A 72,089-nucleotide genomic window follows, 5' to 3' on the forward strand; every position below is an offset into this window, starting at 1 on the left:
ATATTGTGTGTTATAGGTGTTGCAACCGTCGTGTTGCGTAGATGCCGAATCAATGGACCAATTAAGCTTATCAACCTTTTAGAGTAACACAACGGGTACCTCCAGTACATCAACATCTGTGTCAATGTTGAGGAAACAATCAAGAAATGAAACAGATCTTCGGTGTCAGTGGTATCAACGGAATAAAAAAAGACTGTTTTCAGAGTTATTGTTCATAATAAGTGCAACACTTTCCCTGACTTACAATCGAAAAAAGAATTTTATTTTGTCATATTAAAAGAGCCCCCTGTCTCAAGAAATATATTGGTTTTTTTTATATTTTGAAGAAGCTTCAGTTAGAGCAGTATGTTGGATGCATTTAAATTATTAGATAAGAAATCTATTCACAAATGTCACTCGCCGTTGCCTTCTCACATTGAATATTCTGTTCTCATAATAAATATCCAGTGTATTTACATTTTGCTGCTTTACTGTTTGATGTTTGTTTTCAACGAATACAAATTTAAAATACACACACACAGGTAGGCCTACATGTTACCTATAGTCGACATGCACCAAACAACGATCACATGATCATTATTACCTGTAGGTACACATACAATCAAGGAAGGTAAATTGCATGACATTCATGTATTATTACTGGTAAGTTCGTCAAATAAGATACGTTTATTGGTCACCGTTAGCTGAATATTGTTCATTCCTTAAAATACGTATCATTTACCAAAAGCTTACTAAAATGAAAATCTAAAATTTACTTTATAATTGTATCTAAGAGTAAAAATCAATTGCACAAAGACGACTGTAATGGTTACCAAAACGTTGCACACTTTAAACCAGGTATTTGATATCTGAGAATCAGGAAATATATGCAATTTGAGAATTCCTTGAAACATGTTTTTATATCATTCAAAATTATCAGCCAAACTGTGTACTACAAGAATCAACTGTCCTTCGCCTCCCATTTCATACCTAGATTTTATATATGTGGTGCTGTTTCTGTGCATGCACTGAATTTGTATCATTATATCAGAGACATTTTCTGGTGTAGAAATGACAGTATATTCGACACAGTTACGAAATGATTTCTAACCCATAAACATGGTCAGAAAGGTATTGTTATGAGGCGGCACAATACTAACTATAATAGATTTATATGTACAGGTTATATATATCTATACTTCTATGATATTCAAGCTGCATGTTATCATTAGGTCTTTCCACCTTTCCGTGTGGAAAGACCTATTATTTTGTTCTGATTATTAGGTCTTTCCACCTTTCTTGTGGAACGACCTATTGAATTTGTTCTGCTTATTTTTTTTCCCGCCTACATTTGATGCGACTTTTCCCCCTTTTATAATATTGGAGATAAAGGATACTACAGATACAGTTAAGTCGGCTTCATATCTTGACTTACATCTATAAATTGACAATGAGGGTCGATTGAAGACAAAACTTTACGACAAAAGAGATGATTTCAGCTTTCCAATTGTGAACTTTCCATTTCTAAGTAGCAACATTCCAGCAGCACCTGCATACGGGGTATATATCTCCCAATTGATACGATATTCCCGTGCTTGCATTTCCTATCATGATTTTCTTGATAGAGGGTTACTGCTCACAAGGAAGCTATTAAACCAAGAGTTCCAAATGGTGAAGTTGAAATCATCCCTTCGTAAATTTTACGGACGCCATCACGAGTTGGTTGACCGTTATGGAATAACCGTTTCACAAATGATATCGGATATGTTGCTTACGTCGTAACTACAATCCACTTCCCTTTCATGAATTTGACCTACCGAATTAGACTATTTACCGGATTTGTTATCACATAAGCAACACGACGGGTGCCGCATGTGGAGCAAGATCTGCTTACCCTTCCGGAGCACCTGAGATCACCCCTAGTGTTTGGTGGGGTTCGTGTTGTTTATTCTTTAGTTTTCTATGTTGTGTCATGTGTACTATTGTTTTTCTGTTTGTCTTTTTCATTTTTAGCCATGGCGTAGTCAGTTTGTTCTAGATTTACGAGTTTGACTGTCCCTTTGGTATCTTTCGTCCCTCTTTTATATCTTATATTAGTTGTATGGTAATATAACTCATTATCATTATAAAGTAAAGGCTTAGGGTCTTTTGATTTAAGATCCTTGGTCCAAAAAAATGAAAATTATGGCAAGGTCAAAGGTCAAAGTCATATTCTAAATTTTGGTTTTGGCTTATTTTCTATCTTTTTCATTTACCTTATAAGATTTCAACAAATTATTTTTACTAAATTGTTAGTTGCGACATGTTGTAACTTATAAATTTTGATTGGAAGGGTGCGAAGAGAATAAATGGGAATTTTTGCCTCTTTTATACTTAGAATTATGCGTAAAGTGATATCACTCATGAACCATACATAATACAGACCTAGGGTCTTTTAATTTGGGATCCTTGGTTTATGACCTTGAAATTGAGGTCAAGGTAATAGGTAAATTGGACGTTCTAGATTTTGACCTTTGCTTGAAATTCATATTTATATATCATTTAGCCATAGGAACTGACATTTTCAACTGAATTTTAATATTTTCATATCAAAATAGATCCTTATTGGTGGAAAGACCTTCAATTGTTCTTTGAACAATGTGTTTTTAATTAGGTCTTTCAACCTTTCTTGTGGTAAGACCTATTTAATTTGTTCTGATTATTAGGTGTTTCCACCTTTCTTGTGGAAAGACCTATTGCATTTGTTCTGGTTATTCTTTTTTTTCTTCCGCCTAATTTTTTTCTTGCAGTGTAAAAATGTTTCAAAAGATGTCGCTTTGTTTTTTTGTATATGATATCATACAGTCTATACGCTTTTGAAACTGACCCTGTTTAACCGAACACTTTTCTTTGTAAGAGTTATCTCTCCAAACACTGTTTTTCTTGTTATCAGATCTCCACCACAACCATAAAAGAAATCGACAAATTTATTTTTCCAAATTGTTCGTTATATCCTCAGGATGTTACGTTTTATTTTCACCGAAGCTTTACGAAGACTCCATATGAGAGTTATTTCCCCTTTTAAAATGAAATAAATGAAATAAATTTTTTACTGGAAAACCATTAGTGGTAGAGGCTTAGGGTCTTTTGATTTGACGTCCTTGGTCCAAAAAAATGAGAATGAGGTCAAGGTCAAAGGTCAAGGTCATGTTCAAAAATATGATTTTGGCTTGTTATCTCTTATATTCAGAAATCATACAAGATATCAACAAAATATTTTCCCACAATGTGTGTTGCGACATGGTGCAACACATAAATTTTAGTTAAAAGGGTACGTAAACATTTGATGTGACTTTTCCCCCCTTTTATATCTTATATTAGTTGTTTGGTAATATAACTCATTAACAATATAAAGTAGAGGCCTGGGGTCTTTGAGGTCCTTGGTTGTTGACCTTGAAATTGAGCTCAAGGTCATAGACAAAATTTACGTTCTAGATTTTGACCTTTGCTTTTACCTCATATGTATACATGATAAAGACATGGAACTTTTTGCAATAGGTTGCAAGCAATGTGAACTTGTAACCGGAACTGGAAGTGACCTTTTGCTTACCGGAAGTAGCTATTTTTTGTTCTAAATTAATGTAAAAGTATGTAGAACCATATATTTTTGGAATCAGTGTCAATTAAACTATCAAACTATACCGGAAATAACACCATTTGAACCGGAAGTGAACAATTATTTCCCTTATCTATATTTATTCCAATAGAAACCATACATTTTTGGAATCAGCGTTCAACAAGCTGTCATTTGACGCTACAACTGATATTTGAAACCTAATTTTAATATTTTCATATAAAAATCCTAACTGGTGGAAAGACCATCAATGGTTCTTTGAACAATTGTTTTTTTTTTTTTTTTTTTTTTTTTCTTCCTGCTAATTTCTTTCTTGCGGTGTAAAAATGTTTCAAAAGATGTCAGTTAGTTTTTTTGTATATGATATCATACATTCTATACGCTTTTGAAACTCACCCTGTTTAATCTTGTAAGAGTTATCTCCCCAAACACTGTTTTTCTTGTTATCAGATCTCCTCTGCAACCATATAAGAAAGCGACAATTTTATTTTTCAAATTGCTTCCAAGTTACATCCTCAGGATGTTACGTTTTATTTTTACCGAAGCTTTACGAAGACTCCATATGAGAGTTATTTCCCCTTTTGTAATGAAATAAATGAAATAAATTCGTTACTTGAAAACCATTAGTGATAGAGGCCTAGGGTCTTTTGATTTGAGGTCCTCGGTCCAAAAAAATGAAAATGAGGTCAAGGTCAAAGGTCAAGGTCATGTTCAAAAATATGATTTTGGCTTGTTATCTTTTATTTTCAGAAATCCTATAAGATATTGACAAAATATTTTCACAAAATGTGTGTTACGACATGAGTAACACGTAAATTTTAGTTAAAAGGGTACATAAACATTTGATGCGACTTTTCCCCCTTTTATATCTTATATTAGTTGTATGGTAATATAACTCATTATCATTATAAAGGAAAGGCTTAGGGTCTTTTGATTTGAGGTCTTTGGTCCAAAAAAATGAATATGAGGTCAAGGTCAAAGGTCAAGGTCATATTCTAAATTTTGATTTTGGCTTATTTTCAAAAATTTTCAAAAACTGTATGACATATTGACAAATAATTTTTCATAAATTGTTAGTTGCAACATGTCCTTACTTGTATATTTTGGTTGAAAGGGTGCGCAGACAATAAATGGGAGTTTTGGCCCATCTTACATTTAGAATTACGCTTAAAGATATATTACTCATTAACCAAACATATTAAAGATCTAGGGTCTTCTGATTAAAGGACCTTGGTTTGTGACCTTGAAATTGAGGTCAAGGTCATAGTTTAATAGGACGTTCTAGATTTTGTCCTTTGCTTTAAATTCATATTAATACATCATAAAGCCATAGGAACTGACATTTTCAACTGATTTTTCATATTTCAATATCAAAATAGATCTTTACTAGTGGAAAGACTTTCAATTGTTCAGAGAACAATTGGTTTTTAATTTAATTTTTTTTTTCTTCCTCCTAATTTTTTTCTTGCGGTGTAAAAATGTTTCAAAAGATGTAGCTTAGTTTTTTTGTATATGATATCATACAGTTTATACGCTTTTGAAACTGACACTGTTTAACCGAACACTTTTCTTTGTAAGAGTTATCTCCTCAAACACTGTTTTTCTTGTTATCAGATCTCCTCCGCAACCGTTAAAGAAAGCAACAAATTTATTTTTCCAAATTGCTCGTTATGTCTTGAGGATGTTACGTTTTATTTTCACCGAAGCTTTACGAAAACTCCATATGAGACTTATTTCCCCTTTTGTTTTGAAAAACATGAAATAAATTTGTAACTAGAAAACCATAAGTGATAGAGGCCTAGGGTCTTTTAATTTGAGGTCCTTGGTCCAAAAAAATGAAAATGAGGTGAAGGTCATGTTCAAAAATATGATTTTGGCTTGTTATCTCTTATTTTCAAAATTCATTTAAGATATCGACAAAATATTTGCAGACAATTGTTTGTTGCAACAAGGCGTAACACGGAAATTTTAGTTAAAAGGGTACGTAAACATTTTTTGCGACTTTTTCCCCCTTTTATGTCTTATATTAGTTGTATGGTAATATAACTCATTAACAATATAAAGTAGAGGCCTGGGGTCTTTTGATTTTAGGTCCTTGGTTGTTGACCTTGAAATTGAGCTCAAGGTCATAGACAAAATGTACGTTCTAGATTTTGACCTTTGCTTTTACCTCATTTGTATACATGATAAAGACATGGGACTTTTTGCAATAGGTTGCAAGCAATGTGAACTTGTAAAAGCTAACCGGAAGTGACCTTTTGTTTACCGGAAGTAGCTATTTTTTGTTCTAAATTAATGTAAAAGTGTGTAGAACCATATATTTTTGGAATCAGTGTCAATTAAACTATCAAACTATACCAGAAATAACATCATTTGAACCGGAAGTAAACAATTATCTCCCTTATCTATATTTTTTCCATAGAAACCATACATTTTTGGAATCAGCGTTCAACAAGCTGTAATTTGACACTCAAACTGACTTTTGAAACCAAATTTTAATATTTTCATGTAAAAAAATCCTTACTGGTGGAAAGACTATCAATGGTTCTCTGAACAATTGGTTTTTAATTTTTTAATTAGGTGTTACCACCTTTTTTTGTGGAAAGACCTTTTGAATTTGTTCTGATTATTTTATTTTTTATTTTTTTTTTTCCGCCTAATTTTTTTCTTGCGGTGTAAGAATGTTTCAAAAGATGTCGCTTAGTTTTTTTGCATATGATATCATACAGTCTATACGCTTTTGAAACTCACCCTGTTTAACCGAACACTTTTCTTTGTAAGAGTTATCTCCCCAAACACTGTTTTTCTTGTTATCAGATCTTCAATGCAACCGTGAAAGAAAGCGACAAATTTATTTTTCCAAATTGCTCGTTATATCCTCAGGATGTTACGTTTAATTTTCACCGAAGCTCTACTAAGACTTCATATGAGAGTTATTTCCCCTTTTGTAATGAATTAAATAAAATAAATTTGTTACTGGAAAACCATTAGTGATAGAGGCCTAGGATATTTTGATCTGAGGTCCTTGGTCCAAAAAATGAAAATGAGGTCAAGGTCAAAGGTCAAGGTCATATTTAAAATTATGATTTTGGCTTGTTATCTCTTATTTTCAGAAATCCTATAAGATATCGACAAAATATTTTCACAAAATGTGTGTCACAACATGGCGTAACACGTAAATTTTAGTCAAAAGGGTACGTAAACATTTGATGCAAATTTTCCCCCTTTTATATCTTATATTAGTTGTATGGTAATATAACTCATTATCATTATAAAGTAAAGGCTTAGGGTCTTTTGATTTTAGATCCTTGGTCCAAAAAAATGAAAATTACGTCAAGGTCAAAGGTCAAGGTCAAATTCTTAATTTTGATTTTGAATTATTTTCACTCTTTTTCATTAACTTTATGAGATTTCAACAAATTATTTTTACTTAATTGTTAGTTGCGACATGTTGTAACTTATAAATTTTTATTGGAAGGGTGCGAAGAGAATAAATGGGAGTTTTTGCCTCTTTTATATTTAGAATTATGTGTAAAGTGATTTTACTCATGAACCATACAAAATACAGACCTAGGGTCTTTTGATTTTGGATCCTTGGTTTATGACCTTGAAATTGAGGTCAAGTTCATAGGTTAATTGGACGTTCTAGAATTGACCTTTGCTTGAAATTCATATTCATACGTCATTTAGCCATAGGAACTGACATTTTCAACTGAATTTAATATTTTCATATCAAAATAGATCCTTATTGGTGGAAAGACCTTCAATTGTTCTTTGAACAATTGGTTTTTAATTTATTGTTTTTTTTCTTCCGCTGATTTTTTTCTTGCCGTGTAAAAATGTTTCAAAAGATGTTGCTTAGTTTTTTTGTATATGATATCATACAGTCTATACGCTTTTGAAACTGACCCTGTTTAACCGAACACTTTTCTTTGTAAGAGTTATCTCCCCAAACACTGTTTTTTTTTTGTTATCAGATCTCCTCTGCAACCGTAAAAGAAAGGGACAAATTTATTTTTCCAAATTGCTCGTTAAATCCTCAGAATGTTAGTTTTTATTTTGACCGAAGCTTTACTAAGACTCCATATGAGAGTAATTTCCCCTTTTGTATTGAAATAAGTGAAACAAATTTCTGACTAGAAAACCATAAGTGATAGAGGCCTGGAGTCTTTTCATTTGAGGTCCTTGGTCAAAAAAAATGAAAATGAGGTCAAGGTCAAAGGTCAAGGTCATGCTCAATTTTTTGATTTTGGCTTGTTAATACTTATTTTCAGAAATCATATAAAATATCGACAAAATACTTTCACACAATTGTTAGTCGTGACATGTAGTTACACATAAATTTGAGTCGAAAGGGTACGTAAAAATTTGATGCGAGTTTTCCCCCCTTTTATATCTAATACCAGTCGTATGGTAATATAACTCATTAACAGTATAAAGTAAAGACCTAAAGTCTTTTGATTTAAGGTCATTGGTTTATGACCTTGAAATTGAGCTCAAGATCATGTGTTAATTTAACGTTCTAGATTTTGACCTTTGCTTTTACCTCATATGTATTCATGTTAAATTGTTATCAAAGGTACCAGGATTATAATTTAGTACGCCAGACGCGCGTTTCGTCTACATAAGACTCATCAGTGACGCTCATATCAAAATAGTAATAAACCAAACAAATACAAAGTTGAAGAGCTTTGAGGATTCAAAATTCCAAAAAGTTGTGCCAAATACGGCTAAGGTAATCTATGCCTGGGATAAGAAAATCCTTAGTTTTTCGAAAAATTCAAAGTTTTGTAAACAGGAAATTTATAAAAATGACCACATAATTGATATTCATGTCAACACCGAAGTGCTGACTACTCGGCTGGTGATACTCTCGGGGACGAAACTTCCACCAGCAGAGGCATCGACCCAGTGGTGTAAATTGTTATCAAAGGTACCAGGATTATAATTTAGTACGCCAGACGCGCGTTTCCTCTACATAAGACTCATCAGTGACGCTCATTTCAAAATAGTAATAAACCAAACAATTACAAAGTTGAAGAGCATTGAGGATTCAAAATTCCAAAAAGTTGTGCCAAATACGGCTAAGGTAATCAATGCCTGGGATAAGAAAATCCTTAGTTTTTCGAAAAATTCAAAGTTTTGTAAACAGTAAATTTATAAAAATGACCACATAATTGATATTCATGTCAACACCGAAGTGCTGACTACTGGGCTGGTGATACCCTCGGGGACGAAACGTCCAACAGCAGAGGCATCGACCCAGTGGTGTAAATTGTTATCAAAGGTTACTTGACTTAACTTAAAGCTATTAGACTTTTTGCATTTGGTTGCAAGCACTATGAGGTTGAAAAAGCTAACCGGAAGTGACCTTTTGTAAACCGGAAGTAGATATTTTTTGTAATAAATCATTGTCAAAGTATGAAAACCCAGATATTTTTGGAATCAGCGTCAAGTAAACTATAAGACAGTAGCGAAAGAAACATATTTTGAACCGGAAGTAGAAAATTATCTCCCTTTTTTATTTTTTTTTGTATAGAAACCTTATATTTTTGGAATCAGCGTACAATATGTTGTCCTTTGACGCTGAAATTGACATTTAAAACCAAATTATAATATTTTCATATAAAAAAAATCATTATTGGTGGAAAGACCATCAATAGTTCTCTGAACAATTGGTTTTTAATTATCAATTGTTTTTATTTTCAGACATGGCTACAGTAACAAGTACAAACTGTAGTGTGTGTGAATCACAGTACATTGTTAAAACTGCTGTGAAGTGGTGTTTCGAGTGTGATGAAGCATTTTGTCCCGATTGCCTTAAGTACCATAGCAACGTTAAGTCAACAAAAGGTCACGCTGTTATTGATGTAAGTGATTTAAAAGAATTGCCTGAATTCGTACTGAAAATAAAGCAGCATTGTGATGACCATGAAGCGCTTTTCCAGAACTATTGCTTAAGTCATGAACGACCATGTTGTAGGAAATGCATTAATTCGACGCATAAGAACTGTACAGATATGCCACCTCTAGATGATGTCATCAAAGATGCTCGCAAGTCAACAGCAGTAAAAGACATTCAAGAACGTTTACAGAACCTAAAAGAGTATCATGAGCGTCTCTTTCATGAAAAAGAGGAAAATGCAAAAGAAATAAAGACGCAATCAAAGACCATAATGGAGCATGTTAAGTCCATCCGACTTAAATTGAATCAGCATTTAGATCGGTTAGAAAGAGAATTTCTTGAGAAGGTATCCGATCTTGAGAAAAATGCACTGCAAAATATAGAGAGAATTTCTAGAGATATGAAAGATAAGGGAGACCGAACAGATGAATTAAACAAATGCCTAATAAAAATGCAAAATCATGCGTCAGAACTTCAGATATTTCTCGGAACCAAGGAATTCGAATTTGAAATAAGTACGCAGGAAAAAGAGATCGAAGAATTAACCAAAGATCATTCGTTTGACATACGACGCATTCTTTTCAAAGAAAATATTAAACTTTCAGATTTCACATCTGATATTTGTTCTTTCGGTGATATTGCATTAGAGACGAAACCCTCAATAATAAGTTACACGACGCCTAAAGAACACCAGGCACAGATCTCAATTGAGGGAAGAAAATTTGATGATATCAAACTAAAACTGGTGGCAGCATTCAACTTCGAGGTAAAAATGTCCATGTTCGGATTTGCTATTTTGGAAAATGGTAATGCATGTTATACTGATTTTATATCAAAAACCTTAAATGTTAACAACCCTAACGGAGTTTTGTTACACTCGATTGTTCTCCCTCAGACACCATATGACATAGTGGTTGTCAACGCTGTAACGCTGTAACAGCTCAAGATAAAATCTTAATCGTCAGTCTAAAAACAAGATCAGTTGTGAAAACTATTGAGGCTTCGAGTGAATGTCATGGAATATCCATTTTCAATGGGAATTTGATTTGCAGTTCAGCAAAAGAAGGACTGCTTTCAATTAATCTCGATAATGACGTTTCAACTAAGATTGATATTGGAAGTTACACGTCGAATGATTCATATGTTGCAGTTAATGATGGAAAACTTTACTGCACTAATACTTCATGTCCTTCCATACAATGCTACAATGTTGATAAAACACTTGCTTGGGAATTCATGGACCAATCTTTGCAGGGACTTCGCGGTATAGCTGTTGATAAAACTGGAGTCGTTTATGTCGGCAATGTGGACGGTGGAAACATAATTATAATCGACTCCGATGGAGCCAAACACAAAGAAGTAAATATCGATAACACTCAATATCCGAGAACACTTAGCTTCAATAAGGCAAGGACGCGTTTGCTTATTTCCAGTGCGAAAGGTCAAGCGGGTATTTTTGACGTCACGTGATATGTTTGTTGAAGAAAATTTACATCAGGTTTCTTCATTATTCTTGAAAGCGATTTTTTAAACTGTAGACTATTTAAATATCATGCTTTTTTCAAAATTTATATTTTTTGTGGTTTTTTTTTCATCAATGAAAATAGATATTAAAAGTATATCATCGACCTTGGTTCTATGTTCAAGTTATATATACAACATGGTAAATACTTCACATTGATACCTACAAATAAAACTTTATTATCTGAATAAAGGTCAACGTAACATTTATTAAGAATATATGGCGATTTTCTGTTTTTTGCTATTAGGTTAACGTGATATCACTCGATAGAAAATTGGTAAGGATACAGGACGCATGGAGAAACCGATATAATCATATAAGCTGATCTTTCACAACTAATTAAACTAATCTTTATTTCTAAATACATTGCATGTTTAAAGGCATCGACTATAACATTTGTACCTTTGAATTTATCCCCTCAAAGACAAACGGTTTAGTGAACTGATCTTTAACGTTAATTGTCAAATAATTCATGTATTGACAAAAGCATGTTGATGTGAACAACACCTTTAAAGTCCATGATTCAACCCGGCTAGGGTAGAACTCACGAAGTCCCACGTCGAAGCAAACGCACTACAAAAAAAAAACGCTCAGGCGGTTTCCACTCGAAAAGAATAGATAAAATTGAGAATGGAAATGGGGATTGTGTCAAAGATACAAAAACATGACAAAACAGCAAAATCCAGTCAAAATCCTTCAACGGTCCTTCTACACAGCGAAAAAAAATCCGCACCTGGAGGCGGGCTTCTGCTTTTCATCAATTGCATATATAGACGTTGTACTGCCACTTTATGCATATGGATATTTCCTCTTGGCCATCCGTAATACACAAAGGCTTATCTTTTTCTGAATATTTATTTGTATATATATACCAGCGGCGACGTGAGAAAGATCGTTGACGTATATTAAGACGTGACAAAATAGCCCAACAATATTAGATCTGTGTATTTTTTTGAAACAAATTTTGTTCTTCCCTGGCCGGGATTCGAAATTATGCTGCTGTTATCGTAGCACCAAATCGTATTTTTCTATGTCCGGCCCGTTTTAATACGTGCCCTCTTAGGCTCGACAAAAATCAAGCTTTTGCTGGGCGTGTGTTACCTTTTCCTCGTCAGTTTTTATCTAGCGTCCTAACACAATACATGATATATAAGGTGGTGGTAATACAAGGCTAAAAACACAGTACGTGATATATAAGGTGATAGTGATATACGACTGAAAACACATTCTTTATATATAATTCGGCTAAATAACAGCCCAACAATTCAAAGTCTGTAAATTTTTATTTTTTCCCTGGCCAGGATTTGAATGCATGCTACTGAGATGTCTATATTCACGAGATTCAAATGTTACTCTTATTTCAAATACACTTAGCATGAATGGTCCATTAGGAGAAGACTTTATAATTGATCTGGTGTTGGTGTTACGATATGATATACACATGCATGTTTGCTAGGTTACGCTTTGAAAACATGTGTCTGAAAGATGTACAACAAAGTTTTAAAAAAAATACTTAGATATAGGAAGATGTGGTGTGAGTGCCAATGAGACAACTCTCCATCCAAATAACAATTTAAAAAGTAAACCATTACTTGTATTTTTGTCTATCTGATGAGTTAGTTTAATTAGTTATTTGTTGTATTGCTGAAAAATTTAAGAATTAAAGTAATCTTGGTAAAAAAAAAAGCTAAGATTTGCAATTCAGACAAAATAGAGATAGTACACTTTAATTTTTTTAATAACTTTTTCAAATCAACTTGGATTTTTATCAAACTATGCAGCTATCAGTATTAAGCTTACTGAATCTTAGCTAATTTCTTTTTTAGTTGTATTACTATCAAATATAAGAATTAAGTTAATCTAGGTAAAAAAAAAAGATATAGAATTTGCAGTTCAAACAAAAAAGAGACAGTACACTTTAATTTTTCTAATGACTTTTTCAAATCAACTTGGATTTTCATCAATCTATATAGCTACTTTGGTGATGTATTTATCTTACGGAATCCCAGGTTGTTATGAAGTTTGGTGTATTGCGGTCAAATTTAAGATTTAATTTAATCTAGGTCAAACAGCTAAGATTTGCAGTTTTGACAAAATAGAGATAGTACACTTTAATATTTTTCATAACTCTTTGAAATCAACTTGGATTTTCATCAAACTCTATAACTGTCTTTCCAATATATTGATCTTACTGAATCATAGATTGTAATCTAGTTTGGTGTATTTCTGTCAAATTTAAGAATTTTATTAATCCAGGTCAAAAAGCAACGATATTAGAAATTTATCTTTCCTCAAAAATCGGGAAAAAGCATATTTAAAATAGTTATATAATTCCTTTAATGTTTTATTCCTTTTGATATTTAATATATAAATATATCAAAAAGGGATGAAACATTAAAGAAATTATTAAACTATTTCTTCTGATTTGTGGTGATTTATAAAGCCATACCTTCTGCTTGGGGTAAATTTATTAAAAGATCACATCTACCAGAGATTTTTAAAATCTAAATAACATTTATTCAAAGTTGCAACATCCTGTTAAATCTAAATTGCAAGGCTTTTTTAATTCACTAGATAAGTCATACACGAGTTTAAGAAAAGTAGGGCTTTTTTTTTACCTGTAAAACTGTGTACTGATGTAATTAAACCATGTATAGTGCCATGTCATTAAATTTGACAAAAAAAAATATTTTAAGATTTGATTAAAATAAATTTTTACTGCAACTTTGGAACACATTTCTTTTTTTTAAAAGGTTATCAAGGATTGTTATGAAAGTTCATGAGATTAAATTATTGTTTTAACAAAAAAAAAGGTGTTTATTTTGTTTAAGCTGATTTGAAAAAGTTATGAAATTTTAAAAAAGGCACCTTGTTTTTGTTAAAACAAAAAAATAATATCATTTAATATATGAGGAAAGATATATTTTTAATATCGTAGCTTTTTGACCTAGATTAGTTAAATTCTTAAATTTGACAGAAAAACACCAATCTAAATAACGGTAAACGGACAGAAAGTCATAGGACAAAAAGTCACAAATAATCTGTTGAAAAATTGTTTGAATATGTAAACGAAATGTCTTGAAATGTTTACTTTTTAATACATATATTCATATTAAAGATAAGGAAATGTGTCATTATACTTCAAAAATAAAGATTTATCTAATTGTGCAAAAGAAAGATTTCTTGGCACCATGAAACCATTTAAGTGTCAAGCCACTTCGAAATATTGTTTTTTGAACAATTATTTAATCATTTTTGATAATTTTTTTGATAAATTTTATTTACAAAGTTCGTTTATGTTCAATAGTTAAAGAAAAATACAAAAATATTTTGGTAGAAATAAGTGTTTTTTATTCAAAGAAAATAATCAGAAAAAATTAATTGCGACTTTTTGTCCAGTGATTTTCTGTCCTACATTCTAAATAACAACCTATGATTCAGTAAGATCAATATATTGCAAAGATAGTTGTAGAGTTTGATGAATATCTAAGATGATTTGAAAAATTTATGTGTACAATCTCTTTTTTGTCAAAACTGGAAATTCTAGCTTTTTTACCTAGATTAAATTAAATCTTAAATTTGACAGCAAATACACCAAACCTCATAACAACCTGGGATTCAGTAAGATTAATACCAAAGTAGCTATATAGTTTGATGAAAATCCAAGATGATTTGCAAAAGTTATTAAAAAAATTAAAGTGTACTATCTCTATTTTGTTCAAACTGCAAATTCAAGCTTTTTTTACCTAGATTAATTTAATTCTTAAATTTTACAGCAATACAACAAAAAACAAAATGACATGGGATTCAGTAAGCTTAATATATATCTAAAATAGCTGTTTAGTTTGATGAAAATCAAAGTTGATTTGAAAAAGTTATAAAAAAATTGAAGATGTCTATCTGAATTTATATAATAATTTTTATTTTTACCTATTGTAAAATTAAATCCTTCATTTCACAGCAATATATCAAACTACCTAATATGCTTGAATTTTGTAAGATCAATATTTAATTTAGTTAGATGGGCTGATTTCCACCAGTCAAAACTAAATTTGAAGGTCAAGATTAGTAGAGACAGGTCGAGACTAGTCAAGAAAGGACGAGACAGGTCGAGCCTTGGTCAAGACCATTCAGACTACACAAAAATCATCAAGGACTGAATCAGACTTATTAAGTAAAGTCAATACCTAGTCGAGTACACTTAAGTACAGTTAAGTACAGTCGAGACAATGTCGAGACTAGTCGAGTAAAATGTGTGCTCGATTTTACTGGTCGAGCACAAAAACTGGTCAATTCAGACTCTGAGCAGTTTGTAGTGTAAGTATAATTGCCCAATTTAGAAGTCCGACCAAATAAATATACCAACCGATACCAATCCCCAAAGCCTTCAAACTTGGGACAATAAGATCTGGGAAACCGATACAAATTGTTATCTTGATACATGTCATATACTAGTAAATCTATTATCAATGATATGAAAGGAAAATGTTAACCTACTATGAAAATGTCCAAGCACTGCAGTGAATGGAATTATAGTTGGTTGATTGATAATTGTTGGCTGCTAAATGACACTCTGACCAATATTGGGTATATTGTAACGATAGTTTTTTATTGGTGGGGAAATCCCGAGTCCAACGAGAAAACTTCTGCCGTTCCTTTAGAAAACTGACAATCTAAGTCAACTTCTTCATCAAATATTGGAAATCATTTTCTTCCCGATTTAGACACAGGAAGATGTGTATCTGAACATAGGAATGAACAAGTTTCTCATGTACAGGTGATAGTACTAGTAAATTTAGAAACTATTGCTAATCATTGATTACTGGTAGAAATTTAAGATATAAGAAGGGCGATTGCAAACATTTTGTGAAGGAAAATCACTATTTAATTTATTTATGCGAATTGTTAACAAACGGAGCGAGACCGAGTGTCGACGACAAGGTAAATTTCACATTCAATCAAAATATCATCCGTCGTACGTATTTTCATTCAATTGTCAGTCGTAATAAGGGATACTACCTAATTGGTAAAATAAAAATAAAAAAATACTATTCTGGTATCCAAGAATTTAGACCACAAACAACAGGCAGCTACAGACACGGGTATGTCTTATTAGTTGACCAATTTATGATGGTGATTGACCAATGGACGCAGATTCGTTCGTTCTTCCTCATATCTCAATTGCACCAAGTTATGTTTCATAATATTAAAAAGACCAAGTTAAGTACACAGGGTGCGCATTTCGACAATCAATGTTTCTTTCGTGATTCTCGGGTCCAACACTTTACAAAGTCCAAAACCTAAGTTGCACATCCTTGATTATGAGATCCGTGTGTTTTGAATGTTCGCAAGTGTAACATATTGTATTACTTAAGATATGTTATCGTCTGATAGAGAGTATATAACTGATACAAAATTGGAAGCTGACAATTGGAAAGTTTAAATCATAACGATTCATAGATTCTAGTTAAATCACCTAGTCCATTTAAGAAGCATCCAGATTGGAGTTTTTCTTCGATCATATCAGAAGATTCATCATAAGACATTATTCAAATTTATTTTTAAATACTAGTACGTGGCGGTAAAAATAATAAGACAATTAGAACATTTCGCAGAATTTTCGTTATATGAAATTTTACTTGGATTAGTAAATTGAAATAGACTGATTTGTTCATTTTGCTGTAGAATAGAGATGAAAATATTGTATCTGAATCTTGGCTTACGTAAACTGGAGGTTTTTGTGTCGAAAAGTGAGATTCTAATGCAATTATTTAGTATCAATGGTTCTGAATGGATGACAGTTAGCGTAAAATTCTTTATCTCCTTGTCTGTAACTAAGGAAGCCGACATTTTGAATTGCTGAATGTATTGACATGTAATTTCTACAATAATATGCCAAAAAACTCACATATTGCACCTAAAAGTCTTCTTTTTATCAAATTTTATTACATTCTGAAGCGGCACAGAAGCCAGAAAATGCACAGTGTTTATGTTTAACGCCGGAAGCATATCTATGACGTCACCTAGTATAGGGACCAAAGAAGATAACATCTTTTCGCGGATTTTTTTTTTTTTGAAGATTTTACACTGAAATAATGATTGAAATTTAATTATAAACTTGTTTTGCATTAGAATAGAGATAACTGTATTGTATTTGAAGCTTTAAGGACGTCCATCGGTAGTTTTACTGTCGCAAATACCCGTTTACCTGTCTCCGCTCCGCGTCGCCAGGTAAACTAAATTTGCGACTGTAAAACTACCGATGGACGTCCTTAAAGCTTCAAATACAATACAGTTATCTGAGGCAGTCTTAATGAGTTGGTCGTAACGCGGAACAGTCGTTTTTGTGTATTACTGTGTTTGCGCTAAAGATAAATTTATTGTGATTATACTGGTTGACGATAATCGGTCTTCATATTTAAATAATCAATAACTAGATGAATTTGTTTTCATCATTGAAAATAATTAATGATCAGATAAAAATAAAATATATATCTATAGTTCACTACATGTGCATTTAACTCATTTATGTCAAATTATGAAGACTGCAAAAACACTATAAATATATACATAATATACTTGATATAGAATAGACCATATTAAATGAAACTCGGGTGTTTCTTTGTTTTGCATTCTTTTGCATATGCACGGGGGTACAAATCTCTTGCGACATCAAATGTCACTCAAATTCTTTTAACATTACTAAACAGGTTAAGAAGCAACCCTCTATATTTTGTTTATACCTTTATAGAGGAATAATCATTCTATAGAAGGGATATTATCACTCTATAGAGGAATATTTTTGTAAAGACTGGATTTAAAGCGAAATAGGGCAGAATGGAATTTTCTAGTTATATTGGCTATAATCTATAGCATTATATGCATAAAAAATTGCACTTTACTGACTAAGCACTATATAAATTAAGAGCTTTTATTTACCTAGGGTTGACTCCAAGATGCCAACTTCCGGTCCATTTTAAAATTTAAGAAATAACCCCGTACCTGGACCTCGTGAGAGAGTATGGCTATTAGCTAATACATGGAACGTAGCACCGGGAACCAGGATAATGTCTGCCATACTTGTTTTTCGTTAGTTATTTTGTTATAAATAAGGCTTTTTAAGTTTTCTCAATTGATTTGTATTATATTATTCATTGAATACATGGTATGGGTTTTCTTTCATTTTTGAAGGCCGTTCTTCTGCCTATAACTGTTAACATCTTCTTTGTTTAACTACGGCGGATAGTGATATCAGTGGCAATCATACCACATCTCTTAATTTTTATAATGGGTTTTCACGCCAAAATAGCAAAAGTCACATGATCGTTATGAACTGGATGAACACTTACAATTGAGGAAGTTGAATTACACTACAATATCTAATCTGTATCGACGAGGTCGGATATCATTCCTGGTAAGTTCAACTTATTACAAGATAACATATATATACTATCTTAGGTATATTATTGTTACATATTAAACTGAAAATCTACATTATACATGATATATTTTATCATTGACCAGGACATTAACAGAAACGGTTATAAATTAACTGGACCAGATGCGCATTTCTACAAATCATGTTCAGGCTACAATATTAAGGTGTAAAAGATTTCGATGACAACAGGTTTAATTTTTCAATTGTTCGTTTTAAAACATGTCATCACTATGTTAACTTTTATTTATTTCCGAAGATGTTTTTTTCAAATCCTATTTTGAGCTTTTATTTAAAGATTCATTTCAATAATTATACAATATATATCATTTAATGAAAATCGTGCACATTCTAAGGTCGTGTTAAGTTACACCCAATGTTAAAGAATAAGAGAGATGTGTCTTAAAAAAAATAGAACATTTATAATAAAAACAATTTCAAGTATTTGTGTGGTAGATCTAAATTTAATCAAATCATACTTGAAAATCATTTATAATAAACGATGTGTACAGGAAATGCATAATTAATGGAGAATAGAAAATAGCTTTTGAATGGAAATTGTTGTCAGGCGTATAAAATTATAATCCTGGTACTTTTGATAACTATTGTCACAAGTTCTTGTGAGGTTTGTCAACAGGAAATAAAGAAGAAAATTAGAATTTTAGAAAATGAGTTGTAGGAAATTTACAAATAATGATAGCTACATATTTTAATTAATCAATTTTAAAAATATGTAACAAGTTTTAAACAAACTGTAATAACATATTAACATAAACATCCTACGGTGTATAAAATAGAATAAGCAATAGATGAGTAACTTTTTTTTATTACATTTTGAAATTATTTTTTTTACAGATATGGAACATTATCGCTATTTTGTGCATTTTTCCTTTGATCTTTTTTTGTGATAATTTTCATATCATGCTTCTCACTTGAGATGGAAAAATTATCGTTAGAAACTAAGGAGGCCACGTGGCGTTGCTAACGAAATTGACATGAAATTGACCAACGTCGCCATAGGTAAAATAGCGATAAACAGATTATCATTGTTCATCTCAAATCGATTGCTTTTCTCACTTTCGCTGTACCAGCTCAAGCGAGAAAATCAATCTCGTTGAGATGATCAACGCTAATCTATAAGTCTAATGAGGATGTTTAAATTTATGTTTGAAATCTGAATCTTTTATTTATCATTTCTAATAATAATGTTCAGTGTAATTTAAAAAAAACAAAGAAATAATAAGTACCTGTATTGGTAAAAATTTGCCATTTGTTGGCATTAAAATTGAAATATCTTGTATAACTCATCGGTGAACTATATTTTTTATTGTTATTTTCAGATAAGCTTTACTTAAACTAAATTATTTTAAAATTTGGGTGATCCATAATTAAGTTCTTTTTTTATTTCGAAATTACCTTTATTTCTCCTATTAGTTCAACAACAAAAATTATTTTACAAAAATGTATGATTCTTTCGAATGCAGATTGTGAGCTTAAATGAACCTCATTTTTTTAATTTTATTTTTCTATGAAGTATAAAATAAAGTTCATTTATAGAAAAATATAGGGAAGTCCTATATTAGAAAAAAAAGATTTATACCCTCGAGCTTAGTCAGCTTTAAAACAAGTTGTGATTCACCATTTTGAAATATTGTTGAGTAAGTGCAAGGTCCAAGTCTAGAATATGACAGTGTCATTAACTTGTTGTGTATGAATCTTTGAATTTCTTATTTTATAAAGGACTTTCTGATTTAAATTTTCCTCGTTTGGTATTTTTGGTATTTTTGTTATTATACGTTTTATATACAAAGACTTCGTTTCATAAGCATAGTCTGATGTAAAATAAATTATGCTGAAGTAAGTGGTATAAGAACACACAAACGTTTGTTCAATGCAAAAACAATGGGTAGAAAACAAAAGCATCGAATCCTATATCTAAGCCCCTGATTTCAGGATGAGAACAAATTAATCATGACATCAAATAGACGTCTTTAATATCCACAAAATATTTATGAGCGGAGATTATGTTCACGTGATTCATGGAATCAAAGTGATAGTCAAACATAAATACTTTTTTTTATTTTAGACATGGCAGATGCAACAAGTACAAACTGTACTGTTTGTGAGGCACAGTCCGCTGTAAAAGCAGCTGTGAAGTGGTGTTCAGAATGTGAGGAAACCTTTTGTTTCGACTGTCTAAAGTACCATAGCAACGCCAAGTCAACAAAAAGTCATGCCGTAATTGATGTAAGTGATCAGAAAGAACTCCCTGATTTCGTACTGAAAATAAAGCAGCACTGTGGTGAACATGGATCGCTATTCCAGAACTATTGTTTAAGTCATGAACAACCATGTTGTAGGAAATGTATCAACTCCACCCATAAGAACTGCATAGATATGCCACCTCTAGATGATGTCATCAAAGATGTTAGCAAGTCAGCAGCTGTAGAAGACATTCAAAAACGTCTACAGAACCTTAAAGAGTATTATGAGCGTCTCTGTCAAGAAAAAGAGGAAAATGCAAAAGAAATTAAGACCCAGTCGAAAGCTATCATTGCGCATGTCATGTTCATCCGACTTAAATTGAATCGGCATTTAGATTGGTTAGAGAGTGATGTGCTAAAGAAGGTATCTGAGCAAGAAAATAACGCACTACAAAAGATGGGGACAATTTCGAGGGACTTAAAAGGGAAGGAGGATACAATAGGTGATTTATACAAAGGCTTCATAAAAATGCAAAATCATGCGTCAGAACTTCAGATATTTCTCGGAACCAAGGAATTCGAATTAGAAGTAAGAAGGCGGGAGAATGAAATTGAAGAATTGACAAAAGATGATTCGTTAGACATAAAGTGCATTGTGTTCCAAGAAAATATTGAACTTGCCTCTTTTACTTGTGACGTTAGTTCTTTCGGTGATATTGGAATACAGATTACTCCATCAACAACCATTTTCACAAAGCCAAAAGAGCAACAAGCACAGACTACAGTTGAGAAGAAAAAGATTGATGACATCAATCTGAAATTGTTGACAGAAGTTAAATTCGCGGGAAGCTATATATGTGGATGTGCAATTTTGGAAGATGATGCTTTATGTATTGCTGGCCCGAATACAAAAACATTGCTTTTGAAAAATACAAATGAATCTTTGATGCACAAAATTACTCTACCTGATAAGCCGTATGACATTACCTATGTAAACGAACACACCTTAGCAGTTACGACATCAAATTACTGCAGCACAATATTTATCGTTAACCTGATGACAAAAAAGGTCGAGAAAACCATCAACACTGAATACAGATGCTTTGGAATTTCCTTTTCGAACGGTAACTTGATAATCCATTCATCTGATGTGGGACTGATCTCACTAAATATAGAGAGTGGTAGAATAACTGAACTTGGTATTGGAAATAAGGTGTGTGATTCTTATGTCGCTATGCATGATGGTAAAATATACTGTACTAATCCGGCAGGGCATTGCATACAGTGCTACAATATCGAACAATCACTTGCCTGGGAATTCAAGGACAAATCGTTGATCGCACCACGAGGTATAGCCGTTGACAAAAAAGGAATGGTTTATGTCGGTGATCAGAGAGGCGGAAACGTGCTTATCATCTCCCCTGATGGAAGCAAACACAGAGTTATAAAGATCGATATGATTCCTAGGCCAAGGACACTCAGCTTTGATAAGGCAAGGACTCGTTTGCTTATATGCGGGGTAGACGGTCCAGTAGGCATATTTGTTATCACGTAAAAGGAACAACTAAATTGTGATCGATCACATGCCAAGTTGGAGGACACTTAGCTCCAACAAAGTAAACACTAGCTTGTTTATTTGCAATTTTAAAGGGCAAGTGATGTCATATTATCGATTTTGGAAAGAACATGTACAGCAATGCCAGTCACGTGGTATGTAATATATGGTGGAGTGAGTATTTGAGATCGATCGTGAGAGAAAAATTGAAGCAGATAATAGACCGAAATTAGAGAAAGAAGAATACAAATGTTAGTTTGTTATCACATTATAAGTTTTTCGAGTTTGACTGTCCCTTTGGTATCTTTCGTCCCTCTTTTTGTATGGTATTTTTAAATGAGTTTTGTATTGTTTGGGGATATCTGTTATAACTAGAGCTAACTCCTGATTTCGTCGACATGTTTAACCTCGCCACATTCTGTATATATGTGCCTGTCCATGGCAAAGTCAGGAGCCTGTGATTCAGTGGTTGTCGTTTGCTTATGTGTTACATATTTGTTTTTCATTCATTTTTATTTTTGTAAATAAATTAGGCCGTTAGTTTTCTTGTTTGAATTGTTTTACATAGTCATTTCGGGGCCTTTTATAGCTGACTATGCGGTATTGGCTTTGCTCATTGTTAAAGATAGTACGGTGACCTTTAGTTGATAATTTCTGTGTCATTTTGGTCTATTTTGGTGAGTTGTCTCATTGGCAATCATACCACATCTCCTTATTTTTGTAGTTGAGTAAAAATAGACTTCCCACTTAAAACCAAAACATATAAAATAAACTCAAATTAAAAAAACGACAAGATTATCAAAGGCTAAAGGTTCCTAATTTGGGACAGGCGCCGGGGTTCAAAGTGTTTTGTGAGATCTCATCCCTTTCCTATACCTCAAGCAAATGCATAATAAACAAATACGCAAAAAAAACGGAGAACTCAAGTTCAAAGGAAGTCCCCGTCAGATGTTTGAAAAGGTCACAAAAGAAACAAGGCAAATGACAATAAAACAGGTAACTCAGATAAAAAAAAATAGTACTTTACAATAAATGAGTTACAGTTAACAAGTCAATAACTTTGTTAAAGCGGTTTACTACTGTTACCTTTATTTGGTAAAACAATTATCAAAATGGAAAACAAATCATTTTTTATTTGTTACTTGGTATCAAATCCATACCTTCAAGCATAATAAAAAATATATTTCCTGTCACGTGAGGGATTCAAATTCACAGCCTCTGTGTTTAAAGGCTAGTGATATAGCAGTTAGCTATAACTGACAAATTAATACACCGGGGTTTTCGATATCTCGAAGTGTTATAAGTGGATCCACTAATTGCTAATAGGCGGCCACTCCAGTCATGCTTCAGGGATTCCCTATAAAATCAACCAAATGTTTTGCCAGGACCCCTGCCCCACCCTAAATCCGCCTCTACCAAAAATCATTATCACAATGTATTTCCTTTTAAGTATAAATTATGTACAGGACGTACGATTTATAGATTAAGTTTCAAATATAATAATATAATTATATGTCTCAATATGTGGTTTAATTCAATTTTGAAAATTGATATCATTGCAGCTTTTTTCAACAGTCAAGAAAACCACAAAATTCGCCATGTGAAATTTAAAAAAACCCAAAATAAAACAACTTTGAACGGCTAAATTATTTTATATTTCTTCATATGTAACGTTTATATTGTATGAGGTCAAACACGCAAAGCAATGCATGTGGTTTGTAAATTTGATTAATGCTTTTTGTGTTTTTTGTTAAATATTTGTTTGTTTTGAGATTGTGACACATTGATTACTGCTGTACCTATATTTTACCTATATATGTCTGCTTTGTTTGTTTTGTTGTTTTGTTGTCCATCCGTTTGCTGTGTTTTATCATTTGATTTTGCCATTTGATGACGGACTTTCCATTTTTAATTTTCTCCGAGTTTAGTATTTTTGTGATTTTATTTTTTAACTCACCAAAAGACAGTAATTGTACTTAATCAATATTATAAATCGGACCGCATACCCGGAATACAATATAAATAAGTAATTTGAATACACACTTTTGTCACAGTCTTATACACAATGTGTCATCTTTGTCACAATATTAACAGTTCACACATGTGACAACACTAACGTAATTAAATTGTATAATGACAATAATAGTCCACACTCCCCCTCAACAAAATGACGTATGATATCTATATCAAAGATGTATATACCATCCATATAAATAATGGAAAACAACATACAATAAACAAGCCTTAAAAGCATGTACATATCACAAAGTGAAGTTGAATAGCAACACATTATATTGTATGTATGTTGATTTAGACAAGTAATATAATGATGAAATAGGTTTTTTACACTTGTAAAGGATTACTATTCAGGTAACATCTGCGAGGCATTGATTTTTAGTCATCTCTTTTACTGGCTTAATAATTTTCTTCGTTTTCTTGTAAATAAAGGATAATTTAACATTTCATTTAATTTAGGTAAGTTTTTATATTAATTGAGGTTATATAATTAAATAGTTGTAATCGTAATATAATTGATAAATTAAAAATACTATGTTTTCACTGAAATAAATATTTATATACTACCCAGGACTTTTTCATATGTGTTATAAATATCATCTCGGGCGTGGTGTAAAATAAATAGTTAACTTGTATGTGTTGTAATACAAATTTTGCTACATTATTTACGGAATCCTTTTTCTTTGCTTGTTTTAAAAAAAATAAGTTCATTGTATTTTAATAATAAGTTATCAATTAAAACATTTTCATAGAATGATATCAATTGATATTTTAGAGGAATATAGGTATTGTTATTTCTAAAACACATATTCTTTCAATAATAAACACACATAAGACTAACAGACAAAAGCAGTGCACAAAAACAACATCGAATATAAAGACTGGGCAACACGAAACTCATCAAAAGCTGCATGGGTTGGTTGCAGGTGGCACGTGTGATTTCCTAGTCCATAATGATAAACTTGTTGATTTTTTGTTGTTGTTGTTGGTTGTGTTGGTGGTGTTGGTGGTGTTTTTTGTTGGTGTTGGTGGTGTTTTTTGTTGTTGTTGTTGTTTTTTTTCGTTTTTTCGTTGTTGTTTTTTTTTGGGGGGGATGGGGGGGGGGGGTGGTATTAACACTGATTGAAGTTTGCTGACAGTTTTGTTCAACGGATTAAAAGTTTAACGAACCACTTGGGAATCCAGATTGGTTCTATTCTATAAACACTACACTGTATATGAATTCAGTAAGGTCAATACAGGTTATAACTGTATGACGCCATTAACAAGTCGACGGAAGCTTTCGTAATGATGGACTGTTTGTAGATTGTGTCTTCATGATCATGTATGCTGTTAAAAGGCTTAAAATTATCTGGATACCTATTATAACTTTCAAGGTTATAGCAAAAACGCATAAAACACATCATCTCTTGCTCATCATTTTTCCTGACTTTAGTTTCTCTGGTTTAGCTTACACACTTAAAGGAAAATTTGACATTAAGGGGTAACAACTCCTATAAGAAAACGTATGACAGCTTTTGACCTAAATGAAGAAAAAAAAGGTGAAATGTGTTCCATAAGGACAATAACTTTTATAACATTTTGTTTGAGAGTTAAAACGAAGATAAAAAAAGGTAGACCTTTTTACATTCTGTATATGTCTGCCCCGTGTGATTTTCTGTATTTAATGTTGAAGTTTGGTTGAATTTGACTAAGTAGTTTCAAAGGAGAAGATTGTTGTAAACGTTAACGGACGACGACACCGACGAACACCGGACGTCAAGAGATGAGAAAAGCTCACTGAGCCTATTGGGCCAGGTGAGCTAAAATCTTAATTGTAATAAGTAAAATAAAAAATTTGACAAAGGCCTGAAATCATGCTGAAATGATGAAAAGTTAAGGTTAAGATCATGTAACAACTTGTATTACAAAGGACCCCAGGATGACAAAAAAAGAGAAATATGAAATTAATTACTCGGTTAAAAGGTAAATTGTGCAGCAAATGTATTCTTTCTGGTATATGCCACACATTTTTAATTTCACACTTTCACACACGAGGACAATGTGGAGCACAAGCAGGCGCGGATCAAGCCATTTTGAAAATTGTCGGGTTTCCAACCCCTGAAATCCTATAAAATTTTCGTGTAATTAAAAAGAAATCTAAATAACAAAAAGTTTGAAATAAATAAAAAAGAAAAAGGGCATGGTGTTCAAACCCTTAGTACGTCATGAAACGTTCGTGTAATTTAAAAGACTGAAATAAACATAAAAATGTTAAGAATAAATCGAAGAAAAGGGGGTTTCAACTCGAGGAACACTCCTACACCCCCATCTCCGGGATCCAAAAAGGCCACAAAAACAAGACAACATTAAACCTAGATGTGGTCACAAATGCATTTATATATGGTGGGTATGGTTGAAGAGTATGTATCAAAGGCTTTTAGAGGTATCATACAAATAACCATGCCAAAAGTCAGATAGATAAAACAGACAGTGTACAAGGGAAGTGCAAATGACTGCGGTCAAAATTACGAGAAAACAAATATGAAAAAAAAAGTCTATTATTATTGATTACGAATAAATTTTTCATTGCTATTTCACGATCACACCTTAATAGTGAAATAAAGTAAGATTTTATCAATACATCGTGACTTCAAGGAGGTAAATATTAATTACTTAGCATCATAGGGAGTTCATTGACATTAAGTTGAATTAAAAGTGATCAGGAATTCGATCTATAATGATCATTAATGTGGTAGTATATATTAATATTGAAATAAGAAGATGCAGTATTATTGCCAATTAGAACACAACTCACCAGAGTCCAAAAACGACGTAGATGTTAGCAATGTTGTCACTGTACGACCTCCAACAATCAGCAAAACCCTGACTTTGGATAGGCACATAGAGAATGTGGCGTCCGGGTCAAATATGTTTGTTAACACTCCCCCCCAACCCCAACCCCCAAAAAAACAAACTCCACGAAATAGAGAAAAAAAACACAAATTATTGGTCTAAGAGTTCTATGAGTTATTTAAAGTGACTGTCTCAAGTCAGAGAGATATTTTTTACATGTAATCTTTATGGAGAAAGTATGCTATTTCTCGACTTGGAGCTACAAAAATGAAAGGGAAATAGACATATGATTGCTTTAGATTTCTTAAGGCCCGCATTTAAACCATTACCAAAGTAGAGAAACTGTTTGCCTGTTCGGGTGTAAATACGTAACCACGCCCTGAAGGATATAAATGTCACCATTGAAAAACACTGGGATTTTTTTTTAATTATTATTCTATATTGATAATCATATTCAATACGAATACTCAAATATAATTAACGGTTCTCGTCCTGAACATGCATGAAATATTTGCCACTGAACGTTAAGAAAACAGCAATAAACCAATCAATCGTTGCACATGGAATCATCAAAAGTGGTGCCACATTCACGTGAGACCAATCGTTTTGAATGCTTAAATAAAAATAATAAGAGCTTAAAATGATAAAGCAAGCAGCTAATGTAAATGCATGGAATTGTTTCATTTTTAAATTATTTCGGATTTTTTGTGCATGTGTGTGAACATGTTGTAAACAAACTCATACGAATGCTTTAATCACACAAGCGCATGCACTCTTTTCATTTTTAATTACAGTTGGCAGAAGATGTTCCGCAATTAGTAAATTCATCACGAAATAAAATAAGTTCAACAAAGACAGTAAATTATTTTTGAGAAGAAGCATTCATTCGATTCTTTTGATTAATCTATTGATCTATTGTTCTCTATTCTTTATTTTTGCCTTTTTTGTATGTATTCTATAAACCCCTTTCAGACTAACATAAATCCTTTCACAAAATATAAATTATGAAAGCAATTTGAATTTAAATTGATATTTTTTATGCAATTGATTTGAAGAAAGATAACAATTGATTCATTGTGCAACAGAGTATTCGTTTATTTGTTTACGTGCATGTTTTGTTGTCTATAAATGTCATAACAACCAAACTTTAATAACAAAATAAAAATTTTCAAAACATGTCGACATTCATTCAAAATATTTTTATGAAAACTTTGCGACAGATGGCTGTAATTCGCGTGTTAGAAATCAATATTATTGAGGGGGTAAAAGGTTTCGTGCAACGTGTTTTGCAAATTTTATTTCACGTGCAGCCGTGAAAAGGTTCGTTATTCGCCGTGGTTCGTGAAATCGGTAAAATTTAAAGATCAACACACACGAAATTTTGTATTGTTCGTTTGTAGTGAAATGTCAACTTTATTTTAATTTAAGCGTTCTTCCGTGTAGATACCCCTTTACGACCCTCATTATTGTTCAAAGTAACCACGTAATTATTCATACGCCCCTTTTAAATCAATGAGAAATTATAAGATCCATTATAAACGTTGTTGGGTTACAATGTAAGAATTTCAATTTTTGTAACACCTCATCCGACTGTGACGTGTGATGAGTTTGTGCGTTACATGTATATGTATCAGCTTGTAGCTAAATGTCAATTACATGCATCGGATTTCATATTGATATGTGTAAATTTATGTGTTAGTCTAGAATCGATTCGGCGATGACAAGAATTACAAAACTTAATGATGAATATCATCATATCCCCCCCCCCCTGAAAAAAAATTCAAATAAATAAAATTATTATTCCTTTGGATAGTACAACATTACATTGTTAATTGTTCCAGTTTGACATATTAGACCATAATTCTCATAATACATTTATTTAACAGTTAAAGCATGTCTTCAATATGAATGAACTATTTGCCCCTGGACTAGTGAATCAACACCAAATGCGTTAACCAAGTAAGGAGTGATTGCATGTACCAAATAAAGAACATATTAAACTTTATTGGTTTACTTTTACACATGATCATGCGGACTTGGATGGAGAGTTGTCTCCTTGACACTCATACCACATCTTTTTACATCTATATATTTGATACTTGTCTTCGATCAACCCCGGACTCGGACCCCTCCTAAACTGAGTTTTACTATGTGTATTGCTGTGTGTTTCTTTATTCGAGATTGATTCGATGTATACAGGGGGAGGGTTGATATCGTACAAAACATATTTACCCCCAACGATTTGTTGTGCCTGTCCCATATCAGGAGCCTCTGGTTTTTTAAAGTCTCTTATGCTTTATATTTTAATTCATTTATTCATTTTGGAGTTTAGTCTGAAGTCCCTTTTTCACTGAACTAGTACACATTTTTATTTAAGGGCCAGGTGAGGCCCCTCCTCGGGTGCGGAATTTTCTCGCTGTGTTGAAGACCCATTGGTGGCATTCGGCTGTTGTCTTGTCTTTGGTCGGGTTATTGTCTCTTTGATATATTCCTCATTTGTATTCTTAATTTTAACCATTAAAGATCGCTAAATGGGAAACATGTACACATATATCCTTTTATTCCTGAATTCAATTTAAATAGGCTCTGTTTCTTTCGATTTTCCTTATTTGGTTCCACATTGAATTCATCATCAAAATCATAATATGAAATTCTGAAGTTCCGAATTATTTTGTAGGTTTAGTTTCTGTGTGCTGTCTATTCTAGTTCCATAATGACTTTAGAGGAAGGTGGTCGGAGAACATGCATCAAAGTTACAATTATATTGGTCAACATACCAGTAGCGGTAAGTGAACAATTATCAGATCATCCCGGTCATTATACCTGTAGCGGTAAGTGAGTTATTATAACATATCATCCCGGTCACATACCAGTAGCGGTAAGTGAACAATTATCGTATCATCCCGGTCAACATACCAGTAGTAGCGATAAGACACTATTATAATATCATACCGGTCAACATACCAGTTGTGGTCAGTGAATTATAGCTATTATAATACAATCCCGGTTAACATACCAGTAGCAATAATCAACTATCAAATCATAAGGGTCAACATATACGTAGTGGTAAGTGAACAATAATTATTACATATTTGTTTTTCGTTCATTTTTTTACATAAATAAGGCCGTTAGTTTTCTCGTTTGAATTGTTTTACATTGTCTTATCGGGGCCTTTTAAAGCTGACTATGCGGTATGTGCTTTGTTCATTATTGAAGGCCATAGGTTTACCTATAGTTGTTAATGTTTGTGTCATTTTGGTCTTTTGTTGATAGTTGTCTGAGTCACTCTCATTGGCAATAATTCCACGTCTTCTTTTTTATATGGTCAATATTTATGTATTTTGTTCAATCATTGACGTGTTCCGATCATTTGACAACCTCTGACTATCGATGATCCTGACTTTGAAGAGGCACATAACTATACTGCATATCTATTTAAACTATAGTGTTTAAAATGCTATTTGCGACCCCCACCCTCATGGATTTTACCAACCCTCTATGTGGATGCAGATGTGGTATATTATATGATAATGAGACAACTCTCCACCAGAGACCATGCAAATGCATAACAGTTAACCACTTCATGATCAGTTCACTATTAGTCTACTTATATTTGAAAAGTCAGTAGCAAACCATATAACTTATATTATCCAATTTTTGGTGATCATATGAAAGAATTTAGTTAGGCGAGAGTGGGGCGCTCCATTTTTTTCTAATCTGATTTCAGACTCCAGTTCCATTATCATATGGTCTATAAACGCAAAATAAACTTTGAATGAGACTTTCCAATACTGTTATGGCGTGTTTGCAGGATGATTGGCTCTGGTAGTCCGTCGAACACATCGCCGTGGCATAATTTTAACGATATCGAAGGGTTTAAAGCTAACGCAGATTGGTATATCTCATTCCAAACAGATAAACCGTACTCTGTAAAATGTGCTCCGAAACTACATGTATTAGACTGAGTATAACAAATTCAAATCTTGTAAAAGATACAAGTTACAGTGTCCGATTTTTTCATGCATGATCTCCAATAAAACTTCTATTTTGAAACCAAATGCCGTTATTTAATGACATTTCATCAATCAAAAAAGTGACAACATATGTGTTTCCTTTCAAATTTGATTTATAAATTTTTTATTTTGCAATATTTTTTTTGCATGTCGAACCGATGTGCACGCAACTGCGTGTTGGCGTATAGGGAGCTACGCGCCTGATTTGTTTTCCTGTATTGTTAGTCTGTCATCAAAACCTCTTTTTCAATAAAATACATTACAAGCATATTTGAAATATTTACGTTCAACATATTGTATTTCTATGTACACTGAAATAAAAAAACATATTAACCTTGGATTACATATGTCTATTAATTCGTCCTGCAGTCATCTTTGTTATGGACGTCAGCCAAACAAATACAGTGGTCAGAGTCATGATTTTTATCTACAGATTACATGTTATTATTCAAAATTTTAGATTTTAATTTTTTTTTATAAATTAACTATATAAATACAAAACATCAGTATTGGATATTGTATTCAAGTTATTTTTTTAAAAGCCCCCCCCCCCCCCTTTTTAACGTGGAATTGTATTGATGGAGGATAAATGCGTGTTACTACTTAATTAATTCATCAAAACCAAGATCGTTATTTATTTAATTTTTTTTATTAAGTCTTACATTGCACGAATATTTACAATGTTTCAGAAAGAAAGGATCGAAATTCAGTTGTTATTTTTACTGTCTTGATCCATGATGTGTCACGAAATTAATGTAGTAATAAAATCCTACATTCGTATCTTCTGTACATGTATATTACTAATGACACTTCAAACTTACTAAAGCGAATTTTAGAAAGAAATTAAAAACTAAGACCTTAGATATATTGTGTTTTAAAGCTCTTGGTGTTAGTAAAAACATGAAACAATATAAAACTAAGCAGATGTGGTATGATTGCCAATGAAATAACTCTCCATCAGAGATCAAATGCATACTGTTGGTTCATTTTTTTTTCGTGGGTACCAATTTTCATGGATTGAGGAACATTTTCATTTTCGTGGATATTTGATTCCCCGGTTTTCCCAAAGTCTGCAACCATTTTTATATAGTGTTTGTAATTCGTTGGGCATTGAAATTCGTGGTTCCAAATTCCCGTTGAAATACGCGAAAATTAATATCCAACGAATAATAATGAATCCACAGTATAGAATGTAACTTCAGGTCACCGTAAGTCTAACTTGCATTTGAAAAGTCATATTTATAATGCAGCTTTTTTCCGTTTTCAGCTGTTTGGTCTTGTTGCAGCCGGACTTGGGATATGGATAGCTATGGATGACCCTAGCTTCATGCATTTTACACATCTGGATGAAATAGAACTGTTTGATACCTCCTATGTAAAGACTGGGTCATACATCATCGTTGCTGGTGGTTTTGGTGTAGCATTATTCGGTATACTGGGCATCGTAGCTGCAGCAACAGAGAGTATGATACTATTAGCTGCTGTACGTATTGTTAAATAAAGTAGGAAAATGTGGACTATTGTAAGGGACGACATAAAAAAAAATAATTAAAGGATAGATAAAAACTCAATTGAAATAGTTTGGGGTGGGGTGGAAGGGGTCAACACTGCTTCAAGTTTTGTTTAATTGATATCGATTGTATATATATATCCTTAACCTATAGCTGTACAATGTAACCTATGGAAGTGCAACCCGAGTATAAATCCCGATAACCGAAAATTATACCATAGCTATCCATGGTATAATTTTCACAATTATACCATGGTTTTGTTGTATAACGAATTCAAAAGAAAAATTATCGAGACCTGGCCGCGGCTGCCTCAATTTTTTGATAGAAACAACAAAGTTAGTGCGGGGCCACTAAGCTAAACTGCCCGCTTTGCACCAGCTGAAATAAATGATTGCTTTGGGTGGGAATCGAACCCACATACACCAGCTCTGTTGTCCTATATTTTAAATGAACCAAGATTCGCTCCCAGAACAAACAAAAAAGGTTTAAAAATATGTTGATTTTCGGTCATTAAATGGCAAACTTTTTATAGGCTCCACAGTACAGCTACATTTACATGAATCACATCTAACCGTTTGTTTGGCAAGGCGGATTAGTTTTTGGGGGATGGAGGTGACAGGAAGCACGCCTCTTTTGAAGAACTTTAAATATTGTAAACAAATAACCTGTTAATTAGTTATTTCAAATGTTGGCTTGCTTTACCCCCACCCCACTTTAAAAGTGTTTGATCCACGTCCGGTTTATCAAACACTGCTGACATCTAGACTTTTAATGAGGCTACTCTATGTTGACCATTAAAATTAGATAGCGTTTGTCAAGTTACTCTAAACGGGAATTTATATATGTTAGATATACTTCCCAGCTCTAAATGAGCGATTTCTTTTTGTTTTAATTATATCGTCGCATATCAATGAATTTAATCGGGAACATTTTGAAATCCCATTTAATTAATGTACGCCATGGGCAAGGGTGGATAGCACCTTTATCGGGACTTCGTGATCGGGTGTTTTTAAGCTCGGGATTGCGGGATCGACTCTTTCGGATTCCGGGAATTTTATTTTTTTCTTCCGATTTTCCTGTTTTAAAGCCCGGCATTTCGGGATTTCGTGTTTTAAGCCAGATATTGCGGGGTCAGGACCCCTCCTTCCCTACCTCATGGACTTCTGATTTAAAGTTAAAAGTGTAATAATTCATACAAACTCTCAGACAGATTCTTGTGAAATTAATTTCCTAAAAATCATTAGTTCATATAAAAAAATTAAAACATTTCGAGCATTTTGAAAACAAATAATAAAATTTAGAAAACCTACCCTTTGCAGTTCAATTGTACGTAAGTTTGGGATTGCAGCAATCTTCTAAAATATCAGAAATCTGTACTAGAAGTTTCTTGTGTCCAAAACATCTTTAACATTTTTTTCATCACCAATGTAAAGATGCATCCATCGCTGTCGAAAAATCTTTTTAAACTGAATACCCGCTGTTTCTGAAGCCCGTGCTAGTTTTAAAAAGTAGGCGGAGCCTTAAGTGTAAGGTCCGAAAAGGGTTATTTTACAGATTCTTATTAAAGTTATATCGATGTCAACAAACAAAAATATATGAAATACAAAATTTTTAACAGTGAAAGATGCAATAGGTTAAAACAGATATTTCATATTTTTGGAAAGTTTTGTGGTGTTTCGTAAATTATACCATAGTTTTTGTTGAAACCCCTCGGCAACCTCACTCGACTTCGTCTCGTGAGGTGAATGCCGGGGGTTTCAACAAAAGCTATGGTATAATTTACAAAACACCACAAAACTGTCCAAAAGATATGAAATATCTATAACTTATTGGTCAATATTTTTTTTCCCAAATTAAGTTAAGAGGGGATAGAAGGGTCAGTGAAAAATTAAATGAATTAAGTTCTTTTTCATCCTACTTTGAACTTTTGATGTCGTACCTAATATGACTAATAAGGAACCCTAGAGACATTTGAATGTCTACGCTACAAATCCAGATTAATTTATTTCTTAGCCAAAGTCGCCTGGTACTTTGAGGTAGCTTTATTCTTGAAATTTTGTTTTATTTACTTATCGATAAGTTCGAAACTTATTTTCCATAAAACAAACGTCCTTATTAAACCATTTGCAAAAATAGTCTTAAGTTTTAGGGATATTTTGTAATATCAAAATGGTGTTTCACTTTTTGTTTCAGTATACAATGTTAATTGCGTTAGCGATGGCTGTTGAAGTAGCGGCAACAGTATTGGGAGTTGTTTTCAAACATACGGTAATATTATTGTGTTAAATTTGTTATGTAGTAATCGCTTTTTTCTATAAATTATTTCGATTTTATCATTCCATCACAAAACAGATTATTCGAATGCACCATACAATGCGTTTGGTTTTTGTAAAAATTGTTCTGTTGTGTATCTAATTCACTATAATCCATAAAAGAAGTAATTGTGTTCAAACGTCTATTTGTGTGTTTGAAATATTTTTTTCTCACATTTTCATTGAGGAATGAAACAATTAAATTATCTGATGCCATAATTATTTAAAGGAGCCCGGGGACGAAATATACCAGAGGGACAGTCAAACTCATTGAGTGAAAATAAACTGACAACGCCATGGCTGAAAACAAAAAGACAAACAGGCAAATAATAGTACACATGACACAACATAGAAAACATAACTAGAGACTTAGCACCACCAACCACACTAAAAACTAAAAACATGTGCTCCGGAAGGCTAAACAGAGCCTGCTTCACATGAGATATCCGGTGTAGACTTTGATTGTAGTGATTTTAAATTTTTTTTACATCGGAATTTTTTTTTACATGAATTTCATAAAATTGAGAGTGGAAATGGGGAATATGTTAAAGAGACAACAACCCAACCATAAAGCTGATAACAGCCGATGGCCACATATGGGTCTTCAGTGCAGATAGAAACTCCCGCACACGGAGGCGTCCTTCAGTGGCCCCTAAACAAATTTTTATGTAGGTAATACATTTCTATTGCCCCTTTAATATCATCATGATTATATTGTTGGGTTCTTAAAACACGATCCCAATTGCTTTTTGTTCGTGAATAATTGATCTAATTGACGTGATATTTTAGGTGGAAAATACTATGGAGAAGGCAATAGGGAGAAGTATAACAGAAGAATTTGAAGGGATAGCAGATAGCGAGAATGCATTTACCATACATTTTAATGCAGTACAGCAAAAAGTGAGTAATAAAAATGGGTAAAAAATTTACAGCCGATTGCATTGAGTGTGTAGGTAATGGTGATATATTTAATCAGCTTGCTTGCTAGCTGAACCGTTAAGTCATTATCAGATAAGGTATACTACCCTCTTTTCGAAGTAGCCTAGTCCTCCACACAGAAAGATCAGTTATCTGTCGGACTATACAGCTACTTTTGCATAGGTACTATTTCTGTACTAAAAAATTGTAGTACTGGAAATCTACTTTTAATATTCAGTACTATTTTGTTACTCTAAAATTATAGTAATATTTAGGTACCTGTATTTTGCAGTACTTTATTTGTACTTGAAATTTATGTACTACAGATGTTTGGTTACTATTTTTACATTTTCAGCATTTTGAAAGTTTTTCTATTTCAAATTTCTTAAAGTTATGATTTTCAAACATGGAATATTGTATTATTTCTGTACCAAAATATTTAGTACAAAACAAGTACTGTAAAATACAAGAACCTAAATATAACAATATTTTTAAAGTAAAGAAATAGTACTAAATATTAAAAGTAAATTTCCAGTACTGCATTTTTTTAGTACAGAAATAGTACCTATGCAAAAGTAGTTTGTAGTCTATTTATATAGGAGGATAGTTTACACAACCTAATAATGACTTCACGGTTCAGCTAGCAAGCAAGCTAACCAAAGATATAACCTTTACCTACACACTCAATGCAATCGGCTGTAACGCAGTACAACACAAAGTAAGTTATATACTAGGTTACAGAAAACCTGAAACTTCAACCATGTTCATAAATATATTGAAAGGTTTTCCGCTACAGAGAATTTAAATTATGTTTCATATGAAAGAATAAAACTGCCGATTACAAACGTAATAATGATGTGGAGAGTTACATCCCGTGACCCAGGCTAAACCCTTTTAATTTAAATCAAAATGTTTCGATGTAGAACATTTGAAGCTCCTATAATATCTAGGCGGGTGCGAAACGAATAATAAACAATAATCAAATTTCACGGGAAAAGTGTTCAATTACATAATTTTTGCTTGATAAATATTTCAGTTGGAGTGCTGTGGTTTTAATAATTCGGCCGATTTCTCTAAGGCTACTAAATGGAATACTACTGTCAACAACGTTACTCAACAGATCCCTCCGGCATGCTGTAAAAATATGACATTATCGGACCAATGTGTGGCAAATCCAACACCCGTCAACTCGTACACAATGGTAAATATAAGTACCTCTTTTTTCAGAAAATTGTTTGTGTATAAATTATATAAACCTTTTCAAGAATTATTGAAAGAACTAGAAGAGGCTAACAACTTACATCTATTATTTCTATTTCAGTTTGATTTTGGTATATATATTGAATAAAAGGCGTTAAAAACTTAACAAAGATACCATAGGCTTTTAATTTTGTACTATATCCGCTCGAAAGACATACTAGTGACGCTGGAATAGAAAAAAGATGGTGACTGTCTGTCATACTTGTTCTTCATTTATTGTTTTAGGCCATTTTATAATGTTCTCATACATTTTCTACCTGACACAACACTATGTGTGTTTTTTTGTCGTACAGTGTTCTATAGTTATTTACATCCCTGATAGATAGCTCAGTGTCTCATTGGCATTCATTCAACATCTCATGTACATGTATATGTATATGTATATGTATATAATTAATTTTAATGAATATTTCAAAAACGTTCAGATTTAATTATCATACTTAAATCATCGTTGAACAAGGTAAACTTTTTGATGTGTTACATATTTGTTTTTCGTTCATTTAATGTACATAAATTAGGCCACTAGTTTTCTCGTTTGAATTGTTTCACATTTGTTCTTTCGGTATTGACTTTGCTCATTGTTGAAGGCCATACTGTGACCTATAGTTTTTTTTTATTTCTGTGTCATTGGGTCTCTTGTGGAGAGTTGTCTAATCAGCAATCATACCACATCTTCCATTTTTATATCTAGTCATTTCGGGACTTGTCTAGCTAGCTGACTCTACAATATATTGTTTGTTGTGCCCTATAATTGTTAACATATCCGAGGACGATAGATAGTTGTCTCATTGGCATTCGTTCGACGTCTCATATCTATCATGTCTATACATTGTAATTCTATTATAATGAATATTTACGAAATGTTCAAGTTAACATGATATGTGAAGTATGATCGAGCAATGTAAACTTTTATTACTACAGGACTGTTTTAGCTGACTCTACAATATGTTTTTTTTGGTCAAAACATGCAGTGCTCTATTGTTTACATCTATGATATATATATATATAGTGATCTCATTGGCATTCATGCAACATCTCATGTATAATTCTATTTTAATGAATGTTTTTTAGAAATGTTTAATTTTAAATAATACTTGAAGTATGATCGAACAATGTAACATAGTCATTTAGGGAAGTTTTATAATTTGCTCTGCGGTATGGATTTTGCTCATTGTTAAGGCTGTAGTGTGACCTATGGTTGATAATGTCTTCAGCCACTTTTGTCTTTGATATTTTTATTGGTTGTTATTGTTGGGTTCTTTATATCTAATTGACGTATAACCGCTCTCTTTTTTATTGACACAGAAGGAAAAAGTACATTTATTATTAAAAGAAGTATTGATCTATTTCCCTTTGTTCTACGTATGTATCATACACCTGTGCATAATCACAACATTATTATAAGAGGATCTGGGTGGGGCCTAACAGAAAATAGAATATATAAATAGGCACACAGAATAAAGAGTTAAAAGTCAGGAATAGAATTAAAAAGGTAAAAAAGATGGAGAATGTAAAATAATGGGGTAACCGGCGTATCCAGAACCTTTTGTAAGGAGGGACCGCTGACTGGCCTAAGGAGGGCCCGTTCCAGTCACGCTTCCATACCCGTAGCCAGGGGGGTTCGGACGAACCTCCCCTTTGAGACCAAATTAGCACTGTTAAAGTCAACGTTCTGTTCAAATTGTGACTGTTAAAGTCGAGTTCATGAGTCCAAATACCCCCCCCCCCCCCTTTTGGAAATTCCTGGCTACGAGCCTGACTTCAGGGAGTCCCTATATAATCAACAACATGTTTCCCACCATGAAAGGTGCCCCCTTTTCCCCTTGATCCGCATATGTTATATAATATGGAAAAGAGACTATCAAATACGCATCACAGATAAAGAATAGAGAAAATTGAGCTAAAGATTGGAAGGAAATAAAAATGAAGGACCCCTCAACCAGACCCTCTTAAATTATTGCACACGGTACAGCTTTTAATTAATAGATTAAAAGGTGCGTATTTCATCAAATTGATTTTTAATGACTCACTGCTCAAGACATATGTTTGTAAGAGGGTGAAATGCTACTGAATGCATTATTAGTAAATTGTTAAAAGAATTATACGAAAATAAGAGGAACAAAGCAATTTTAAGAGCTATTGTTGAGTTCATTTAGATGTTTCAGAAATTATTTTAGAAATATAATTTTCCTTTTTTTTTTATAAATAGGGAATGGCTTTGAACTCTTTTATTTTGTCGTAATATTTCTGATGATTTCTCCATGGCCATGAGCTACTGATAACGTCAGAGACATAAAAAAAAAAAAGACATTCTTAAAACTTTTTTTATGTATTATTTCGCAATATGGGATATACATTTTATTTGGTCGGGTTGTTGTCTCTTTGACACATTCCCCATTTCCATTCTCAATTTTATTTGTATCAAGTGTTCTAAAAAGGTCACTACATGGGATTACAAATTATAGGCTCATTGTGTACGTCTAGTACAATGTATGTCGTATACATTTACCCATACAAATGTGTTTGTCCTGAACAATATACAAATAAGGAAATATGATGTGATTGCCATTGAGACAACTATCCTCTTCAGTTAAAATGAAATGAACAACAGTCATAGGGAACCGTACAGCTCTCGGCAATGAGAAATATCGTATAGTCGGCGCTAAAGGCTCTGACATGACAAATATGAAACAATTTCAATCGAGAAAACTACTACATTCATAACAAAACAATTCACAAAAGACACATATGATAGACACGAACTAACGATAACCACTGACCTACAGGCTCCTGATTTTAGACACGAACTAACGACAACCACTGACCTGCAGGCTCCTGATTTTAGACACGAACTAACAACCACTGACCTACAGGCTCCTGATTTTAGACACGAACTAACGACAACCACTGACCTACAGGCTCCTGATTTTAGACACGAACTAACGACAACCACTAACCTACAGGCTCCTGATTTTAGACACGAACTAACGACAACCACTGACCTACAGGCTCCTGATTTTAGACACGAACTAACGACAACCACTGACCTACAGGCTCCTGATTGTAGACAGGCACATAGTTTGCAGCTGAATATTTAACACCAATCAATCCATCATTTAGTCGATCGGTCGTTCACAAATTGTATTAGTTCTTTGGGAAATCAAGTTAAATGTAAGGTGCACACTTCCATGCAACCATCAAAAAGCGAGCACTTCCAACAAGTAAAAAGCAGAGCGAACACGTCTAGCATGCAAGAGCTGGCATGTAAAATGCAAGGTCAACACTTTCAGCAAGTAAAACGCAGAGCGAACGCTTCTAGCATGCGAGAGGTGGCATGTAAAATCAAGATCAACACTTCATATATGATTGTCAAACAGCAGATGTGATGAATCACAATAGCTATAGTCTGCTTTTGTGTATTAGAGATTTACAGAAAAAATTCGACAAAAAAGGTACAAGATAAATCACACATATGATTTTATAAAAGCATAACAGTCTATTTCTCATTTAAAAAATTTAAGTAAAGTTAACTCTGATTTGTTCTTGTTTTAGGGATGTAAAGAGGCGTTAGCAGATTTGTTTGAAAGATATTTCTCTGTTATAATTGGAGTAGCTGCTACACTTGTTTTCTGTCAGGTAATGAAGTACAAATAAACTACAGTACTAATCAGCTACTTATATACTATTAACGATCTACTAATAAATAAAATATGTATTTGTTTATATCCAGTGCATCTACATGTGTAGCAGGATCTGCTCACCTGTCCCGAGCACATGATATCACTCATCTAAAAGACAGAATAAAGATATCAAAAAGATAGTGAAACTCATAAGTCGAAGAGATTTGCTGAATAAGAACATACAATTTGCAATGAAAAAAAAGACCAAACAACAGACTACACTAACATCTACAAGTACTAGTATATCATTTCTAGTTGGTATCTTGTAAAACAAGGAAACAGCTGTATAACAACTTAGGAGACCTAAATGACTTAACGATCAACTACACCTTTTCAACTCGACTTAAATTTAAATTCTGCTAGTTTGTCTATGTACAATTTCATCAAGTATTCTTTCATCCTATATATGTGTCAAATGTATCTCATGGAATATTTGTAAATTTTATTGAAAAATCTCTTTGAATGGACGTGAAATATTTGCTGCTGTACTTTAATAGAAATGATTTTCCCATGCTGTGATTTTTAGGTGAACACAATAACATAAGATTGGAATGTTTCAAAATAAGCATTTCTAATCTAAAGCTGTCTTAAGAAGTCCAGTGGCGGATCCAGGGGGAGGGTTCTGGGAGTTGGGACCCCCCTTTTTTTTGACGATCAATGCATTTGAATGGGGACATATAGTTGGAACCCCTCCTTTTTAAAATGGCTGGATCCACCCCTGTAGTCATTTTCTAATATACTTTCATTCATTTTCTTGTTTTTAAAATCTTATGTATCCTGACCATGACATATTTGCTACTGAACATTAGACTAGCAACATTGAACAAGCAATCAAAAATGCTATTATAGCATGACTGTGTTTATCTCTTGCAATACCATCTAATTATATCAAACTTATTTTTTTTACAGTTATAGGAATAAATACAGGTTCAATTGGCTTTGGCTGTGATTATCAGTTCAATGTAGAACCCAAGGGGAAAACCCTAGATTTCTCTTTTTGTTAGAAAACATCCAAACATAATATCCACACTGATCTGTGTCCACACTTATTTCATCATACTTTTTTCTTTTTAGTTAGTTATGATGATCTTGTCTTTCCTGATGATGTGTACAAAAGTGGAGAATTCTTACAACTTCAAAGAATAACACCAACACAGAATTATGCTGAACCTTGATATTATAAATTGCAATATACTCATATTCATGCCTGTACATACATTTTTATTTAACTATTTTGATATTTTCCGATCGTTTAAAAATATTGTCAACATACTGCATGGAAATGGATTTTTGTTGAGACTTTCGTGATTTACCTTGTGTCACTGTAACAAAGGAAAACCTGATTTTTCGTAGGGTATTTTTCACACTATTTATGCTAGCCATGCAATATACATGTATTACGATGGTGGGATTTTACATCTTGCTTCATAGTTGTTGGAGAATGATCCATATACGTATGTTCAATGTGAATATATCAATAGACCTTGTGTGGTCTCATCGTTACCCATGTGATTATTCAAATGAGATCTACATATGTTGAACTGTCACTACTGATCAATAATCAACGCCTCAGCTCAAAGATGGACTTGGAATATGAAGATTGGTTGTTCCAAATCAACCAATCAGATTCTACATGGGTAATCACATGATTAATAGAGTACAGAAGGTTTAGAAAGTGATTTCATTGTTTGCAGTTAGAGGATTTACTTAAAATGTACATTGCCAACAAATATTTTTCTAAATTGAAACGTGAACCTTAATTGTAGTCATGTATATTGATAGGTCAAAGGTCATGACATGAGACTCTTTACATCAACTTAGATAGGAATATGCTCACTAAAATAATGTACAGACTAAAATACAAATTAATGATTAGTTCTCAACCAATAGACAGCGAAGCTTAACAATGGCATTTATTTTTTTCCAAAACGTTTAGTGACAATGATCCGCTAGCCAAGTTAAACTGCAATTCATATATGCAACAATGTTGTGTGGACAGGAGGTGCTCTAATTTTCGGTGCTATTAATATTTATTTGAAAGAAGATGAGATCCAGCAACCACATTATCTATTTGAGGATTTTAAAAACATTTTTATTTAATAAAAAGACATATTTTTGTTTGCTTTGACGACTTATTCTCTTAATATTACCTGGTATAAGTTTTCCAACTGAACATGATTAGTCATGAAGATTTTTGAATATAGAAGCTCCCATAAACCTGAATTTCTATAAAAATAAGGCCTAGGAGATGTGATATGATTGCCAATGAGACAACTATCCACCAAAGTTCACATAAAGCAAAAGTTAACAATAATGGGCAGACGTACAGCCTTCAACAATGAAAAAAACCTATGCTGTATGGTTGGCTATCCATGTCATTTGAACTCTCTAGTGAAAACTTCATTAATTTCCAATTATACCATATCTCCATATTTTTATAGTATTATGGCATGTTTAGCAAAGAAATCTGTACCAGGAGGAGATAACTGTAAAATCTTGAATTAAAATATATAAGTGGCAATAATATACATGCAAAATAAGAATATGACAGTGAGTAAATTTTATATAAAAAATCACATTAAAACAAAATGTATATAATCATAACAATATAATACAAAAGTAACAAAAAAAAAATTAAGCAAGGATAACAATTAATTAACTGGCTTAAGTATGTTACAATCATATAGATTAAACATAAGGAATAAGTAGGTTTGATATTAAACATAAAGTTATTTCACATTCCAAGTTCATTTTAAACAAGCAATTCAATTTCATCTCATTTAAGTTTATGTTTAGTTAGGCCGATAAAAAACAATAAGCTTGTCGTGGCAATCTTTAGATTTATCAATTGATATGTTATACAGGATTTAAACTTCTGGCATTTCATCAACATTTTTATTGATTAACAGCATATTTATTTTTGTTATAATGATAGAAATTATAAATTTTGATCTGTGTTTTGTTGTGAATAGGAACATTTCACAGCTTTTCTTATAAATCGAATGTCAATTTATAGTTATCATTATCATCTACCAAAAACACAAGAATAAAAATATCATGAAAAAGAATTATGATATCTTTGGAATATACTTTCACAAGAATACATTTCCTTGTGAACACACTTAAATTGGTGAGATATTCTTGTTCCCAAGCAAGACGTTTTCTCTAGTTTATAACACGATTTTTACACCTCTAAAATTAAACAAATATCATAAATTCTAAAACCATGCTCATCAGCCCTATTACAAAAAATAATAAATATTAAGAAAAAGAAAAAGAAAAAAAACCTAAACGAGATCTCTATTAGACAACATGTTAGAAGATAACTAAAACATTAGTTAAAATATAAATAAGAAATAAATCCCTGAATATTCAATACCTCCAGTATAAATATACATATGCCCACATTTAATACAAATATGCCCATATTTAATATACATATGCCCACATTTAATACAAATATGCCCATATTTAATATAAATATGCACACATTTAATACACATATGCCCATATTTAATATACATATGCCCACATTTAATTTACATAACAAATTCTTAGTACAGTTGATGTCAGCCTTTTGAAAAAGTATCTGAGTCATGTGACTATCATGTGACTATCAGCTGTATTTGTCTTCTTCATTTTTAGATTTGAACAGTTTTCTGTATTTACTTCTTCTGTTAAACGTTGGTTCTTTCTTCTCTTCTGGTGATTCCTCTCTGTTAATATAGCCTGAAGGAAGAAAAGAAAAAGATAAATAATACTGCAGGAAGGATAAATTGTGATTTTTCAGATTGAGAACAGTAATCCAGCTCTTATACTATGCTTTTCGTTTTGAATTATAAAGTGTGATTGGATTTTAAATCAAGAACTGGAACACTATATAATGGGGCAATGAAACAACTTTCCATCAGCGACCAAATGGTGAAGATGTAAGCAAATACAGGTCACTGTACAACCCATCATTTTTTTTCATAGAATGTTTGGAATGTATAACAGTCATCGTCTTAAGCAAAATAAACAGGAGACCAGGCCTCATGGTCATAAAACTTTCAAGCATGATTCTTATACTCAGACTCGAAAAATCAACCAATCAAATTTCTGGATTTCATGTTTCGAACATGATTTTTGTGCACCGAGCACTGAGCAAAGTTGCATGCCTTCAAGTCAAGGACTGAAACAGATTTTGTTATACATGTTATAGTCATCCAAATCATGAGGACGTCTGTAAACTTTTCAAACTTTATAATTTTCCTTGACAGGCATAATGTATTTTTTAAATATTAAGATGAATTCACAAATAGCAGAGAAATTACCATGGCATATAAATGTTGCACTTGATTTTTAACAGGTAAACATTTTAGCCTTTTATTGCTTATGAAACACTAAGATGTGGTAAGATTGCAAATGAGATAACTCTACGACTGTCATACAAGTGAGAGGTTTAGCTAGCTATAAAACCAGGTTCAATCCACCATTTTCTACATTAGAAAATGCCTGCACCAAGTCAGGAATATGACAGTTGTTATCCATTCGTTTGATGTGTTTGGACTTCTGATTTTTGATTTTCCTTTTTGAAATTTCCTCGGAGTTCAGTATTTTTACTTTTTACACAGTTTTAAGGATATTTCTGTTAAGGGTTTTTGTAAGTACTGTAAAAAATTGTGAAATTACTACATCATAAAGATGGATATTTTAATGTAATTTTCTATACCTCTCTCTTCACATTCTGGTGTGTCCATGAACCCAACAGACCAGAAATGTTCAGGGGTACTTGGAGGGGCATGTCTAGCTCTATGTCTGGAACATTCCTGCATCCTCTTCTGTATGGCCTCATCAGATTCACCGGTGTCTTTATAGAACTAAAAAGAAAGATAAATATATGTTTTTCATTTGCTAACCGAACGAAGTTTAAATAAGAGGCAGCCAATATTAAATAGACTGACATGAAGATCTTCAAATAGTGTATCCCCTAGACAGACCTGCCAACTTTTGAAAATCTCTATGGGGGATTTAGCGCGCGACAAGATTTTTAAGGGTTACAATTTTAGCGACTTTTCTGTGAGCATTGTTTTTTACTCATAAAATAGTCTAAGTTCTCTTCTTTTTTCTTTTGGTATATTATTGATGAGCTTGCAGGCCTTGATTTCTTTTATTTGCATGATTCTTGCACTATTGAATTATAAAATTGACAAACTAACTGAGGAATAGAAAAAATGGCATTAAAAATAAAGGATTCAAAGTAGAGACCCCCCTTTTCCCCCTCTCCAAAGACCTTCTCATCTAGGAATCTTGACTCAAAACACCTAAAACTACATGTCCTAAAGTAAGAAGGATGAAGACAGATTTTGATATAGTCTTACTTATGGTCTTATCAGTATCAATGAGAAAAAGGATAAAATTTGAGTTATCTTTCTTTGTATTCAGAGGTGCTCTTACCGGCGGAGGCTTATACAGTAACACGGTAGAAGTGTATACAAAATGGCGTCGATTTTAAATCAACAGACACACGATGTCTGGTTTCAAAAATTAAACAAATTTCAAGATAAACGATGTTTTTCTGAGAGTTTTTTATAGTTCTCATCTTTCAATTAATTATGATTTTGCTGTGGAACTACGGTAAATGTTGCAAATTGTGCTTGTATGATAAATTGATTAAAATTGAAAGGCTGTTTGACCAAATTTGTGTATACAAATTAATTTTGAGGACTGTTACGACCCATTAGGTAATCTGATTACATACAACCACTAATTATGTTGTGACTGTTGATTAGCATAGGGTCATTAACTTGTCATAATATGTCCCCAGGTAAAATGATTGATTTTTTAAAATTGATCAGAAAAACTTCAAAATCGGTAAACAATAATATTTTCCGGTATATTTGTTGAAAATCGGGATTTTGACTAATATTACAATCCTGATATCGGGATTCGGGTTGAGGGGTAAAAATCGGGATGATACCGCGAAAATCGGGATAGTTGGCATGTCTGCCTAGAGGTTCAAAACAAATATATAGTTATTAGAAAAGGATTTTTTTGAGACTTTTTATGCAATCTGAAACATTGCAACTGACTTTCATAAATTTCTACTGATTCTAACAGTACTGACATATACAAATAGAGAAGACACAGAGAGGATGATACATATTTTCATAAGTTTTCAATGTTAACTAATGTTGTGTCCCTGTGTTGGTGTCTCATTGGCGTGTACCCTAAATCTCCATGCTATCAATAACCAGGTTGGACATCATCCTCCTCCTCTGATAAATATATTGAAAAGTCTAATCACAAAAATATTGAATGCTGCGGAAAATTCAATCGTAACGTCACTAATCAAACTTCAAATTCAAATGACAAAACACATCAAATGAATAAACAACTGTCATATTTTTGACTTGGTACATGCATTTTCAAATGTAGAAAATGGTGGATTAAACCTGGTTTAATAGCGCTAAAATCGCTCAATTATATATCAAATTCCGTTATATTTACAATGATGTGTGAACAAAACAGACATAATAAATATGGGTACAGCAGGCATCACTGTGTTACAATCTAAAAAAAAACCAATCATTTACAAAAAAAGCACAAAAGCATCTATCAAATTAAAAATCACATTCATTGCTACGTGTTTCTGACAGTTCACAGCTTCATTTGCATTTTCATTTATATATTAAATTTTTGATACAATCCTTATAAAATGTCAAATTCTATCAAACATTTTATCAATATCCTTTAAATACAATTGAGTGTTATCATAATGATACTGATTTTTTTTAAGAATTACATATAAAAATTGCCTGAAAATCTATAATACTGTAAATTCAGAAATCATTGTGAGGTTTTATTATTGCTAAAAATGCAACAGACTTGTAAATGCAATAATTTGAACTCGCATTTTGAAATATTTTATATGAATTGAACAGGATTTTTCAAAATCGTTAAAATTGAAATTGCATTTTGTCTAAAATGACAAAATCGCAATAATAAATGCACACGATAATTTCTTAATTTACAGTAATACACAACAGGCCCGTAGCCAGAAATTTCTAAAGGGGGGTTCGTTTGACTCACAAACTCGACTTTAACAGTCACAATTCGAACAGAACATCGACTTTAACAGTGCTTAATTGTTTTCAAAGGGGGGTTCGGACGAACCCCCATGAACCCCCCCTGGCTACGGGTATGCACAAAAGGTTACATACATCAGCACATTCTTGACACCAAAAAGCTTTCAGTTTCCTTCTGTCCTCTTTACCACGGACAACATCAACATAGGCATAGGCAGGCTCTGTAGTTATCTTTGGCCGACTGTAACAATGAAAATAAACAAAAAATTTTTAAATCATTTCTCATAATGGAGATCAATAAAAAAAAGTCATCTTAGAAATACATTTAACATGCTTGTCATTCTTGTAAACAAACTATAAAAAAAGAAGCTTACATGTGAATCTTTACCCGAAATTCTCAAAAACCCTTCAATTTGTAAAAGATGGGCATGATGGGTGAACCAAGCTTTTCATGATGTGGCCTATAGTGAATATTAGGGATGTTTTTTTTTTGTTTTTTTTGTCTCATTGTTGAAGCATTTTTGTGACCAGAATTGCTTACATCCACATCTTTTAAAATCCTTTCAATTGTTGTCACATTTGCAATCTTATTACATCTCTTTATTTTTATTTTGTATAAATTTTCTTCTACCAGTATGCAAGATTTGTAAGACTAATATTTCTTGCAGTTGCTAATTAGCTCTAATGTTTAATTCATACAATAACTGGAACAGACAAACAAACCAATAAATGAATATATTTTATTTCATATCTCCTCCATCATAAAACTGGAACATAGTACACAGATACCCCACTCACACTATCACTGAAATAGGGATAAAAACTCTTATTTGGCATTAGAATTAGAAAGATCCTATAATAGGGAACATTTGTACTAAGTTTAAAGATGTTCTGACCTCAACTTCATAAATAATTACCTTGACCAAAGACTTTAACCTGAAGCTGGACAGAAGGAGGAACAAACAGATGGACAAACGAATGGACACACAGACCAAAAAACATAATGCACCTACAATAAAAAAAAATCTTTATCTACTTCATTAGGTAAACTTTAAAAATATCCAATAAATTTCCAGAAAATAATACATACACATCAAAACTGTCTTCCATCTGTTTATTTATCTGTGGTTCTTCTGTTTCCACGTCTTCTGTGTCTGTAAAGATAAAAAAATATCCAGTAAAACATTGTTTCTTAGATCATATATACAATTTAGTCTATTCACATAGCTATTTAAAAATGAAGTTCTAAAATCGTATAATTCATGGGTGGTCTCCCTTTCTTTAAAAACAAAATATGATCTGAACAAGTCAATTAATGTGAGAGGTGAAAAATACTTGACTGGTTGTCAATATCAACATGATAAAACTGGCCAACTCTTAAAATAATAAATGAGAGGATAAGATCTTTACTTACAGAATTCATGAAAATTCTACTCCCACTTACTTCTGTATGCACTGTCTTTAAAAAAATATGAACCATGATTTTCTGTAATGCAATAAAGCTTAGTTGTCTCATCGTCCTTATCAAGGTTTTTAATAATGCAACAACAAACTCAAGAGTAAATTGCTGCATAGCATGTGTCACAAAAAATATTTGTATGTAAATTAGTATAACCTATTCAACAGCTAATGGTAATAGGGGTATTTCACAATTTTGAAACCAAATTGTTTGCAGTACTTGCATAAATGATCATATGAACTTTATTTTGATAAAGGAAATGTTTTAAAGTCCACAGGTACTTTATATATATAGTAAAAACAATTTGTTACCTCCAGTTTTCAGTTTTTTCTTTTGTCCCTTTAATCGTCCACCTCCGAATTTAACACTTGTAGAACTGCAAGGAATGGCTTGAGAATCTTCACCAAACTCTATACAAGTTGATGTTTTAGGGAAATCATCGTTTCCATGGAGATCTTCTAATCTGAAATCTTGTAAAGCGTCTATGCAGTCTGTATTTTCCTTCACCCTATTTTCTCTTTTTCCATTGTTGTGTCTGTTTGCCAAGGTCATTTCAAGTTCATCTCCTAGGTCCTGTGATTCAGCACAAAGTTGAGAAAGTTCAATAGCAGGGTCCAAACTGCCATTTATTCTAAATGGGTCAGGATTACCTCCCTTTGGTTTATCATTAATCCTAGATGGAGCCATTGTTTCTTCCATGTCTATGTCAGATAAATGTTTTTCTTCACCAGCAGGTGCAATAGTTTCATCAAGATCTGCTGATTTTCTCAGCTTACTTCTTTTAAATCTAGGTTTTGGCACTGCTGGTTTTTTAAATGGAGGACTATTTTCTTTGGACTCTAGCAATTCATTGTTAGATTGAAGTTTTTCACAAAGTTTTCCTGTAGATTCTTGTAAAGACTGTTCTATAGCCTGCGGTAGATCTGAATCTTGTTTTGTGCCGTTCATAAAAGCTAGACTCAATGTACTTTGTCGTAACTTATTTTTGAACTCCTCATCCATGTTGGAAGTGTCTTTTAATGGTGATTTTTCATGTACTTTTGATTTCCTTTCCCTCATTTTCCAAGAGCTGTTAATGTCAGGTGACTTTTCCTGTGACCTTGACTTTTTCCCTCTGACCTTCCGTGATAAAATTTCAACACTTCTGTCTTTCGATGAATTCAATATTTTGTCCGATTGTGATGACTCTGAATCCTCGAACAGAACGTCCACTTCAGGATACCTTTGTTCATTTTCAGAAGTCAAAGGAGATTCGTTGTCAGATGGAATGTCTTTTGGTTGTTGTGAAGATCTTGCTGAAATATTTCTGGTCATTCGACCATTACTGACCAATGAAGGTGATGAAAACTCAGGACTGGAATGAATATGAACAGTTTCTCCACTTATATCATCTGTTAAATTTGTACAATTGAGGTTTGATGTTTTCTTTACAATTTTACGATTTTTCAGTGGCACCACTTTGAGTGGGCTATCATGCTGAGATAATGTTTTAGCTTTAGTTTGTTCTCTTCCAGGATTGACCTGCTTTAACATGTGAGAAGGATCACTTTTATTTTTCTTCAAATTAATTTTTCTTCCTTCAAATTCCTCAGACTGTTCACCTTTATTCAACTTTGTCTGGTCCAAATCTGGACTGCTTAACATACTATGAAGCCATGACCTATTGACCTGCTTTTCCTTTTGACCTTGATCTTGAATTTTCAATCCATTGTCTTCATTTTCTGATGAAGAACTAGTATCCATAGCAATTGTCCATTTATTTTTCTTAATTCCTGTGAGATTTTTGGCGTTGTCAGCTTTTTCGTCACATACTGTTTCTTCTTCCTCTTCAAATAAATCAGCATCAAATAAACAGGTCTCTGGGACAATAATATGGGGCCTCTTTTGCAAGTTATCTTTCCTTGATGATTTTCCCGTAATTCTTTCATTATCGATACCATCTGAATGCATCTCAATCATTGTTTCTTCCATTCTTGGTCTTTTCTGTTCGGGTGAAGGGTCCTACAAAATAACAGTTCAATGTTTAATTTCAGAAATTATTGTAATATTCTAATCATTGCAACAGGATATGCTTTGTTAAAATTAATTAATCTCAAATTTGTGTGTGGATTGTTCAAACAATGGTTCTCATTAATGCATGTACACAAAAACTTCTGAATTTACAGTACATAATATATGATAGGTTTTGAAGATTTTTGCTTTTTACTTGCCTACAGTGATAGGGGAAACAGAGTGGAATCACTATAAGAAATTCCCTTTAGTATATATCCTCTAATTTAAACTGAGGTTTCTCTTGGCTTATTTGATCATAATAAGCATAAGAATCAAACCTGCTATACATTGGCTCATCAGTACAAATTTTCTCCAATTAGTCAAATGTAAATGACACTAATGAGACAGCAATCCAGGAATATAAAACATCAAAAATCATGTAGGTAAAAAAATTACCCCAAACAATATATAAAACTAATGTCTAAAGATACAAAATGTAATACATTTATTTACATATTATTTTGATAAATAAAAAGTCCTTGGTACAGAAAATATAGTTTAAAAGTAAAAAAACACAAAAAATCACAACATAAATCGAACATATGTATACTGGTTTGCAAAAAGATGTGATTTTCTAATGGGACATCATCAGACATGAACGCATTTTTTCCGGACAATAGAAAGTTCAGAAGAAAGCAAGAGAATTTGACGTCACAATCAAATTTTGACCAATGAAGAAAGGAGATGAAACGAACCACACATTGATTCAATAAAAATAATCAATACATTGCAATAGGTCAGAGAAAGGACAAATTGTTAAAGTATTGGAGAAATATATCTAGCTTTCGTTTTACTCTTTGGTTGTATTGACAAATTCCAAATTTCCATTCTCAATTTTATATATGCTGGTTTCACGATATTTGTACATGATCTAGGGAATACCTTCCGATGAATATGCAGTGAACCCATATTATTTTTTTTCTTTATACATTTCTACCAGTTTCAACCATATGAAAAGTATGAGGAACCGGATGTTCCACAGGGCGCATCTTGGTACGACCGCAGTCAGAGGTTGAACATGAACAGTTGGGGCAAGTATGGACATAACATTCAAGCTTAATACAGCTCTGAATTTGGATTGTGATAGTTGACACAGAATAAATGTAATCTAAGAAATTAAAAAAAAATAATTGGACATTTACCTATTATTGTCCAATATCCAAAATGTAAGTATATGTTTAGATTCAGCATATCAAAGAACCCAAAGAATTCAATTTTTGTTAAAATCAAGTTAAGTTTAATTTTGGACCCTTTGTCCTTAGTGTAGACTAATTTGAAAACAGGACCAAAAATTAAAAATGTAAATACACTGTAAGATTTAGCATATCAAAGAACCCCAATACTTCAATTTTTGATGAAATCAAACAAAGTTTAATTTTGTCTCATTTTGACCCCAAATTCCTGAACTGTTGGGGAAAAAAATACCAAAATCAATCCCAACCTTCCTTTTGTGGTTATAAACCTTGTGTTAAAATTTTATTAATTTCTATTTACTTAAATACTAAAGTTATTATCCTGAAATTTACTGTTTTTGGACGACGATCTGACAATGCAGAAGCGTTTATACCAATATACGACCAAATTATTTTTTTTATTTTGCGGTCGTATAAAAATTAACTCTATTGGTCATCCCCCTTCAATAAAATACCTCTGAATATCTGCTTCTCTTTTTGTTCCTTGGTAGCCTCAGTTTCAAACTTTTATCTAGCCTATCAGGACTTGGATCCTCCTCTATTTTGTCATGTGATTTCCTATTGGATTCTACAGCTGCATGTCCATCGTCAGAACCAGGCTGTTGTTTAGTCTTGTGTGGTGTGTATTTACTTGTAGAATCTGGGCTTGATAATGCAGTGTTCAAATTTCCATTTCTATGAGAGAAAAAAGTTGATGAAGTGATATTGTTAGTTACACAGGGTGCAGTTGTCCTAGTATTGGAATTAAAAAGGTCAAAAAATTTGTATCTAGTGTGGCAATTTTAGCCTATAAATTCCAATATTAAAACAGTTGCACACTATGTAACAAATTTATCCTGATTTTGTTATCACAACCCTTATTACATGTAATATATTAAAAATCAATTATAAGGACACCAAATTTATTTAGATATTAAATCTAAAACTCTGCAAAATGATAGGACTATGGAATAAGGGAGATAATTTGACTTGACTTTATAAAAAAAACAATTGCGAAGGTTCCAAGATTTGTTATTTATTAACTTTTCACATGCACTATCGTATATCAATGTACACTATACATGATATATGCTTGACATAGTCTGATGTTTAGCCAGTATTTTTAGAAATCCCAAACAATAGGGTCCATACCCGTAGCCAGGGGGGGGGTTCGGGGGGTTCGGACGAATCCCCCCTTGAAAACAAATAAGCACTGTTAAAGTCAATGTTCTGTTCGAATTGTGACTGTTAAAGTCGAGTTTGTGAGTCCAACGAACCCCCTCTTGGAAATTCCTGGCTACGGGCCTGGGGTCTTAAACATGTCAAGGTAGTACATAACACTACAGGGAGATAACTCTGAAAAATTAAGCTTCTCAATGATCAAAATTAGTGTTTATAATGAAATTTTTCCATAAAGTGTGTGGTTCTTTTTTTTTCTTCAAATTTTTATGTTTTTCAAAGGGTCAAAGTAAATATTTTGTCATATTTTATTAATAATAAATAATCCAAACTAATTTTAGACAAGGTGTTTGATACCACCTTAAATGTAGATGATTAGAATACCTGCTGAACAGCTGATAACAGATGAAACAAAATAAACCAGATCAAGGACACAAGTGAAGCTTGTTAAATTGAATAGTATAAAAAAGAAGATGTGGCATGATTGCCATTGAGACAACTATCCACAAAAGACCAAAATGACAAACATTAACAACTATAGGTCACTGTACGGCCTTCAACAATGAGCAAAGCCCATACCGCATAGTCAGCTATAAAAAGCCCTAATAAGACAATGTAAAACAATTCACACGAGAAAACTAACAGCCTTATTTATGTAAAAAAATGAGCGAAAAACAAATATGCATCACATAGACAAACGAAAACCACTGAATTACAGGCTCCTGACTTGGGACAGGCACATACATAAATAATGTGGCGAGTTAAACATGTTAGCGGGATCCCAACCCTCCCCTAACCTGGGACAGTGGTATAACAGTATACACCTATTGACTGGGTGTGAGGGTAATAGCAAGTTTGTTGTCCCTGAGGTACCAACTATTGCTCGAGGCAAAGCCGAGAGCAATAGTTGGTATGCGAAGGGACAACAAACTTGCTATTACCCGCACACCCAGTCATTAGGTGATTTATTATACTGAACAACACAGCCATTAAGTATTTTATATATATACCAAATAACTAATTTTCTAAAAGTGTATATACATGTATATCATCTGAAAGAAAACAAAAATGTCACATAACTTTATATGCACATGATGAACTCTACTTTTTTTATAATTCGTTTTGTATGAATAAATATTTCATTAATTTCAATCAAGACTAGAAATACTTGTGTTAAACATTCTGTGCTTATAACAAATTCTAGCTAAATTCACCAAACGCAAATTCACTTTTAATATACGGAGAGCGAACCCATATCAAGAATAAGGTACTATATTTTAGATCTTTAAAAAATTCCCCGTGAAGATTTTTTTTCCTTTTTTATAATTGCTTCTTATAAGTGAAATTACAATCAACACAAACAGATCCCACCGTTTACAATATTAGCGGGAGTTTGACGTTGCAAAGCATACATAACCAAGCAGAGTAGTCAATGACATCATTATCGTCCAATGAAAAATAAGCATGAAAAAGTACGGGAAAGATGATTATGAAACTATTCACTGGCAAATGGTTCTGTGGAATGAAATAGCACAACTATTTCATTACTTTTGATATAGAAAAAACACACTGAAGTATAATAATACAACATAAGAACTAATGTACAGTTCAAACTGAACTTTAACTTTTTGTCAGATACATTTTGATTACTAATATTTGTAGATTTTGTTTTCATCCATTTTCAAATTACTTACAAGTGTCCATCTGTATTACTATGTTTTCTTCTTTCTAGTTCTTTTATTCTATTTTCTGAAAGAAAAAAATATTTCTTCGTATAATTTTAATCATATTTTTCAAGCTATAAATTACTAATTCTGTTAACAAATGCTTAAAATAAATTTTACATCAAAGTGCTAACAAAACAAAACATTCCCCCGCTTTCTCATATAAAGCTTTAAAATGGTGATGTTTTTGGTACTTGTAGAACTTTTGCCATGCAAACAAACAAACAAACAAAACTTTTCAGATGAAGAAAAATAATATCCCAGCATATAACGCAATTTTAAAAAATAAACAAAAATTTTTAAATGCGGTGACCCTGCAGATAGGGTGGACTTTTCAAGAAGAAGAAGATTGGTGCTTTGCTTTGTGTTTTGTTTTCTGTGAATGTACTGTATTCTCATACACATTTTATACATCATTTTACCTAAATAAGTTATATGGTTATCTTTCTGTGTTACTGTATTCTCATACACATTTTATACATCATTTTACCTAAATAAGTTATATGGTTATCTTTCTGTGTTAGTGTATTCTCATACAAATTTTATACATCATTTTACCTAAATAAGTTATATGGTTATCTTTCTGTGTTACTGTATTCTCATACACATTTTATACATCATTTTACCTAAATAAGTTATATGGTTATCTTTCTGTGTTACTGTATTAACATACTCATTTTATACATCATTTTACCTAAATAAGTTATATGGTTATCTTTCTGTGTTACTGTATTAACATACTCATTTTATACATCATTTTACCTAAATAAGTTATATGGTTATCTTTCTGTGTAAGTGTATTCTCATACACATCTTTAAGTGTCTGTATGGTGTGCTGAAAACTACTACACGCTGTACATCTGTCATTTCTCTGGTCTCTGAAATAGATAAGTTGAACTGTCAACTATAGGTCCAACATAATACAGTATCATAGTAATAACAAAGTTCAATGTCTGTCAATCACCATTACACAGTTTATAGCATTCTCTCTTGTGAATTTTATTTCTCTTTCACTTGCAATTGCTTAATCATATAATAATTTACCTTGCTTGCTTAAATATATGTCCCTGTATATAGACAAATTTATGTAAATGTCTGTCAATCCATGAAGAAGAATATAATAATAAAAACTTGAGCACTTATAAAACTAACTAATTTGCTTTGTGTTTGGAATCTAGTAAAATCTAAAATTAGCTGAATCACTTTGTGTGAATCAGGAAACAGTTGTCTGCACTTAGTAAAACAATCACCTGTTGATAATTTGCCTTAAACTATCTACTTCTCCTTTTAATTTATTATTCTCTTGTGTATGGGTCTCAACTTCTCTTTTAATATTTCTGTATTCCTCCTGATACCTGGAAAATAAAAAAAGTTTAAACTTTAAATATAAAAAAGGTGATGCTATATCATTTATATAGATATAAGAAGATGTGGCATGACTGCCAATGAGACAACTCTCCTTCCAAGTCACAATTTATTAAAGTAAACAATCAAAGCTCACAATACGTCTTCAACATGGAATCTTAGCTAACAACGAACAGCAAGCTATAAAAGCCTTCCAAAAAATAACTAGTGTAAAACCATTCAACATGTTCAAAATGGAAAACAAAAGGGAAATTTCTATTTATTGTTGTTTAGTTAATATTCATGTCATTTTACTTTTATGGTTCTGTGGAAAGACCTATTATATTTGTTTTGATTGGTCTTAACCACCAAAATAATGACATTCTTGTGAGTAATTTGTTTCGTTACATGATGTTTTGCGATTTGAAATATATCTTATTGTATATTTTATGCACTTTTAATTTTGACCCTGCTTTTCAATCAGAACAGTTCTTTGTAAGAGTTATCTCCCAAAACACTCTGTGTCTGGCGTGCCCATTTCCTTCGCAACTCTAAACATGCTAAAAGAAATCATCAAATTTTATTTTCCTAAATGGCTTGTTTAATCCTCAAGATGCTTCATTCTAAATTAAAGAACCTTAGTGAGCATGCTCACATACCACACATTGTCATTGGAGAAATTAAATAAGTGTCAGAAAAAAAAATTGTATTAGAAAAAATATTGAATAATAATTTCCTGTCAATATGCACATCTACATTGTATGTCCTTACTATCTACAAAGTTTCATGAATTTTGTTGTGTGGTTTCAGAGAAGTTGAGATGACAAACTGTTGAAGTAGTACCTTAAAGCAATTAAGTTCAAAGAGATGTAATTCCTAGAAAAAACTAGAGGCTCTCAAGAGCCTGTGTCGCTCACCTTGGTTTATGTGCATATTAAACAATGGACACAGATAAATTCATAACGAAATTGTGTTTTGGTGATGGTGATGTGTTTGTAGATCTTACTTTACTGAACATTCTTGTTGCTACAATTATCTCTATCTATAATGAAGTGGCCCAGTAATTACAGTGGAAAATATTTTCTAAAAATCTATCAAAAATAAATGAAAAATGTAAAAAATTTACTATAAAGGGCAATAACTCCAAAAGGGGTCAACTGACCATATCAGTCGTGTTGACTTATTTGTAAATCTTACTTTGCTGAACATTATTGCTGTTTACTGTTTATCTCTATCTATAATATTATTCAAGATAATAACCAAAAACAGCAAAATTTCCTTAAAATTACCAATTCAGAGGCAGCAACCCAACAACAAGTTGTTCGATTCATATGAAACTTTAAAGGCAGATAGATCTTGATCTGATAAACAATTTAACAACCTGCCAGATTTGCTCTTAATGCTGTGGTTTTTGAGCGATAAGCCAAAAACTGCATTTTACCCCTATGTTCTATTTTTAGCCATGGCGGCCATCTTGGTTGATGACCGGGTCACCGGACACAATTTTTTAACTATATACCCCAATGTTGATTGTGGGCAAGTTTAGTTTAATTTGGCCCAGTAGTTTCAGAGGAGAAGATTTTTGTAAAAGATTACAAAGATTTATGAAAAATGGTTAAAAATTGACTATAAAGGGCAATAACTCCTAAAGGGGTCAACTGACCATTTTGGTCATGTTTACTTATTTATAAATCTTATTTTGCTTAACATTTTTGCCTTTTACAGTTTATCTCTATCTATAATACTATTCAAGATAATAACCAAAAACAGCAAAATTTCCTTAAAATTACAAATTCAGGGGCAGCAACCCAACAACAGATTGTTCGATTCATCTGAAATTTTTTCAGCAGTTAGATCTTGACCTGATTAACAATGTAATTCCATGCCAGATTTGCTCTAAATGCTTTGGTTTTTGAGTTATTAGCCAAAAACTGCATTTTACCCCTATGTTCTATTTTTAGCCATGGCGGCAATTTTGGATGGTTGACCATGTCACCGGACACAATTTTTAAACTAGATACCCTAATGATGATTGTTGCCAAGTTTGGTTTAATTTGGCCTAGTAGTTTCAGAGGAGAAGATTTTTGTAAAAGTTAACAACGACGCTGGACGACGCAGGACGCCGGACGCAAAGTGATGGGAAAAGCTCACTTGGCCCTTCGGGCCAGGTGAGCTAAAAATGAATTATAATTTCCTGTCGATATGCACAACTATATGTCCTCTTCATCTAAAAAGGTTTTGTGAAATTCTGCTGTGTGGTTTGAGAGGAGTTGCGATGACAAGAAACAGGACTGACGTACTGACGAACAGACGGGTCAAAAACATTATACTGTGGGGTATAATTAAGGGAAGTGATACTGTGATTTCATGAGAGTTATTTCCCCTTTTGTATTTGACATAAGTGATATGCAAATGTTTCTAATAAAAGGTAAGTGATAGAAACCTAAGGTATCTTGATTTTAGGTCCTTTGTCCACCAAAAAGAAAATGGTGTCAACAATGGTCAAGGTCAAAGCACAAGGTCATTTTTTTAAAATTTTGTCCTTTGCTATAATATGCATTCTATCTATACTATAAAAGATAGACAAGATGCCTAATGTTTGGAATAAGTGCAAAGAAAGCTATGATAAAATGCCAATAAAACTTTCAGTAAACTAGAAGTTGTTTGTTATTAATTATACTTCTTTCTAAAATGTAAAATAATAAATGACTTCTTGGTACTAACCTTTGCTTCTGCTTTTGTAACGTAGTAAATCTTTCTTTCCAGTCGGCTATCTGTTCTATGTAATCTGTAATGAGAAAGCATTGACACATAATAATTATATCTATTGTAACGTAGTAAATCTTTCTTTCCAGTCGGCTATCTGTTCTATGTAATCTGTAATGAGAAACCATTGACAATTATATATCTATTGTCAGGTATTTCATATATCATGAAAAGGTACACACAAGTTTTAATCATGATTTAGTACATGTATCTTGCAAATCTGGATTAGCTCTTTGGATTTATTGTAATCTTGATCAGATACATGTGTATTGAAAATAATGATTTAATAGATGCAAGTATACATGGTATATTGTAAATCATGATTAGTAACATGTTTATTGTAAATCATGATGAAGTACATTTACATGCAGTTGTCACACTTAACCACAGGCGTTGCAGCCCAAGCTTGTAAAATTGCTCTTCGGCATGCACAAAAATCATCCCCACCAGCCAACAGAATCTATCTTACTAAAATCTTAAAAATTAAGCCTCCAGTCTGTAAATTTATAGGTTTATCGTGAAAACTGCTCATTTACATGTACAAATGTACTTTAAATTCAGAAATCAAATTATTGTGTGCATTTATTATTAGATTTTGTCGTTTTAGACTAAAATGCAATTGGAATTTTGCGATTTTGAGAAAAATTCTGTATAATTCATATAAAGAAAACAAAACCTGAGTTTAAATCATTTCTATTACCAAATTTTTCTCAATAATATCTGACAGTAAATCATGAAAACGCATTAATAAATAGTAAGGCACAAACATAAGTCGGTTGGTCATTTGAAAAAAAAACTTCAAACATAGCACTATTAGTTAATAGAACTTCTACTAATCATGCTAATCATGTCGATGTACGATTTAGTTAATCTGATTAAAGTTCAGATTCAATTCAATCTTTGTTTACACATTGTTACAGGAATCTTTTTGTTTTAGTAATAATCATATCAGCCTATGAAATTTCAATCTTCAAAATTTGATCTGACAAAACCAGAGGACCATGAAAGGTTTTTAAAACAGAAAGTTATGACTGGAGCATTGTCAGATCTTTGTAAGCAGATTGCAAGTTAATGCATTTTGTATAGACAACCACATGGTATGGGTATTTCTCTATTGTTGAAGGCTGTAAGGTTGCCTATACTTGCTTACATCCACTTCATTTGATCTTCGGTGGATAGTTGTCTGATTGGCAATCATACCATGTGATGTCTCCTTATTCACATTATTTTCATTTTAGTTACCGAGAAAAATTACAAACAAGATAGAAAAGTGTCTGACTTGCAACCTCAAACCCTAAGACATATCAGAAGCGATGATATAGTAAGATACATGACATATATATATCTATGACATATATATATCTATATTGCTGTAAAATAAGAAGAGTTCCAGACAGGGTTTCCCCTGGGTCAATTATTTTTTTTCGCCACCTCTTTTGCCAAAACAATATATTTTTCGCCACTTTATTATTTTTTTTGCCAAGTAACACAAATATATTTTTCTTTTAAAATTTTCCTTTTTTTCAGCCCCCCCCCCCTAAATAAGAAGTGATTTTTACAACAAAACGAAGTACCTTATCACTTAAAATTGATCCCTCGTGTAAGGTGTAGTCATGACATTGAAGGGTTACTCTCATGCCAACCTTTATAGATTTCTTTATAACGACAGTATTCTTTTCCAGACCATCGTAAATAAGTAAAACTATATGCTTGAAACACGTGTGTCACTGGAACGACTTTGAAGTACCCACTCAAATCAAGGATCTATATGAAAGTTAAATGATAAAGTTTTAAATCAGAGACCTTTCTTGCTTTTGAACTTTTTTCGTCATAACAACAATTTTCTTTTCTGGACTTTCATTAAAAGAAGGAGAGGAAGCGTACAAATTTTTCTTCAAACACGTGCGTCGCAAAGTGGTTAATTAATCCCTTTAGTGACATGTGAAAGAAGCCATTTAACCATATCATTTTGTCATATCATACAATCAACACCTTTATTAATTAGTCCTTTGATGTCGATAGCTATTAATTCAATCAGCTAATTATTGATTTTCTGTCAAAATCTTAACGAGTTCAAGGTGAATTCCAAGTATTGTCTGATCGGTAAAGTCAGAGAAACCCGAAAAATGTAAATAAACAAGATGGCTGAAAATAAATCGTTATATATATTTCTTTCGCCAATGACGATTTTTAATCGCCACAATTATAATTTTTTCGCAAATTGCGAAAATGGCGACCGCCAGCGGAAACCCTGGTTCCAGACATGTGGTATAATTGAAAATGAGACAACAAACCATACGAGACCAAATGACACAAAAATTAACAACTATAGATCACTGTACAGTCTTCAGCATAAGCAAACCTATACAATACTAATACATTTCCGTTTAACATGTACTAGTCTTTATTTTTTTAATGTATTAATTGAAAAGGTTATAGCCAAACCCTGGTATCAAACATATGCCCAGAAATACATCATTTGATATATGTAATTTAAATGAATAGTTTGGTTTGCTTTATCAAGACTAAGGCCAAATGAAATAATATGTGTGTTTCCTTTTTCATCTGAAAAAAAATAAGGTTGGTAGTTTGTAGGAAGGGAATTTTTGTTATAAATACAATTTTTGTTTACATTGAGTCTACAAGAGAGAAATTAACAGTGTTTTTTGCAGGGCCTTTTAGCACCATGGAAATGTAATGCTAAAATTTAAAATTTGATGCTATCTTAAATGTGGTTTTCTTATAGATTATGTTATGGACATCATCTTATAATTTTAAGAAACAAGATGATATTTCAATTTCACCTGTTTACCAGGATGCTAAATGAAATATTTGGGGAGAAAACTGATTTAATTGAGCTTTAATCTTACCTCGACTTTTTCTGTTGTGGAAATTCAATGCCTCTATAATGATGCCCTTAAATGTCTTATCTTCTGCTGCCATCCTATAAATAGAACTAAGATTTTTTAAAAACAGTCATAATTATTTTTTCCTACAAAAATTTATGTAGTGACTATCAAAATGTACCAAGTTTCGAAACGATGCAGTGCCCTCATGGGAAAGATCTATTTTGTACTGTGCCCTCATGGGAAAGATCCATTTTGTACAGTCTCATTGGCACTCATACCACATCTTCCTATATGGACCATAATTTGCTATTGGGCTCCGTTTCCTATAACTTTAGAAAAGTGATAAAATGTGAATTACTGTAACATGTGTAAGAAAAGTTGCAACTACATCTAAAGATGCCATTATTTTTATCAACATACAAGTGTATGCTACTCTTCCCTAGAAAAAAAAATAAAATATACGAATTTCAAAGATTCTACAACCGTACTTTTGTGTCGTTTCTCGCGTTACTTTTTGCTTCCGAAGAGCATAACGCTGACTGATTTATAGATAATCGTCACCGGCAAATTCGTAACTTTTGCTTTCAAATAACAAAGAACATCGACCAATAAGAATAGTGAGAAGAAAATGCCGAGAACTATAAGTATTTATGTAGCAGATGTAAGAACAGTGGCGTGATTTTTGTGTCCGATTTCGTAATGCAATTTTTAGATGATGTTATCTGCTTTGTTGTAATAGAATTCTTAAAAACAATATGCAAATATGAACTCTCGCGAGATGTTCAAACAGGTAAATCCGAGATGATTTACATTCTTGTTTTGATCTTCGTAATAATTAAGTAAGAAAATTACGTCATCGTTATGCGTTACATTTCACACGAAACAGAAGTCCAGTTATATATTAAAATTGTTTTTGTCCTTAAGTTCTAATAATTTCCGGTCATACGTGAAACATGTGACTAACATGTGATAACACCATTACGGCCGGATGTACGAAATACTAGATCTAAACATTGTTTTTGTTTCCAACGGGATGTTAGCAAACATAACCTGTAGACTTGTTTCGTCTTGTTTAAAAGAGGAAAATACAATTGTCAAAGAGATTGCGCCGGTGGTCTGTTATTTTTCCTATGTGCATAATGTTACATACGATCCTGTGTGAAAATAAATGCCCAATGACTTGACAAAATCGATTTCATATTTGACAGACGTTAGAACACACTTCGTTTCCCGATAATGACGTGAAGAGTCCTTGGAAAAATCAATCGAAATTACGTCTCTTATCATTGTACCAATGCTCGTTGGATTGATTTAACTTCAGCAGTAAATATTACTGGATATTTTAGGTGATTAAATATCATTTAATAAAAATACATGTTAATATACCGTTACACTTGGAATGTACAAAGTTGGAATCTTTGTCACAGTTTTTAATTAATATTTTTTATTAATGTTCTGCAAACACTTATCAGAAACGCAATAAACTTGTCAAAGGAGAAGTAAACTTTTACCATGCATGACTTGAAAGGAAGAACTTTATTGATTTTAGCCCACTAAAGTAGGTTAAAATGTGGAAACCATGTACATGTAGATGGTGTACAGGTCACAAGTATCACATTGTGCCTATTTTAAAGATTTTAATTCCAAGTTAAAAGTTTTTTTCTTTACTGGATTTAAAGAATGTTACATTGCCAATGATTTGGAATAAATTGTATATAACATGTATAACTGGAATATCAAAACCAAATATAAATACATTTTTTTGGCTTAAACATCAAGATACAACGATTATGGTATCCTGTATCAATGAAGAAAATATGGAAAATTCTGAATAAATTGTACTAATTGTTTTCAAAACAAGCACATATTTAGGAGTTTTATAATACTGCTATATTTAAGATGGATTTTAAGAAAAAGTATACTGTTCAGATTATTTTAAGCAGATTTTGCAACTAAAAAAATGCTTTCGGTTTCTTATGGTTTCCTGTCAGGTTTAAAAAAAAACTTTAATATAACATTGGAAATAGATTTTAAATATTAACATGAAGCAAGTAACACTAGTAATGGTGTTTATTTATGCCTTTTGAATTATATTGTGCTAAATAAAGAAAATAAATTGGTTTCCTGTTTGGTTTCATGTCACGTAAACGGTGAATCAAAATGTATTAATTTTTTCTCGAAAAACTCAATTGTTCCATTCATACCATTCTAACACCAACACAACCCACAAAATAAAAGTTAAAATTTTAGAACTTATAAAAAAGGATACAAAAAGAAACCAAAGGCCGAATACCAAATTATGGTCCATATCTATATACAAAATAATTACAACTGAATTTATTATCATACTTTGACAATGTTTGAGACTAGTCTCTGTTATCAAATAATACTGCAATTGATTGAAAACAATGATTTTGTTATTACATTGCATTCCTGTATTCTACTATGCAAATCAAAGGGAAACTAATAAGAATAAGTTGTGGCAATATAAAAGAATCATTCAATTTTTCAACAAACTTAAACATTTTTTTTATGTCGTGTTTTTGAATGTCTGGATCTGCGCAGAAATCTACAATGTATTTCCTTTTTCCGGTCTCGTTATGAAACTTTGAGTAAAATATTTATTTTTCAGTCAAGGTATAAAATAGGAAGGAACGCAATACCAATTTCATTTTTTAAATTCCTTGATATGAAAAAACGTTACCTGATGATAGCGTTTCTTTGTTTACATTGCATATGACGTCATAACTTAAATAACGTCACAACTAAAATCCCTAACAACAAAACCAAAATCGGAAACGTTACGGTATTTCCGTTTCTTTTTCTAACAAATATTTAAGTTACAAAAAAATAATTCATACAGACTTCGTCCCCATTTACAGGTAATGCCTGCCTCATATTAACCTGTACCAGCTTACTGGCTTAGATGCTAATCCAATTGTTTGAATTGAGATGATGTGTGGGATTGTATAGTCTATAGAAAAATTCTTCAGGACAGAGAAAAAATATAATTTGAACTCAAAAATAATTTTGACTAAACCTGAGACTACTATAACACATGTTATAGTAGTCTCAGACTAAACTCAAGGATTTGTATAGTAAGAAATTACAAATCCTTGCTAAACTTTAGAAAATTTGTATGAACATTAAGACCTTTGACGCGTTAAATGAAATCTCAGGTATTTTTTGTAAACAAATTAAAGTGAAACAGTAACAGTTTCAATGATGCCCCTTTATATTTGCCCATTGACCTTTTTTTTTACTTTTTTAGATTTTGGAAATGGCGCCGGAAACGCTTTATGTAAATACTTTACGACCATGCAAAAATATATTATTTGGCAAATTATTATCATATCGCACAAATAATTAAAAAATATAATCTCAAAAGAACTGATATCTTAATTCTGAAAAGTAAACGAATTTTTAGGGTAGCACTCAGATTTACGACAAACAGAAATTGTAAGATTGCCGGAAGTGAACGGGTTGCTAATGCTAATCAAATTTTGGAGAATTTTCAGCTGCATTTTCTGCTCGTAGCATCCTTTGTCACAATTGAAATTGATTAAATTAAATCTCCAGGTAAACAATAGTTTTGAAAAAGTCCAAACATACGTTTGACATTCACATTTCATAAAATTAAATCGGAATCTTATGCCAGGTGTCCCAATCATTTGACAAAAGACAGTTAATCATGTCTTATATGCGACAGGTGCTAGTTGATGCGTCATCCTATTTAGCTACTAGGTCACATAATCTGAAGCAGATGATATGATGAGGTCCAAATTTGGAAAATTAAAGCTCCGTCCTTTTAATATAGAGTTTCCTGTCAGAGTGGGGACAGGACCTTTATCGGGACTCCAGGATAGGATGTTTTTAAGGGTATCAGGGTATAAAAGTCTGTTCCTGTCCAATACACTTTGGCACTCTACACGCTTGCACCTGGCACATTCGAACCCTACACGTTCGCACCCAATTTAGAGAAAATTCTAGTTGAATAATTAGAAAATCAAGTTAGTTGTTTAAATTTTTTTAAAGTTTGATGAAAATATTGCATGTAGGTGGTTTAAATGAAACAAAAAGCAGGAAAGAAGTTTCATATGTATGGGCCATAATTTGTAAATCACCAATAATTCTAGATCTACTATCTACAAATGAGTTAGAATGACCCATGTTTTACTAGGAAAAGTACAGAGTTTTAATTACGGCAATTTAACATGTTTAACATATACATGTACATGATATACATGATATATATATAGACAATAGACAATATTTTATTCGCACAAACACATTTACATTAAATGGTTATGGCATACAAAATTAAGACAATAAACGTACAATAGTTAAATTGATTACAATTATATTAGAGTGACAGTGGTATTCACAACAAAGAAGAAAAAAGGCTATAAATATCAACAGTTAACACATTATTAATGTTCATGAACAATTGAAAAAAGAACACAAACAAAAATTAGGTTGGCATTGCATATTAAAAGAAATACAAGTTATACAGATGTTCTTAATAAAAGACAATCATTAATATACTTTATGGTGATTTTTATAATGACTGGTAGACTGCTATTTAAAAGTACAGTCAAATGCTTAAGTGTTATAGTGGACTGTAATTTAATAAAATTGAAATTAAGATTTTTATTAATATTTTGTATATAGGTATCCCTTAATGATGAATAACATGGACAGATTGAGAAGAAATGGTATTCATCCTCAATTTCTTGTCTGTTACAGGATATATATGGGCATGTTTGTTTTTTTTGTCATTTGAAACATGTTTCAACAGTTTTAATCTGGTTGTCAGTCCAAAGTTTAGACAGTTAACATGGTTACAAATGAAAACATGTGATGCACCAGGTTACATTTGTTCTAAATTCCTCTAATTATTTATTTACCTGAATTCTACAGCTTCCAGCCTTCACGTTAAACTTTTGAGTCCACAAGCCCAAAACTCAAATTTTAGAAAATTTTAGTTGATTCTGTTGGATTGTAGAGAAGAATTTTGAAAGCCTGAAAGCAATTTTACAAGCCATGGTCGTAGGACTTGTGGTTTATCGTGAAGACTGAGCTTCAATCCATTAATCTATTTTAAAATGATTTTACAATTGTAAATTACTTTTTCAATCATGTCCATGTTTCCATTGCCTTATTTTTTAATCTCTTTTTTTACATGTTTTAGTTGTGATTCAAATATTTGTAAAATTTTTAATTTCTAGAAAAAATAGTATAAGATTTGTTACCCCCAAAATGATGTAAGTCATGTTAGTTCCTGTCCTTTTTCATGTTTTGTACTTCAGCAATGTACAATCTAATTTCAATTTAATTTATAATTTTTAGGTTCTATGATGGAGGGTGCCAATACAGACGATGAAGGTTTTACAGACGGAGACAGTCCTGAGGATGTTCCCATGGAGAATGTCCCTGATACTGCAGAGGGTTAGTCTGATAAAAATAAATTCAAAATTATAAGAACTAGTTTATATACATTAATGATTACAATGATGAGAAAAAATATTTTATTTTAACATACATAAAGTACACTTCTGCTATTTACACTTTTTATGTACCCTATCATCTATGATGTACATATATAGTTAAACTTGTGTAAGTCAGATTATATATAGATATGAATATAAGAAGATGTGGTAAACATGTACATGATGTCTACATGTGCCACAGACATATTTTTACAAAATATCATTTCAGACTTAATTAACATGATAAAGTTGAAATGTTCTGTTCAGTGGATTGAGAGATGTTTAGTATTTTAACACTTATAGAATACTTTCTGAATGAAAATTATTGAGATTTTAGATTTTTTATTTTTCGTGCATGGGCCAGGTTTTATCCATTAAAAAAGGGTGATTTCCCAGTTTTCTGACAATACCTTGGAGCAGTTTTCATGAAACTTTGGTGAATTAATTATATCTATTGATGTATCCCCCCCTTTCCATTTTAAATTTTTTAGATTTTATGTTTCTGAGTAATGATACTTAATTTCTTGAACAAGTGACGGGTGTAATTGTAAGAGTTGTCCTTCTTAGGTTCATACTTGTTATATTGGTATCCATTGTATAATAGCTCTTATGGCAAAATTACTCTTTTTTATTTTGTTTTAGATTAGGAGGATATGACATGTGATAATGCAGGGGAAGGATGAAAATAAAACCAACCTTAAAAGTTGCATTCAAATTTAATTTATTTGTTCATGTTGTTACAATGCATTGTGAGATTCATAAATAAATGTATATTTAATTGAATACTTAATGATTTTGAACTTGCTTATTTTTTTGTAAAGTAGTAATATTTTTCTTTTTAATTTTCAGATGATGTATTAAATGACAAAAGTGCTTCAGTATACTATACAGTACAGAATACTACAGAAGGAACAAATTATAGCAAACAGGAAGTGGAACAAATGATGAAAATTGACTCATACCAGAGAAAGATAGACACTTGTCATTTGTAAGTGGTTTGTTGGTTGTTGATATTTGATTTTATGTTTTATAGCAGTTTTAAGGCGGTAGACCTAGGTTAAGGGAAATAACTCTTAAAATCATCAGTACGTTTGTGTCAACCATTTTCAAAAATATATTCTAAGCTTCTATGTTACATAGATTATTTTCAATCTGTTTCAAGTAAATGCTTAAGATACATTGATGAACTTGACTTTTACAAACGCTTAACTGATCTAAAGAGTTATCTCCCTGAACCAAGGTCTACCACCTTAAATTGTCAGTTATTAATTGAAAGCTAACATGGCTTACATGCAATTTTTATAGAACCATCGATTATTGAACATGTTGAAGTTGCCTAAATTTCTTTAACAGTATTTTACGTTTTTGACATGGCATCAGAAAGTTTTGAAAGTTCAAGATGGTTTTCAATGGTTTTAATGACCGTCCACTACTTTTTAAATTTTGATGAGAAAAAGGGTTTCAATATATTGTCTGTATGTCTATTCTATTTTTCAGATGGTTTTGTACTGTATACTTATAAATGACTAATTTAGATTTTATGTTTAAAGATACATTTAAATTTGTGGTTTGCCCATATCCTATAAATCCATGAAAATTTTAACCAAAATAAGTTAATCCACAGTATTTTTTAGATCTTACAAAATACTCGGTATACTTTATCATTGTTTAAGTATCTGTGAATGTCAAATGAATGTTAGGAATTATATTTAAATTATAACCTTTGACCTTTATATTTTTAGATGTGGTGAGTGTTGGTATGACACTAAATGTTCTGCAGCGTGTAGAGAATGTGAAGGCTTTCCTATGACTAGACCTTGTCCTGTATGTAATGGACAGTGCAATGAAACATGGACCAGAAATGTTAAATTAGTAAGTTGACCAACATTTACATTTAAATTAAAGAATATGATATGATTGCTAGTGCTTACTTTTCACAAGAGACAAAATGACAAAGAAGTATAGGTCATGACTGTATGGCGTTTAACCATGAGCAACCCCATACCGCAAAGTCAGCTATAAAAGGCCCAAAATGACAATTGTAAAACAATTCAAACAAGAAAACTGTATTTTACATTGAGTCTATGGGAGTATCATTGTGAATTTAACAGTGATAATCAAAAGTGGTCCAAAAAACTTTAGGGTATACGTAGGCGACAAAAATACGGGTAGGTAGCTACAGGGGTACAGTAAACACACATACTTTTTTGTTTGGCAAGAGTTGAAAAAAAATATTGTTAGACATATTAGAATTTGTTTGAAAATTAAATGAACAGAATAGTTGTTAATCAATGATTTAGACATATTTGAACAATGACATTATAAACTAAATTAAAAATGTCCAAAACACCTGACTTGGTATATTTACGAATTGTTTATGTACATGTATATCATATGTCTAAAAAAAAAATTTTATGACAATACTCAAAATAATAATGAAGATGTGGTTTGATTGCCAATGAGATATCTCTCCACCAAATGATTTAGATGTAAGCAACTTTAGGTCACTGTTCAAGCTTCAACAATGAGCAAAATTCAAGTGACATAGAAAGCTACCAACAAAATAACACTGCAGGGTTATTGAAATGAACAATTGTTTTTGCATTGCCTAACATCAGACCATATATTGTAAAAATAAAGCACACTTTAAAAAAAAACCCTGCTTAGGTCAACTACCAACCAATGACAACAAATTAATTATTTGTTATCTTTTTGTTTTGCAGAATTAATTGTTATCTATTTGTTTTGCCTAATTAGTTGTTATCTTTTTGTTTTGCAGTCTCATTCATATCACGAGGCTCACTGGGAGGGAACATGTAAACTCCCCCCTGAGATGCAGCAGGCATTTATGATACGTAAATTCATGGACTCATCAGAAGAGACATTAACAGAAAGCATGCAAGATTTGTCAACTACATGATTATTATATATCATTATTTTGTTGTCCAAGGGCTTTCTATTCATCTATCGCTGAGATAATCAGTTTGTCAACCTTCATGGCCGCAGAAAACATATTGGAAATTTCATCGCCTCAGAAAACATTTTGGGAATTTCATCGCTCAGAAAATTTACCAGCATATATTGCAATGCTTGATTGTAAGCTTAGAAAGGGATTATTGATGGTCAAAGCTGATGCAAATGTATTTAAATTGAACATTTATCAATAACATATACCGTTTTTGTACATACATATACATGGCATGGGTATGAGTTTTTCAATCTTAAGATTTGTATTTATCAGCATTCACTATATTCATGGCTGAGATTAACATTTTGCTTAGCTTACTTATTGCAGTATAGTTGTTGCAATTATTATTTTTGTTATCATACATGAAATACAAATATTAAGTGTTTAGGGTGAGGTACTAGCTAGATGATCATTGTTTATCATTAAAAAAATAACTGGGGCATTCATCCCTACAAGGGTGTGTTAAATAACCATGACTACCCATGAGGGTCTGGCACCGTTGGAATTCATCTAAAAAAACATAATTCTGAAACATCATTGTATAAGTTAACATGCATAACTGACACAGTTGATCTGGATAAATGCATTAATATATTGTATGTGGTCAATCCTAAATTGTATGCCCTCTTTACAAAAAACAAATCACGTCAGTTTTTACACAACTCTCAAAAATACCATTGTAAGCTACTTTGGAATGCCAGGGTTCTAATAAATTTCATATAAAACTTTTATACAAGGTTAGAAATACCATTGCAATTTCAACATAACTAGGTAGTCTCAACATAGTCATCATTGACCTGTAACCTTGGGGTCTATGACCTTGGGTAACAACATAGTCATCATTGACCTGTAACCTTGGGGTCTATGACCTTGGGTAACAACATAGTCATCATTGACCTGTAACCTTGGGGTCTATGACCTTGGGTAACATGCATATCACTGTAATCATTTAATCATAAGATATAGTGTTATTGTAACTGTTTAAAATATATGTTTAATAGCCACATGAAAAACATTACTAGATAATATGACATCAAATGCATTACCGTGCAGGAATTGAAATCATTTTATTTTCTTAGCTTTTTGCTCATTGGGTTCAGGTTATTTGTATCAGTTTGTGTTCAGAAGTATTATTTTTCACAGATCTCTTGAAATATAATATTGTACTAGATATATTCACTGTCGTGTTGATTTTTATGAATGAAAAAAAATCGAAAAACTTAATGCGGTGTATGAATTCATTAATAGATTGTCTTTTGTAG

At 32.2% G+C, this 72,089-nt stretch overlaps 5 protein-coding genes across 8 annotated transcripts; 4 read left to right on the plus strand and 1 right to left on the minus strand.

Moving 5' to 3' along the window:
• Window positions 1-9,303: 9,303 nt before the first annotated feature.
• LOC134690249 (E3 ubiquitin-protein ligase TRIM71-like) lies at window positions 9,304-10,434 on the plus strand. Its single transcript, XM_063550226.1, has one exon. The coding sequence runs from the start codon at window positions 9,304-9,306 to the stop codon at window positions 10,432-10,434; it is 1,131 nt and encodes a 376-aa protein (XP_063406296.1).
• Window positions 10,435-18,316: 7,882 nt separating this feature from the next.
• LOC134691442 (uncharacterized) lies at window positions 18,317-23,114 on the plus strand. Its single transcript, XM_063551970.1, has 2 exons — window positions 18,317-18,433; window positions 20,541-23,114. The coding sequence occupies exon 2, from the start codon at window positions 20,543-20,545 to the stop codon at window positions 22,211-22,213; it is 1,671 nt and encodes a 556-aa protein (XP_063408040.1). The 5' UTR covers window positions 18,317-18,433; window positions 20,541-20,542; the 3' UTR covers window positions 22,214-23,114.
• Window positions 23,115-23,163: 49 nt separating this feature from the next.
• On the plus strand, window positions 23,164-42,695 carry LOC134691443 (tetraspanin-1-like). Of its 2 annotated transcripts, none has more exons than XM_063551972.1 (8): window positions 23,164-24,583; window positions 29,742-29,849; window positions 32,345-32,560; window positions 34,782-34,856; window positions 35,690-35,800; window positions 36,855-37,019; window positions 40,631-40,714; window positions 41,833-42,695. In XM_063551972.1, the coding sequence occupies exons 2-8, from the start codon at window positions 29,778-29,780 to the stop codon at window positions 41,902-41,904; spliced, it is 795 nt and encodes a 264-aa protein (XP_063408042.1). In that variant the 5' UTR covers window positions 23,164-24,583; window positions 29,742-29,777; the 3' UTR covers window positions 41,905-42,695. The 2 variants fall into 2 exon arrangements, with proteins under 2 accessions (XP_063408042.1, XP_063408041.1); XM_063551971.1 differs by having other exon boundaries at window positions 23,166-24,688.
• Window positions 42,696-43,413: 718 nt separating this feature from the next.
• LOC134691444 (DNA endonuclease RBBP8-like) lies at window positions 43,414-56,286 on the minus strand. 3 transcript variants are annotated; one of them, XM_063551975.1, is made up of 8 exons: window positions 56,174-56,286; window positions 55,382-55,436; window positions 52,985-53,204; window positions 49,596-51,285; window positions 48,916-48,979; window positions 47,961-48,066; window positions 45,470-45,617; window positions 43,414-44,487 (listed from the first exon to the last, which is right to left on the minus strand). In XM_063551975.1, exons 4-8 carry the CDS (start codon window positions 51,253-51,255, stop codon window positions 44,375-44,377), a joined length of 2,091 nt encoding a protein of 696 aa, XP_063408045.1. In that variant the 5' UTR covers window positions 51,256-51,285; window positions 52,985-53,204; window positions 55,382-55,436; window positions 56,174-56,286; the 3' UTR covers window positions 43,414-44,374. The 3 variants fall into 3 exon arrangements, with proteins under 3 accessions (XP_063408045.1, XP_063408046.1, XP_063408043.1); XM_063551976.1 differs by lacking the exon at window positions 56,174-56,286 and adding an exon at window positions 55,902-55,941; XM_063551973.1 differs by lacking the exon at window positions 56,174-56,286 and adding an exon at window positions 55,834-55,857.
• A 9,543-nt stretch (window positions 56,287-65,829) lies between these two features.
• LOC134691445 (uncharacterized) lies at window positions 65,830-71,815 on the plus strand. The gene is made up of 5 exons (XM_063551977.1): window positions 65,830-65,949; window positions 67,720-67,818; window positions 68,709-68,847; window positions 69,602-69,731; window positions 70,639-71,815. The coding sequence occupies exons 2-5, from the start codon at window positions 67,725-67,727 to the stop codon at window positions 70,777-70,779; spliced, it is 504 nt and encodes a 167-aa protein (XP_063408047.1). The 5' UTR covers window positions 65,830-65,949; window positions 67,720-67,724; the 3' UTR covers window positions 70,780-71,815.
• Window positions 71,816-72,089: the final 274 nt, after the last annotated feature.

This window comes from Mytilus trossulus, chromosome 11 (assembly GCF_036588685.1).
Source record: "Mytilus trossulus isolate FHL-02 chromosome 11, PNRI_Mtr1.1.1.hap1, whole genome shotgun sequence".
In the NCBI taxonomy this organism is placed as follows: Eukaryota; Metazoa; Mollusca; class Bivalvia; order Mytilida; family Mytilidae; genus Mytilus; species Mytilus trossulus.

What these genes read in the sequence shown, in the direction of transcription:
- LOC134690249 (XM_063550226.1), top strand. Translation starts at nt 9,304, where the DNA reads ATGGCTACAGTAACAAGTACAAACTGTAGTGTGTGTGAATCACAGTAC.
- LOC134691442 (XM_063551970.1), top strand. Translation starts at nt 20,543, where the DNA reads ATGGCAGATGCAACAAGTACAAACTGTACTGTTTGTGAGGCACAGTCC.
- LOC134691443 (XM_063551972.1), top strand. Translation starts at nt 29,778, where the DNA reads ATGACTTTAGAGGAAGGTGGTCGGAGAACATGCATCAAAGTTACAATT. An exon ending in GAGTTGTTTTCAAACATACG is followed by an intron (nt 34,857 to 35,689) that starts GTAATATTATTG and finishes GTGATATTTTAG; the next exon opens with GTGGAAAATACTATGGAGAA. An exon ending in CCGTCAACTCGTACACAATG is followed by an intron (nt 37,020 to 40,630) that starts GTAAATATAAGT and finishes TTCTTGTTTTAG; the next exon opens with GGATGTAAAGAGGCGTTAGC.
- LOC134691444 (XM_063551975.1), bottom strand. Translation starts at nt 51,255, where the DNA reads ATGGAAGAAACAATGATTGAGATGCATTCAGATGGTATCGATAATGAA. An exon ending in GGTGTCAAGAATGTGCTGAT is followed by an intron (nt 45,618 to 47,960) that starts GTATGTAACCTT and finishes CTTTCTTTTTAG; the next exon opens with TTCTATAAAGACACCGGTGA. An exon ending in ACCAGAATGTGAAGAGAGAG is followed by an intron (nt 44,488 to 45,469) that starts GTATAGAAAATT and finishes TTCTTCCTTCAG; the next exon opens with GCTATATTAACAGAGAGGAA.
- LOC134691445 (XM_063551977.1), top strand. Translation starts at nt 67,725, where the DNA reads ATGATGGAGGGTGCCAATACAGACGATGAAGGTTTTACAGACGGAGAC. An exon ending in TGTCCCTGATACTGCAGAGG is followed by an intron (nt 67,819 to 68,708) that starts GTTAGTCTGATA and finishes TTTAATTTTCAG; the next exon opens with ATGATGTATTAAATGACAAA. An exon ending in GGACCAGAAATGTTAAATTA is followed by an intron (nt 69,732 to 70,638) that starts GTAAGTTGACCA and finishes TTTGTTTTGCAG; the next exon opens with TCTCATTCATATCACGAGGC.